The sequence below is a fragment of the Cynocephalus volans genome, chromosome X, assembly GCF_027409185.1.
Source record: "Cynocephalus volans isolate mCynVol1 chromosome X, mCynVol1.pri, whole genome shotgun sequence".
NCBI classification, from domain to species: Eukaryota; Metazoa; Chordata; class Mammalia; order Dermoptera; family Cynocephalidae; genus Cynocephalus; species Cynocephalus volans.
Window position 1 is genome coordinate 32151284 of NC_084478.1, and position 72089 is coordinate 32223372.

A 72089-nucleotide genomic window follows, 5' to 3' on the forward strand; every position below is an offset into this window, starting at 1 on the left:
AAATTGAAGATCTTACTGAAGACATCAAGACCTACGATGGAGAATATAGAGCATTAGTATCTTGAAGAACAGACATTGTATTCATGATATAATAAGTCAGTGAGTTGGTTTCAGCTTAGTAAGACTCAGTGGAATACCAATTGAACATATGGAAAATGACTCATCTTACAGCTCTTTAATACTCGGAATTCTATGAGCATCTGGAAAGGTTTTCAAATAACTGAAGTATAATTATTTTGTATCAAACTTCTAAAATATTTGTCTTTTAAAACCAAAAACCAGAGGAGAATATTTAGAAGAAATTAATTAGGGTCATATCACACTGTTATAGGACTCAGGTTTGTTGATCTGCCATCATTAAAGCTACTATAACTAGGGTGACCATATGTATGGCTTTTCTAGGACTGTCCTTGTTTATACCTGTTGTAGATCAGTCAAGGCCTGCTACTCATACTTAGTTCTCTCTTTCATTCTCAAGTGTCCCAGCTTTGACAACAAAGTAAGAATCATATTTAAATAATGTGAACATTGCTACAAATGCCATTTAATTGCATACAATTTGCTGCAGAATTTTGTTTGGTCAATACATACTCATAGTGTTGCCCACCAGCTAGATTTGGAGTCTTATTTTAAGCCAATATGTTACACTATAGACACCAGCTTATATTTGAAATGTCTCTTTAGCATTTCAAAGAGATTTTACATACAACATCTAATTCTACCTGTGTTAACTTCATGAAAATCATATGAGATTGTGGTGTAGGAATACTGTATTAGTCCATTTTGTGTTGCTATAACAGAATACCTGAGATTGGGTAATTTATAAAGAACAGAGGTTTATTTGGCTTACTAATCTAGGACAGCTGCATCTGGCACAGGCCTCAGGCTGCTTCTACTCATGGTGGAAAGTGGCAGGCATCTGGTGGGTGCAAGCAGATCACATGCAGAGAAGAAGCAAGAGAGAGAGAGGGGGAAGGTGCCAGGGTCTTTTAAACAACCAGCTCTCATGGGAACTAATAGAGTGAGAACTCACCTCTTCACCCCCCCACTACACCCCCCCCCCTCGGAGATCATTAATCCATGAGGGATCTAGCCCCATGACTCAGACAGCTTCCAACACTGCCTCATTGGGGATCAGATTTCCACTTGAGTTCTGGGAGGACAATACATCCAAACTCCATCAAAATGCATAGGTTTTCATAGGATTTGCTTTCACTTCATAGGGACAGATCTATGAAAGAAGGTCCCTATAATTCTGTTATTTACTTCCAGAAACTAGAAGTTAGACTTGTCTGTCTGTCAAACTTTAACCCATTCAGTCCTAGGGTAGATTACTCTGTTCTAGTTGGTGCCTCCTTCCCCCTCCCTGTGACATTTGGAAAGCTGCTGCCAGGTGGAGAATAGTTCCTGTTAAGAGCAATTAAGACATTTCATGTGTGGCTATTTAAAAGGCAGATGCTTTGAAACATGTCTGTCAATTATTTTTAATAACTTGTCTTAAGGACTATTACAGAGAGAAGGGAAGCCCAGCAGCTTTGTTTCTGAGCCTCCTGCTAAGGCTCCATCTGAGACTGCAATTTTATCTGTTTATAGTTTTGGTTTCTTTGCAAGCTTTAATTGAGAGAAATGTTTGAAAACTAGAAATCTCATCAAAACTGCTCATTTCACAGATAAGGAAACTTCGGTTCAGAAAGCTTGCATGCCTTTCAAAGAATATTTAAATATTCCTTTTCAGTTTTCTGCCTACAGCAAATTCCAATAGAAAAACAATTCCCCCCTCATGCTAAATGTTAAATGTTGTCCTTAGTTAAGCAACTTAATTTTTATTACAAACTTAATCTGAAATTTTTTCTGAGCAGTACTTTCTCAGACTTTGTTTATAAAATAATAATCTTCCACCTGTATTGGGATGATTGTATTATAAAAGAGAGCTGCCACTTTCACCTTTCTGGCTCAGCTAATTATGCAAAACGGCATTTCTTCTGAAATCTGTTTATCTTTGTGAGCAGAACAGAGCTCAAGCAAATGTCATATCTTCCTTTTATTTATCTTTTTCTTATTTCATTTACCTGGAAAAAGTCTCTAAGGAACCATGGCCTTCTGTAGCTTCTGTGCCTATCTTGACTTCCAGTAGGGAAAAAGTGTTATCAGTTACTATGACAACCTTATTTTCCCAGAGCTCCCTGGTGGACCTCATTTACACTAAACAGGAACAACCGTTATTATTCAATGAGGGCTATGATAAAGCTCTTTTCTTCTTAAGGGTTTTCAATACTCCTTGAAGCCCTCCTTTCTATGAAGTGAAATAGCTCTCTAAGGGAGAATAGATGGAGTTTTCCTAAGAGAATGTCACCTTTACCACCTGTCTACCAAAGTACAGTGCATGAGTACAGCCCATGATATCTCTACCTTCTAGGCATTTGTCAGAGATTTTGACTATGAGTAGATTTCGATTTAACCAAAAGCTCAGGTGATATTTCTGATATTTGATAACTTACCACTTCTTCAAATTCCCTCATTTCTCTATATGTATAGAAAGATGATTAGTATGTCAGGAATTTTTTAAAATTTATTTTTATTTTTATTTATCAATATACAGTGTAGTTGATTTTTTGGTCCCTTTACTGATTCCTCTTTCCCCTTGCCTCTTCCCCCTCCCACCCATCAACATCATATCTGTTCACTTGTCTTAACAAGTTCAAGGAATTGTTGTGATTGCTGTGTCTTTTTCCCCCACCCTCCCAGTTGACCAAGAGATGTACACTGCTTGTTTTATTTCAGATTCTTGAAACTGAGGCTTCACATAAATTTATTCAGGAATTTTTTATTCAAAAATAACATAAAACTTTCAAAAGTGGCTTCACAAAGAGAGCATTTAAACTTCGTGATATCAGTGAGATCAGAGATGGAGTAAGTTTCAGATGGGGCTTGATCTAGAAAATATTCAATTTACTGTTCTCTGCCTTCCCCTATCTACTTCTTCCGAAGGTTAGTTTTTCTTATTGACATGCAATGTTAGCCTGTGACTTCTAGGAACTCCATGCTTTCTTGTTTGTATCTGAAATAAGATCACATGCAGCTTCCAGAAAAATCTCTCCTCATTTTTTGTCCTGAATTGGGTCCTGTTCCCAAATCCTTAATCAAGCACTGTGGCCAAAGGGACCGAATATGCTGAATGATCTGAGCCAATCAGCTTCCACCCCTTGGAGTACCGGCCACGGGAGTGGGGTGGGGTGTGTTAGGAGGGTGGTGGGTAGAGGTGAGATGATAGGAGGGTTTTCCATAACGCCCATGGAGGGCATGGGAGAGGCGTAGATATCTGAATAAAATTAGGAGACTTTTACCAACATGATGGGGTTGGCAGTCAGTGTCTCAGAATAGCAAATATCCACTACAACCACACAGTGAATATCCTAGAGTATATTGTTCTTGAGCCCCACTCCATAACAAACACATGCGTGTACGTGTGTGTGCATGCACATTCACACACACACTCATGCCTTCGCTAAATCATAAATTAAACTGTCACCTTGGCTTTTTATATGTATGGTATTAATAAAATAAATCTTCTCAGAGAAGTTTGAGTAACATCTTCAGCCATCATTTCACAGAATGTGCATTATTTTATTCAGTGTCCATCTTAAAAAGTTCTATATCAGGAGCTGGCAAATTATTACTGTCAAAAGTCAAATACCAAATATTTTAGGCTTTGGGGGCCACAGGGTCTCTGTCCCAACTATTCGACTCTGCCATTGTAGTGAATAAGTGGCCACAGACAATAGGCAATCAAATGGTCATGGCTGCGTGCCAATAAAACTTTATTTACACAAACAGGTGAGGTACTAGATGCCCCATGGTCTGTAATTTGCTGACCCCATTTCTATATAATAAACTCTTCCTAAAATGAACTGAAAAAAATTTTGATGTCTTTTTTTGAACTTGTACATTTCTTTTTATCTGGCAGTAAAAACTTTATAACTCATCCTGTTTTTCTCTTTTCTCTGCTACCAGGAAGCTCAGAGCTAAATTTAGTGCCTCTATTAATAGGTGACACTTCTCTTTCTTTACTATATAAATCTATTTCCTTCTATATGGTAGCATATCTTCTCTCTTATATGAGGGTACTTTTAAAAGTTCATTAGAATTTATATTATCTCTTAATTCTATTTTTCCACAAACTTTTTGAAGTATCCTCATACTGTGTAACTCTCTTATTCTTTGTATATTTTAATATTGTGAAGTCTTCAAATCATTTCTGGGAATAGATGAAGGTTAAATTATATTTAAATCTTTCATCTTTTTCTTTCACCCACAAACACCAAAGTCACAGTCTCCTTCAAACCCATTATATAAATGAGTAAAGTGAGACCCAGCTATCACCATAATCAGAAAGCAAAGAAGTGCTAGTCCTTTAACTGTCACTTTGATCTCCTGTGTCTGAGCTCAGTTTATTCTAGAAATAAAATAAATAGAAATACAAATTAATAAATGTATTCTTAAAATTCTCACATTACCATAGTGATAATTGTTCTTAACACATCACTAGACCTTTCTCTCTCTCTCTCTCTCCTTCTCCTTCTCTCCCTCACTCTCTCTCACCCCTGCTGCCTAATTTCCTCTTCCTTCTGTTACAGAGGCACTACTTTCTTTCTTGTCTCACACACAGCATTCTTACAAACTCACTTTTAGTCTTGGTTTTTCACCTGTGTTGTTAAAATCTCTTTTTCTCCCTGCTTCTTTCCCTTCAATTCTAAATGGATTCTGTGGCTTTCCTTACTTTGCTGTTTGCCCTTATAGGGTTACTGCTTCTATGTCCTGTTCCAAGGGTCCTCCATAGCCTGAGCTCTGATTTTCATCCTGACTTGCTATAATCCTTTAAATGTTCTCAAATATAGTTTCTTTTCTGGTCTTTGGCTTTGATCTATGGCTGTCAACATAATCTTTTCTCCTGTTCTTTTCTCCAGTAGCTCCAGTCCAGGGGCCATATTTTTTAATAACCTCAGGCTAAAAGAACTACCACAAGCAGTCCTCAAAATTGGCACTTTGTTGCCTTGGAAGACAAAATGCAAGGGAGAGAGAGGACAGCTACATAGAGGAGTAAATCAAACGAATACAGCCATGCTGGTGTGCACTGAGTTTAGTTCATCAGCTTCTGCACACTACCATGTCAGCTGGAAACTGCATAAACCTCTCAAATCAAACAACTGCAAGCAAATAAAACACTAGGCATTAATGTGCAGCTAGAACAGATTTAATGAAGAAACTCATCATATTCTCCCCATACTAGGCTCTGTGAGACCACCCAAAAAAATAATTACAGAGGAAACAAAGCATTTTAATTTATCTTTAGGGATTATTATTGGAATGTTCTTCATCTCTATGATTTGGGCTTTTTCACTAGAAGTATTTTATTTTCGTTTTAAAAATAACTGCAGTCAACTTTTTTTCTAAATGCTAAAATTTTCCAAAAGACTAAGCCTTTTTGAGTATAAATTTCATTAGGGACCAAACAAGAAACTGAGCACATATTTCACTGAAATTTTCTCCTTCCCACTGAGACAAAGAGGATAAATTAGGTTAAAAACAAACACTTAGAAAAGCAAGTAGCTTGGAAGATACACTGTGAAGCTTTGCTCAAAATGTAGAGGCAGAGATTTGTCAATATCTGGTTAATTTTATTAAAATTGAGCAATCTTGATGTGGCTAACTACATACACACAATACTATGTGCTTAGAGCAACAGGAAAGGAAGGCCTTATGAAAAGATTTATTTTAAAAATTATACATAATATTTCAAAAAAGCATTCAGGTAATCATCATCATAAGAAAAATCAGAGTTTTCTATCATTTAATATTGCTTTTATTTTGAATTATATATGGGAACAGGACAATAAAGTTTTAATGATAGGGTCTTTAGTAGTCCTATTTTGTCCCAGCCCACAGTCATACACACACACACACCCTACACCTGAACTGGGTCAAATAAAACTGATATCTTTAAATTTTCATAAGAATTTAATATTAAAAGTTGTCCAATTAAAATAATCATATTTCAAAATTTTCTAGTTCAATTACAATATAACTCAATTAAAAAAATAAACAGCTCTTTGGAAACACTTCTGTTACATAAAGAAACAGACATTGATATTATGGTTTGTTTTATTAATAACTTTAATCCTATTGTATTTGAAATCACAGTCTCAAATTGCTTATGAGTTTTTGGTCAAAAAATAAATCCAAAATATGAGCCAGGTTTATTACTGGTTATTTAAAGAATACAGATGGAAATTTTGAAGAGGTGAACTGTCTAACTAAAATTCACATGTTGGACCATGACCAAACCAGGATTACAATGCATTTCTCAGGTCTCCATCCATGGAGCCTAAAACCAATTCAAAGATACATTTAAAAATATTACCCATGCATCAAAGTAATGAATCTCTGATATTAGAGGTGGAAAATAAAAAGCGAACCTCCCAAAGACTATGCTGGAAGTTGGTGAAATGAAAATCCAAGTAGCTTTATGTTGTGTCATGGCATTAACAACTTTCTGTAGTTTCTATATTTATGTTAAACTTTCTGTCTTCAGAGTTTTTTTTTACAAATTAATAGAGAATCCAGTGGTCCCAGACAAGTTGCCTGAGTTAATTTTTACTCCTGGATAACTCATAGTAAGAAATCTGTCAAATTACTAAAAGCAATTCTGTTTCCCACATTATTATTAGCATGTGATAGTGATTTGTGTTTTATAGCAGAGAAAGAATTTCTAAAATAGCCATTTGAATTGTTTTTACTCTCAACCCTTCTGACGCCAAGTGTGTGGGGCTCCCCCCCCCCCCCCGCCCCACATTGTTCTCGGACATTCCAGACAGGGTATCCTACAATTTGATTCAATTCTGATACTACCTGGAGTTATCACAGACCCCACAGGTCAAGGGGTCAGTTTCACAAGACTGCCCCTACCCCCCGCCCCTCGGCTACAGATGCCCGTCACAAGTACCAGGCTGCCCCCCGTGCTTCTGACCAACCAGTTATAAATTGGGGGTCCCCATGGCTCTCTCCTCAGGTTCGGTAATTTGCTAGAATGGCTCACAGAACTCAGAAAGGCAGTTTACTTACTGTTACTGGTTTATTACAAAGGATAAACTCAGGAAAAGCCAAATGGAAAAGATACACAGGGCAAGGTTTGGGGTAGGGGTGGGGTTTCACAGAGTTTCTATGCCATTTCCAGGCATACCACCTTCCCAGCACTTCCATGTGTTCACCAACTAAGATGCTTTCCTAACCCCATCTTTTAGGGATTTCCATGGAGGCTTCATTACATAGGCATGATTAATTAAATCACTGGCCATTGGCAGAAGTTGGGGGTGGGGGCGCTGAAAGCTTCAACCCTCTAATCATGCCTTGGTCTTTCTGGCAACCAGCCCCGACTCTGAAGCTATCTAGGGGCCCACCAAGAGCGGTCTCACTAGAACAAAAGTTGCTCATATCATCCAGGAAATTCCAAGAAATTTAGGAGCTCTATGTCAGAAACTGGGGGCAAAGACCCAATATTACAGCAAAAGATGCTCCTATCACCCTTATCACTCAAGAAATTACAAGGTTTTAGGAACTTAATGTCAGGAACCAGGGACAAATATATATATATGTGTGTGTGTGTGTGTATGTATGTATGTATGTATGTATGTATGTATGTATGTATGTATGTATGTATGTATTATATCACACCATCTGACTAGGTTTGGAAACATATTTAGGAGTTTTATCTTCTTTTTTAGTTTGATACATGATAATAATATAGTCAAAAGCAACATTCACTTTTAATGAGTATTTTAATAAAATAATGGAATCACAGAAGATATTCTGACACATTACTGGATCACAGTATTCAGGCTCTCATAGCTATATGAAAGTTATAGTAATTGGAGATGCACTTACATTTCTTTTACATCTACTAAATCCATAAATAGTGGGGAAGATTCTGAGAGAAGCATATGAAAAACGCATGGTACATTCCATCCAATTTTCTCTCTGCTAGCACCGTTAAGGCATGTTTATTCTTTTAAACGAACATCTCAGATATTTATTCATATACTCATAAATATCCCCATTTATTTATATGTCCTGTAATAGAATATACATTCTCCAGATAACAGTTATATATTCCAAAGCCTGCTCTCCATTATTTTTTAAATCTCTTGAAACATTGTTTCCTTTCACAGTATTTACAACGAAAATAACCTGGGCAGGGAAATGTTACCTTGTATGTCACTCTCTATTTCCTGAGGGATGTGCCTTTTTCTCCATGTGAAAAAATAGTCTCCTTTTTTTTTTTTTCTCTCTCCCTAAAATTGCTCTCCCCATTCCATCTCCCTGTTAATAGGATGCTCCTGTAATTGAAAAGTGGAATGACTAAGCCTAGTGACACAGGAGCTGCCAGCTGGTTCTCAAAGGGTAGGACTGACAAGAGAAAGAAAAGAGCAGCATCCTTCCCTTTCACATTCTCCTCTACAATTTAAGTGCTTCCTCTTTTTAATTTCTCTGCCCAGATGAAATACTAGATAGGACTTCTTTTTACTCCATATTCTGCTTCTGTTGCTTGGTGTTTTACTTAAGCTGAGGTCAAAAAGACGAATGCCCGGGCTATTAATCTAGTACAAGGAGCAGCAAGTCCCCTCTGTAATGATGATGTATAATAACTATGAGTTATTAACTATACTTCATTTTTTATACTTACCAAACTTAGTCCAACTTAGAAATTTATCAATATTTTTTCCTTCGTATTATATCCTTTTTCTTTTAAGTAATGGGGAAACTGCTTAAAATAATAAGCTGTTGGAAATTGGCTTAGAACACGTCTAGTCACTCTAAACATACTTCAGTTCAATTCTATCTTCATATGCATAATTCTTCTTAAGGTACAGTCCTGTGGACCTGACTGAAATTATCAGTATTGGGCATTATTATAGAAGTCCACCAATCTGTAAACTCTATGAGGAGAGAAACCATTCCTATCTGGTTCACTGTTATATTCCCGGGGCCTAGCACTGTTCAGGCACTTCATATATATATCTGTTAAGGGAATAAATAGATGTCCTTATTCATCAAGCCATCAAAAATAATTCCATACAGTATTTGTCATTATACTCCTACTTCATAGAACTTAACAAAGAACTCACTCAAATTCGAGTAATGTTTTATATTAAACCATGTAGGTCACTCACAGGGGATTACATGTGATTCAGTTATTATTACCATTATAAATGATGCTGTAATGAGAAGATATTATTCCCCCTCCAAAATCAAACCTACATTGGGAAATTATAGCACAGTAGTTTCTCAGTTGAGCTATTACTTATTCATTACTGGTGTTCAACATTTGGACTATATCCAACCTCTACTTCATTGTGGAGGTAGAGTACTGTTAGTACTCTGATTTAAATGAATGTTTATTGCCTGGGAACATATTCCTAAGAGGCCTACTAGTCAGTCACTGTAGAGGATAAATTATTTATAATTACTTCCATAAACATTTACAGACCACCATTTATGTGTGGGATAATGTTCTAGGTCCTATTGAATTCATCTGATGATTAGGAAAGAAACAGATTAGTCATCAAAGTAAGCAAAGAAAAAAAATGAATTTAGCCACCACACAAACCACTCTACCTTCTCTAATAATGGAGTACTGGAATATATTTATTCTAATGAATCCTGCAATAGTTCAAAAACTTGTTTAAAGAGGAAAAAGTGGAAAGCCTAAAAAATTTGATATTGTTCAGTTGGAGAAAGCAATTATATTTGTGTTAATGCAGTAGCTACTTTTAATGATAGGTAAGTTTAAACTTCTAATCATCCTCTTATTTTAGCTCTTTAGTTCCTTCCTAAGGGCTTTGATGTAACCACATCTTGGAATTACTTCCTGCCTTAGCAGGAAACATATAAACTGCTTCCTGAGACAGGAGTTACTAGTCCTCATTACTAGTTCATTTTTATTGTCCTGATTGCCCTCCCAAGGTTTTCCCCAGTCTCAGCTCCAGTTGTCTGTTGTCCAAATTTTGACTGGACTTCCTTCATACTTTATTACCTTACAAGGTCTGGCATGAGATTAGTTCAGTCTCGACTGTGTAGAAATGGTTTGCTTTTTACACTTCTGCTCTGGGGTGGGCCAGCTTCATGAAAGTGCAATCAATTTGTGCAGTCATACAGGACCCCACACTCAGACAAGCCTTATGCTGTTGCCATCTTGAAATTCTTCATAATTTTATCTTTGAACTTGTGTTTTGTAAGTAAATTCCCATGGGACAGTGGAGCATGCGCATGGGCAGAGAGGATATTTGAGAGAAAGAAAAAAAGCTTTATATTTAAGTCCATATATGACACTTTCTTTTTGCTTTCTGAACAAGAGGACCTGCATTTTCATTTTGAACTGGGTTCCATAAAAGATGTAGCCAGTCCTGCTCTGAGGAGCAATATCTAAAAATAGGATCCAAGCTACAGTTTCTCTTAAAGAAAACTCCAGAGAGCTTGATTTTCAAAACTACTCTTTGACTACCTCCAAAAGTTTTGCTATAGTGAATTGTTGTGATAAATACAGTGTCTATCTAGTAGAGCAATTTAATTATCATAGGCTGTATTAATTACCATAATAAACTCCACTCCAATAGGACTCCAGGTAGACAAGTCTTCCAGCCTCAGGCCTTTCCTCATTAAACTGCAATTAGCATGATAAATGGGAAGTGTGATTTTTGCTGCAGTCAGTATTAGCCCTGCTTACTCATGAGGTAACAGGGGAAGCCATCAGAGACAAGAATTGAAGACATTTAAATAACAGGGAAAATGGTAGGGTTGGCTGCTGTCTGGCCATTGGGCCGACACATCTGTGTTCAAGTATACCTTTCACATTTCAGCTGTAAATGATGAGGACCTCAGATAAACACCAGTGTTAATATTGGTTAATACAACATAGTGACTAAATATAGCCTGTCTTTGGTAGGTCATAAGTGTTGTGAGAATTCAAGATGACTATAATCTTAACAAAGCACTGATGGGAAATCTTACTAAATAAGATGTCTGCTATGGATGACCCCTACAACACTGTGCATTCTTAATCAGGTGATGAGATATTTCACATTTGCCAGTGGTATGGTTTCAACAGCATTGTAGTACCTAATGTATTAACATTTATATAATTTGAAATGCATCCCTTAAGAAAGCTTTGGTGTGCGTGGCTTTACTGAAACCTAAAACTAAAACATAGGTGCAGAATTTAATTTTAATCTGTGAAGACATGCTGTATTCTAGCAATCAGATGTCAGGAGAATCCCTGTATCTTCGCAATATACTCACTTTTAACCTGCATTTCTTTAAATGGGTTTCTGTTCCTTAATATCAAATATTTCCTAAGACAACATATGTTGAAAATTGCCATTTTAATAAATGAATTCTCAGGGAAAGGATACATTACACAAAATACCATATCACATTTTGCTAGCATTTTAAATTCTCTTAAAAGAAGTACCATCTACCATATTTGATTTTACTCGGTCAACTCTAGAAAGGATGACTATTTTTCCTTCTGTGTCCTCATGCAATATTCCATCACTAAATGGAGAGTGCTGTCTTGGGTTTGGTTTTATTGATTCATCATTAACACTTATTGTCCATATGATTTTTAAAAGTATAAATTAATATATTATTCATATTTTTGTGTTCTTTAAAATAAAACACTAAAACTTAGAGTGTCAGGGGCTGTCATCTCTTGCAAATGACCCCCCTACTCTGCACATCCAGTCCTGACATTTGTTTCTGAGATCTACACCTAGTTACAAGCCTTCTACCAGGGTCTCCATTTGCAAGAGGCACCCACGGATGTTCATCCTTTGTTCTCTCAGTTCCTTAAAGAATTGCAAGCTAGGATTCATCTAGATTGCCTCCTTTTCCAAAACTTATATCAATTTTTTTTTGTCATCAGATCCTGTTAATTCTGCCTTTACAACATCTATCAAATTCTCCTTTTTTTCCACTACCACAGTCATAGTGGCCACTTATCTCTATAGGTTTTGTTTTAGACATTAATATATTTTCTTCCCTCACAGAATTGTCAGTCCCAGTATTGTTATTAATCTTGATACTACTCCCTGCTACTATATCATTACTTTGCACTTAGGGGATGTTCAAATATTTTAAGTAAATACAACTTCAAGAATAATGTATAGATTATTTAACTGCATTATTACTTAAATTTTATAAATTAACATCATTAGGATATAAAATATTTTTCAAATTAGAATGACCTCTGTATACAATGATAATATGCCTTACTTTGAGTCTCAACTCTTAAAATGGAAACAGCAAAAAATAATGGTAGGATGAAGAATATGATAATATCTACTATCCATATGGAGGACTTGCTTTGTGCCAGGCATTGTGCTAAGGATTTTAAATTTATTATCTCATATAAGTCTTGTAAAAAACCCAGTGAAGTAGGTTATCAATCAAGTGTACATTTTAACTATACTTTTTCTTCTACATGTGAAGAGAAACACTGATGTGTACTAGCTGATTTGAAGCATCAGAACTTGTCCTGAAAATTTGCCACTTCTGGCACCAAACATCTCTAAACACATGCTTCCTCTAGTTATTCTAGCTAGGACCTGGTGGCCTTAGTGAAGAAAAGTTCCTGCCAGAGTCAAACTACCTTTCTTTGTGTGCTCTTATTCCAGAAGTTTTCACATACTGCCTTCCCTCTAGTACCCAGCAGCAAGGTAAAAAAAAAAAAAAGAGGGGATACATGGTGCCAGGCACACTGTGTAACCCATCTGCCGAGAGTTTTATTCTGCTGAGTGGAGAGCTTGGCACTGTAGAAAATTTGCTTCTGCCACTTGTTCCTATCCTTCTAGCTCTGTAAGAGAGATGAGTCTGCATAGATGGATCTCTAGGTGTAGCAGGCCCAGAGCAGAATTTCCTTTATTTTTTCCCAATTTGCTTCTCAAACATTTTCTACTGTTTTTTTTTTTTTCTTTTTGAGTATGTAGGAAAACAATCTAAACAGGAAAGCATTTAATATGCTTTACTGATGTTTCATTGTGGTCTCAAATGCATCATGGCTATCCATGTTGTATTAACATCTTCAAACTGTCATTATATTCCATTAGGGGATAACATTCAGTATTGACTCATAAGCACAATTGCACTGGAAAAGCAATTGGGGTGGAAAGGGAAAATAATACAGGTTATGGTTGGCTGTTTGCCCTCCTTAATGTTCTTCAAGCCAGTCTTGACTAGATTTTTTGGGCTCTAGCAAGAGGCTGTACACTGTACTTAAATAGCCATTTATTGTCCCACATTTCACCCTTTCACTGAACTGCTTATACTTTTTCTAACATGGCAAGCTACTTCACATCTTGGTGCCTCTGCACATAGTTTCCTTTACCTAGAACATTTTTCACTCTACTGTCCACCTGGAAAAGTTAAAGATAGTACAAATAACTTCTTTGTTAATCTACTCTCTCCTGGAAAGTTAATCACATTTTTAGTGATTAGCTTTTATATATATTTATATATAATTTGTAATGTAGATGTAATTTAAATGTTGTATATATATATATATATATATATATATATATATATATATATATATATATACACACATGTACATACATATAGCACTAATTTAGCTATTACTACACTTATCACCCTGGTTATAATGTCCTTTTTTGTACTTACATTTCTATTTCTCCTTAAGAATAGAGCCAAATCCTAGCATAATTTCCTGGCATTTAGTAGTTTCAAAATTCACAAAAATTTTGTTGTTGAATATTAACTTAAAAAGTCTTAAATTGCATCGATTTTAGATTGTAGGTTTTTGTTTTCCTGTGCTGGACAGTATAACCTTTTTCAATGCAGAGACACTGTTTCCTCTCTACTCACTCCATCCACTAGAAGTAAAGTACAGTGCAATGTCCAAGAGGACTGGTGATGGGTAATTACTCTTGTCAGGTGCTTTTGACTAGCATCAAAATCAGGCCCTTTATAGCACATATTCATATAAATGACAGCTCAAGTCAAACCCATCTATCTCCCTAAATAGATGAAACCATTTCCCACCTTTCAAACATTCTTTTCTCTTCTCTAAGGTTACGTCAAAAATCATCATGATTAATAGTCAACACGTCCACTCCACTCAATGGAACTTCAGAAGAATTTATTATCATTCGTTTAGAATTCCATAAGAAATAAAATACTTCCAAAAGCAACTGCATAGCTCCAAAGAAAACCTGGAAGAAAAGATACCTGTCATTAGTGGATATCTGCTAAAATTGTCATCAGAATTATCATCACTATTATTGCATAATAAAGCCCTTTGTTATCAAATCACTTTATTTGAATTAATATGAAATCACTCATTGCAGTTTTCAGTTATTCTGTTACCCATATCTGAGGTCAAAATGAGCAGGAAGATTATGAAAAAAGAAAATAAGTGAAAAACACGTTGATTAGGGAGATAGGTGAAAGATGGATATCATGTTAAATTTTAATTTTGGTGAAAAGGAAATCTTTTGACTATGAAGTACATTTTTGGAATTCTGTAAGGTCTCTGAAAGATGTGGCATAATTAAGCAAGTTTCTCAAGGACCATGTAGGATACCTAGTTAAGTAAAGGGGGCAAAAGATTGATCTTTATTAAATGGGAAGACTGACATTATGTTTATTTATCAAACAGTACTTCCTGTTGTAAGAACAGATATTGTTCTGAGAGAAATAAATAAAACTCACATTCATTTTTATATCATGAACAAACTAATATTTATAGGGAGGAGGAAAGATGGTCCTTCATGTTCTCCTAATCACTTCCACACAGGAATGGTTAGGAGTGAATATCTGTTGGTGTGATTTCTCAAATCAGCAACCACGCACAGAAGAAAGTGGTAAATGAGATCCCTTCTTCTCAAAGACTCTTGCATTCATATTTCCTAAATCCTCAGACATCTCAGGCTCATAATTTGCTATTTCAGATTGGGACCTAAGCACTGGTTCTCAACCTTGGTTGCACTTTAGAATTGCCCTACACTCATCAAATCAGAATCTCTGTGGGTGGGAACCAGATATCAGTAGTTATTAAAGCGCCCCAGGTGATTCCAGGGTGCAGCCAGGACTGAGAACCACTGGTCTACAGTAATACATCCATTAGCCAAATGTTAAAAGTGAACAAATGATACAATTTTAAAGATCATATAAATTCTTTTCCATTCATATTCCCATGGCTTTGAAATCTAATAGTTGCCTCAAATCTTTTATTTTTCACTGAAAACATAATACAGGAAATACCCAGTCATTAGATATCAAACAGTGTGAAATCACACTGTACTATCTTTTCTAATAGACCATAAACTCCTTGACAGCAGTGATAACAACTAGTTCAACTTTGCATTCCTGGAATCTAGTACCCTGACATGGATATAATTGACATCTAAAAAAGATGTGTGCATTCTTAAGCTGATCAATATCAATTCGCAGTAATGGGAGAACAGGTTATTCAGACCACCCTCCCACTTAAAGCAAACAGGAATACTGGATAAAATACTTAAAGAAAATTATTCAAAGCATCACAATACTAGAAATATACAAATAAATCTAAGCGCCAGGCAGAAGGCTTTTTTATATGTTTGGTTTTTTGTTTGTCCTTTTTCTGTGACAAATGCCATTGGAACTTTGATTGGGACTATGTTGAATTTGTAGCTTTCTTTGGATAGGATGGGCAATATTAAGTCTTCCAATCAATAAACACTTATTTGTACCTTCAATTTCTTTCATCAATATTTTATAGTTTTCAGTGTACAGATCTTTCACCTCCATGATTAAATTTATTGCTAAGTATTTTATTCTTTTTGATGCTATTGTAAATGGGATTATTTCCTTAATTTCCTTTTGGATAGTTTGTTCTGAATGTAAAGAAACGCTACTAATTATTGTGTGTTGGTTTTTTATCCTGCAACTTTACCGAATTTGTTTATTAGCTCTAACCATTCTTAATAGAGTTTTTGGGTTTTCTAAATATAGGATTATATTATATAAAAACAGACAATTTTACTTCTACCTTTCCAATTTGATTGCCTTATATTTCTTTTTCTTTTCTAATGCTTCTGGCTAGGACTTCTAGTACAATGTTGAATAGAAGTGGTGAGAGGGCATTCTTGCCTTGTACTGGACCTTAGAGAAAAAGCTTTCAGTTTTTCCCCATGGATTATGATGGTAGCTGTGGGATTTTCATAAATGGTCTTTATCAAGTTCCTTCTATACTTATTTTGTTTAGAGGTTTTATCATGAAAGGATGTTGAACTTTGTCAAAAGCTTTTTCTGCATCTATTGAGATAATCATATTTTTTTTATCTTTCATTCTGTTAAAGTGGTATATTATGTTGATTGATTTGCATAAATTGAACCATCATTTCATCCCAGGTATAAATCCCTCTTGGTCATGGTGTATATTTCTTTTAATGTGCTGTTGAATTTGGTTTACTAGTATTTTATTGAAAATTTTTACATCTATGTTTACTAGGATTATTGGCTTAGAGTTTTCTTTCCTCCTGGTATCTTCGGCTTTGGTATCAGGGTGATATTGGCCCCATAAAATGAGTTTAGAACTGTTCTCTCTTCTTCCATTTTCTGGAAGAGCTTAAGAAGGATTGATATTAATGTAGCTGAATGTTTGGTAGAATTTATCCATGAAGGTATCCTGTCTTGGACCTTTCCTGAATGCCCCCTCTCAAAATCCCTTTCACTTTCCAACTTCCATTCAAAACCCTCCCAACAATCCTAACCATTACTTCATTTTAGCAATCTTTCCTAATCTCACCAGGAGTAAGTGATCTTTTCTTCCCCAGTAACTGCATTAGGAATATTTAATTCTATTAAATTGGCAGTTAATCTTAGCATGACTACTCTTTGTCATCTTTTTTTATTGTTGCCTTGAGTTTTAAAAATATTTGTAAACTGCGTTTTATATCTTAACCAAGTGTTATGACCCTAAAGGGCATGGGTTTTGTTGTACACCTCTTTTAGTCCTCTAGAATCTTGAACCTGGACAATTAGCCGATGTTTGTTCTTGAGTAAATCCATATATAAGTCGTCCCTAAACCAGTAGTTCTCAAACTTGAGTATGCATCACAATTACATGGACAGTGATTAACAGATTAAACAGGAATTGCTGGGCCCCACCCAGAAGTTTCTAATTCAGCAGATCTGAGAAACAGCCTGACAATTTGCATATCTGACAAATTCCCAGGTGATGCTGATGCTGCTGGGCCCAGGACCATACTTTGAGAACCATTGCTTTAAATCTTTGTGTCTTGAGAACAGTTATTTTTATAGGTTCCTACCATCTGTTCCTAAGTTTCTACATCAATATCCTTTTCTTTGTGGAGGTCTGTAGAGGATATTAGTCATTCAGAACTAACATATATGGTACTGGTCATTTCGTAGCTGTGGTCAATAGCTGTTTCAAATCCACTTTGGTCTGTTTCTTCTAACCTTTTGTTTCCTAAAGAGTAGTAGTATAAATCACAAATACCCTGCAATCAAAGCAACATACTACAACCCCTTTTATCTTGGAATGCTGTTATCTACTCTTATGATTAAGATTTTATAACTTAATTGCAATTCTTTACCTTTCTATTTCCCCAAAATGTGGTTGTTCACACTATCTATTGATACTGTGCTTTAAAAGGCCATCTGTACTATCTCTGTTTTGTGGAAGAAAGTCATATTTACAGGTCCACTCTTCATTTTCTCTTGTTATGCAGTTGAGATAAAAACTGATAAAAATCCAGGGTGATGGGGGTGAGAGTATGAATTTGAAGTGGTTAAACTTGGAGGGGATTGAATAAAATGTTTTCATACAGAAATTTAACCTCTATGAGCTTTCATGAGAATTGACTCCTCTGAAAAAAACCTTACTCCCATGATTCTGGGGTAGACTATGGGTTCAGTAAGTCTTTTAAGAATCTATATGCCTTGCTGGTTTCTGGACTTACTATATTTTTAGTTCTTTCATTATCGTTTTGGCTATGTTGTGCTATCAAGTTTTAATAATATTTTAAATGAAGGCTATATACTGATATATTGGTACTCTAAACTGATAGAGTTGGCATTGGGGAAAAAAGACAAAGCACAATGTGGTTTTAAACATGAATTGAGCATGAGAAGAGGGTATGATAGTAAAGAGAAACCCCTTACTTATTATCAAACTATATTTGAAGTATATCTCATAACGCAGTGGGTGAAGCTACCAAGAATGAATTAATTGAGATTATTTGTATGGCATATTTTGGCAAAGTTATGGGGTGTGTTGTGTGGTAGGGTGTTCATCCTGGGGGGTGCTGAAGGAATTGATATGAAGAAGGCCATTTGGTATTTTGTCTAAAATATTAAATTCCAAGCCAAGGCACATAGCAACATGCCAGTCTTATGGCAGTGGGATGGAGATGTAGGAATGATTTAACTTGTTTTTTATGAGGGATTCTGAGTGACATTGGTACCATAAGAAACACTGCTTTCATACCCAGCTGACAAAATGTGAAACAGAATGGGTAATAATCATCGTACCCATCTCATTTCCTAGAGGACTCTCAGGAATATGAAACTTTCTTGGCACCTTTAGCGTTCCTCATCGTAAATCCTGGGTGACAACTCTTGGCCCAGCTATCAGGATTCTTGTGGAAGGCACTCAAAACAGTGGCAGTAATGAGGTACCACCTCCAAGTGACTTCACAGACAACCCCTAAAATTAGAAAAAAAAGGGTAGCCCTGGAAAGGTGGGGGGGAGCCAAAGATTCCCAAAGCTAGAGTTCCTCAGTTGCTGTAGAAGTCCTGATGACTTCGAGAAAATATCCCATCAAGAAAATGAGGCAATGAGGTGAAGTGGAAAGGTGCAATATCACTGATAGAAGAAGCCATAGACAATTGATTACTGGTCACCTACAGACACAGACTAGTGAGACTTAGGGAATCTCTGGTCTGATTATGTAAGATTATGTTAGATGAACTTGGAAACCAGCTGAGGATAAGAAAATAGTTTTTGTTTGTTTATTTTTCAGTAAAGTTTCATGACCTAAAATAACAAAAATAAATACCAATTTTCCAAAAGAATTTGATCATGTTGACAAATAAAGAAAAAAAATCAAAAGGATTACCATGTGAGAATAACAGATCATTATGTATTATCCAAAATGAGACAAATTTAAACATATAGAACATATTGTGAAGTTCAGAGGTGTCAAATGCTTCTCAGAAAAGGATTTGAGACAGTAAGTCGGAAAAAAATGGCTATGAATGGCTGATTAAATATCTCCTCATAAACTTGTTTGTGATCATTGGGTAATATTTTACTGCTTGAAATTTATACATTGTTTTAATAGCAAGAATGATGACATTTAGGCAAGAAAAGCAAAAACATATGGCATTGAACTTCTATTTTGGTCAACAATTTATGTTTTCCATGAGTAAACTCAGAATAAATCATCTGGACACAGCATAATTCTGGATGTGCAATTTAGGTATTTGGGCCCATTCTCATCAATTCTTAATCCGTTAATTTTTTCTATTTCTGAGAAATTTATAATTGTTTTAGATAAATGTCCGATGCAGTGGACTTCTGAACTACTTGGAAAATACTGTGATTAAAACATATTTCTTAGGGGCTGGCCCCGTGGCTCACTCAGGAGAGTGCGGTGCTGATAGCGCAGAGGCCATCGGCTCAGGTCCCATATAGGGATGGCCAATGCTCACATGGCTGAGCATGGTGCGGACGACACTGAGCCAAGGGTTGCGATCCCCTTACCAGTCAAACAAAAAAACCAACCAACCAACCAAACAAAAAACATATTTCTTTTAGGATTTTGTTTTTCCTGAGATTGAAAGCAGAACAATGTAAAACTTCTCCATTTGCATCTAAGCATTTTTCAACCGTGCATTACATTTAAATAGAAAATACACATGAAGCCAAGATAGGAAGTCATTATTCAAAACTAACTTTAACACTGACTCATTTAAAAGTTAAGTCAATTAATTGGCAAAACTACTGATTCTTACTGAATTGCAACGTCCATGTCAATTAAGGACAAATGATCCAAATAAATATCTTGTAGCTATGGCAACACAACTTTTCACAAGAATATAAACAGAAAAGAATTTTCAAAAGACAAGAAATTTTATTCAAAGTATCAGACGTGCAGGAATAGATGTGCTATACTATTAGATAGCATTAACACACCTCTTTGATACACACATACACAAATAAAGAACATTGAGTGCAATATTAAGTAAAGCTTAGTTGTGTAGCACTTTTCTTTGTAATTTTATTTTTAAAATCACAGGCTAAATTTATAACCCAAAGGTCGCTGATTCGGATCCCATACCTGCCATCCTCCCCCCCCCAAATCTATTCAAGAGTAAAATTTTTTAAAATAATAAAAGAAATTAAAAAATATAAAACTTCTGATGGGTTTTAGAAAATCCTTGGAAACAGTTCTTATCTCAGATAAAATCATGAGGTCCTCTGCCCCTCTTCCTTCCTTTTCTGGGCCCTTTTCTGTCAGGTTCTGACAGAAAGTGATTTCATCAATTTTCACAAAAGGTAATACGTGTTTATTACAGAATTTATTATAGAACTTTTTGATAACATAACAATGCACAAAGAAGGGGAGAAGCTCCTCTAATCACACTACACAGAGGTCTCCACTTGTAACTATCAAACAAAATTAACATTTTGTTTTAATTGCAATTTTGTATCCTACGTGGTGAACATTTGCCCATATGATGTTTTATATGATGGGAGGATTCCAACATACAAATTTGTTGCAATGTATTTAACCAATCTCTTATTGTTGCACATTTGGAGTATGCCTTTGGCTGCTGTTGTTGTTGTTTTGTTTTGTTTTGCTTTGCTTTTGTTTTGGCTTGTTTCTTTTGCACTTTTGGCTGTTATAAGTGCTGCAATTAACATCTTCGTTACACAAAAAAATAAATAAATAAAAAATAAAATAAATAAAATAAAATAAAATCACAGGCTAAAGTTATTATACCCAATGCTCAATGTAAATATACTTCAGGTACCTTCGTAAACACTATTTAAGAAAACTGAGTACTTGTATTTTGCTTTACAGCATTGTAGGTAACAATTTATTAACATTTATTTGTACATATTTGTGAGGTTCAGTGTGTTGTTTCAATACACATATATACTGTACATTGATTCACTTAGGGTAGATAGCATAGATTCTTGCCACCATTATTCTACTCTCTACTTTTATTAGAATCACTTTTTTTTAGATCCCACATATGAGTGAGATCATGTGGTATTTGTCTTTCTGTGCCTGGTTCCTGGCTTACTTCACTACTTCACCTAACATGATGGTCTCCAGTTATACCCATGTTGTCACAAATGAAAGTATTTCATTTTCTCTGTAGCTGAATAATATTCTACTGTGTATACATACCACACTTTTCTATCCTTTCATCTGTTGATGAGCATTTCGGTTGATTCCATCTCTTGGCTATTGTGAATAGTGTTACGATGAACATGAGAGTACAGGAGTATCATCGATATACTGATTTCATTTCCTTTGAGTATATACCCAGTAGTGGGATTGCTGGATCATAAGGTAGTCCAATGTTTAGTTCTCTGAGGAACCTCCATACTGCTTTCCACAATGGCTATACCAATTTACATGCCCACCAACAATGTAGGAGGATTCCCTTTGCTCTTCATGCTCTCCAGAATTTGTTATTTTCTGCCTTTTGTTTTGTTTGTTTGGGTTGATGACTGGTATGGGGATCCGAACCCTTGACCTTGATGTTATCAGTACTGTGTTCTAACCAAGTGAATTAACCAGACAGCCATATTTCCTGTCTTTATGGTAATAGCCATTCCAACTGGAATAAGATTATATCTCATTGAAGTTTAATTTGCATTTCCCTGATGATTAGTGATGTTGAGCATTTTTCCATTTTCCTGTTGGCCATTTGTCTGTCTTCTTTTGAGAAATGTCTGTGTGGGTACTTTGCCCATCTTTTAACTGGGTTATTTGTTTTTCTGCTATTATTGTTTGTGTTCCTTATATATTCTGGATATTAGCTTTTTGTATGATGTGTAGTATGCAAACAATTTCTCTCATTCTGTAGGTTGTCTCTTTACTTTCTTGATTGTGTCCTTTGCTGTGCAGAAGCCTTTTAATTCATTGAAGTCCCATTTGTCTATTTGTGCCTTAGTTGCCTGTGTCTTTGTAGTCTTCTTCAAAAAAATTGCTGCTCACTACCATTTTATGTAGCATTTTCCCTATATTTTCTTCTATTACTTTCATAAATCATTGGTGAAAGAAATTGAAGAAGACACAAATAAGCAGAAAGATATCCAATGTTCGTGGGTTGGAAGAATTAACATCATTAAAATGTCCATATTATCCAAAGCAATTTACAGATTCAATGCAATCCCTATCAAAGTACCAATGTCATTCTTCACAGAAATATAAAAAATAATCTTAAAATTTGTATGAAACCACAAAAGACCCCATCAATCTCAAAAGCCTAATCAATCTTAAACAAAGAGAACAAAGTTGGAGGCATCATACCACCTGACTTCAAAATATACTATAAAGCTATAGTCACAAAAACAGCATGGCACTGGCATAAAAACAAATTGACCAATGGAACAGAATAGAGAGTCCATAAATAAAGTCACATATCTACAGCCAACTTATTTTAGACAAGGGTGACAAATATATACACTAAGGAAAAGACAGCCTCTTCAATAAATGGTGCTAGGAAAACCAGATATCCACATGCAGAAAATTGATACTAGACGCCTCTCTCTCACCATACACAAAAATCAACTCAAGATAGATCAAAGACCTAAACTGCTAACAATTTTTAAATGCTCTCCTTTCTTGCCAAATCTAAGATTCCATAGGAGAAGAGACTATATCCCTCATTTTGTTCATGGCACTGTCCCTAGTGACTGGGACATTGTAAGTCCTCAAAAGGAAATTTGTTAAATGAATGAATGAGTTACTGTACATTCTATTCAACACAATTTGACAATGACCATAATTTATTATTTTTTTATTTATTCAACTATTCACACACAAATGTACTAATTCATACATAGTATTTACAAGAATTTGGGCTTCTGATATATATTAAAAATCTACCAAGCATAGAAAAGATTAATCTGTGGCAAAGCAGAATAAGTGTTTATATAGGGGGGTGGAAACCTTGGACCTGAAATATTTCCCTTCCTGATGCCTCATATTCCATCATTTAAAATTTCCTTCTATCTTTCTGCATTTCTTTTTCCCAAAGGTCTCATTTTAGAATGCAAATTCTCTGGGGAGGGGAGGTTTAGAGTCCATAATATATTAATATAAGTTAGTTTTGCCATTTCACTTTTCTAATTAGATTTGTCTAGTAAAAACTCTAGACTGAAATGATCTTGGTGGAATTTTTCAGTCTCTTGATTAGTACAATAAAAATGTGCACTGGATACAGAAGACAGAAGGCTCAAATATACTGGAGGGGAGGGTCATAAAAGGTTTCAGGCACTTTCTATTTGGTTGACAACTCTCTACCTTAATGATTTATTCAGTAACATTTTCAAATACTTAATCTTCTCTTCTGTATCCTGTAAGTGATTGATTGGAGTTGTTAGTAGCTGAATCTTTCTAATACATTTTTTAGTAAAAATTTTATTCACATACAGCACAAGTACACAAAAGTGTTCACCTCACAAAGGTAGTTCAGTGATTTTTTGCAGTTAACATCCATATAACCAGCATCCAAAACACTAACAGCCCCACAAAATCTCCCCTTGTGCTTCCCTCAAGTCACTGACTTTTTACACCATGTATAAATTTTCTGACATATTTTTAGCTAGTCGCTCTCTACAGAATGTGTAGACACTTATCACCTACTTTTCTTTTAGCTTTTTAGCTCTAGATAAAATTCTGAGAAAATAAACACAATCCCATTTGACATCCTCTGACATATCTATAAGATTAGAAGACCAAACTTCTTAAAATAATACTGAAATCCACCCAAAGAAGAAATAACTCTAATTTTTACATTTAATGTTTGATATCTTTCCTCAAAATCGTGTCAGGGAATTGATTCCATCTGTTCTTATTACCACTTGGTTTGAAAACTGGGGAAATTATCACTGAACTTTTTCCCTAGAAGTAGTTATTTTCAGAGACAGATTCTAGTCAATTCTTCACTTCCACTGAGTTAAAGAGGAAAGACATCCAAGTTCTCAATGAACTTTAGATTTAGAGAATTTAACCTGTAAGACACCCTATTGATCATCCCATCCAGCCAATTCAATTTACAAATGAAAAAATGAAGGCCCAGAAAATTGAAGTGTTTCATCACAGCATTTGATTAGGAGATCTGCCCTAGGATCCAAGTCCCCCAAAATCTAGTGCATGGCTCTTTCCAAACTATAGGCAACACTGCTTCTGCGGAGTGAGATGGTCTGAATTCAAGCTCTGGCTCCACCACTCACTAGCTAGGTGAGTTTAGGAAAATTGCTCATGTCTCTAAGCCTTAGTTCATAACGAGTTATTGTGATAATTCAGAAAATGAGAGTTACCGCAGCTGCTATTGTTGTTGTTGATACCGAGAAAGAAAACCAGATGTGACTTCACTACGTATATCCTCATAAATATGAGGCATTTTAAGGTAATCTTAGGGACGTCATAATGGGGTGTGGCACTCATTCTCTGGCAGCCTTCTGACACACTCTGTAGTTTTCTCTAAAACACATGAATAAGACTTTTGGTAGAGGGAAAGTAAAACAAGACTAACAAATATGTTCTTTAGTCACTGGTCCTTAGTCTTCCTTGTAGTGTTGAATATCATAGAATAACATGCTCCCTCTGAAGGCTTACACTAACCCTCTTAAGTACCTTCCTCTCTTGGAGATATAGGAAGTAAGGAACATCCACTGACCAACAGTTAGATAATGATCTATGGCTGACAAGACACCTCGGAATGGCACCTTTGGGAGACACAGCAAAAATAGGTTATAAATAGATTGATTAGAATACAGCTGTTCACCAGAAAAAGAGACTACCTCTCACCTGTTACCTTAAGCATGAAGAGTTGTGTAATTCTTTTCACCCTTAATTTGGATACCAGCACAATTTAGCCTGAGAAGAACTGACTTTATTAGCAGACACATTCCATCATTGGATCATTTCGTTCTTGTCATTTTTTTCCCAGATGTCTTATTGTTTAATCACATCTCCCACATCTCATATTTTTCTTTTGTATTTATCTCACTAAAATTCACCTTGATGAAATATTATTTCACACTGTCAAGACTGTTTTAGACAGTAGTTTGACATCCAGTGTTAACTATTTGTCCCAGGTTTTTAATATCTCAGAATTGAATATCCTATCTCTTATGCCTGCCTGTGAGTATTTTTATACTTAAGAGACTAGAAAAGAGGGTAGGAATACTATGTGATGTGCAAGTCTGCTCCCATTGCTCAAATATTGACCTGGTCCATTATCCAATGCACTTTGGATATAGCCATTCAGACACCTGCAAATCAACTTAAGTGTACAATTATCCACATCTTTTATTATCCTCTTGTCCATCAAAACAAACTGATAAAGATTCTTGGCTTTCCACTACAGAAATAACAGGAATAATCCCATGATTTCTCCAAATATATGCATAGTTGCTAAAATATCAAATATTGATATTGGCCAATCACGTTACAGCCAGGTCAGATTCATTTTTCTAAAACTCCCTTATTTAGTCTCCATCTCTGTTTTGTTATCTTAGAAAGATAGAAAAATTTTTGGACTGTACTAAATCCTTTCAGGCTTAATTTTTTACTGACATCCAAATATGCATTCCCTGGAATAAGCACATTATTGAAAGTATAACTAGTCAGCTTCACATACTGGAAATAATTGTATACTCCGTCCAGTCCGGCTGCCCCTAAAAACACTGGATTAATCCATGAAGTAGACATCATGTAAACAGCATAAGATCCTATTACGCAGTTCTCAAAGGAAGTATTTAAGTGCCTCAACATCATTGTGATTAATTCTGAGTAAATAAATGAGAGTCCTAGCAATCTAAGAACTTTTCTGCTAACATGGAGGCTTGCTTGTTCAACAGTCTCTCCAGGAGTTTCAAGACACCCCTCTGCAGCTGTTCTCCTTTTTACTGGGCTTTATGAAACACATACCTCACAAAGAAAAAACAATCTTCTCATTCAGGTGCACAGTAATATGAGAGCATACTTCAGAAAGGGGAAGAGAAAGTGGCCACTGGAAATGGATGTAGTTTTCTGGGGTTCAGTGTAAGAATTATGTAACAACTCATTTTCTGTCACTATTAAGAACCACAATTCATGTAAGTAATACAACTTAATCATGATATACTAATGGTTATGGATGTACTTTGAAAATGTTATATAAAACCCAAAGGATTTTTTGTGGTTACTATGTTTTTAATTGTACTTATGTGTACCAGTTATTTATCTCTTTTGACTTTAAGTATACCTGTGTGTATTATACAATTCTAGGGCTGGAACTCTGAAAACTATAATTTCCAGATTCCTTTGCTTCCCATTAGTTTCAACCAATAGAAGACACTAGGAAGAGACTGGAAAGCAATAGAAAAGAGAGGGGACTGTGTTTTTATTTCATGCCCCAGCATCAACAGTTCTTTCCAGTTTCTGAAATTCCCAAAACCAGCATTGTTGTGCCTACTCAAAGAGACCAAAAATATCCGGGTGTTTCTCTCTCATCAGAGGTCTGAGATCCAGCAATGAAGGGTCCCTCCTCTGAAATCCTAAGTTACCAGAAGCAGCTGGGTGGTGACCTCAGTCTGAATACCAGTTTATCCAGTCGCATCTTTCAAGCTTCTATGTTCTGGTTACCTCAACTGATTCCGTTTTATATTCTCATAAAAAATAGATGCTTTCTGCGGTAATCTATGGATTACCTTGTGTTTCCTGTTTGGTCTCTTAGACCTCCAACACTTATATATCCAATTACCTATATTATATTATACTACCTACATTATATTCTTTCTATTGAATACCTACCATGGTTTCTTTTTTTTCTTTTTAAAAAATTTTTATTATTTATTATTAGCATATTCATTATTACAAATAGTAATTTTTCCTTGTGCCCTTTCCCCTACATTTCACTCCCCATACCCTCTCCCTCTCTTCTCCCCATCTCTAGAATCCTTAGATTTGTTCTCTCCCTTTGAAAGCTCAATATATTGTTGTGGTCTTTTCTTTCCTTCCTTCCTTCCTTCCTTCCTTCCTTCCTTCCTTCCTTCCTTCCTTCCTTCCTTCCTTCCTTCCTTCCTTCCTAGCACCCCATTATGAGTGAGAACATGTGGTAATTCTTGTTCCTTGTCTGGCTTATTTCACTTATAATTTTCTCTAGACTCATCCATGTTGTTGCAAATGGCAGAATTTCACTCTTTTTTATGGCTGAGTAGTATTCCATTGTGTATATATACCACATTTTCCTTATCCAGTCATCCGTCAATGGACATTTAGGTTGGCTCCATGTCTTGGCTATTGTAAACAGAGCTGCAATGAACATGGGAGTGCAGGTATCCCTTCAACATGATGATTTCCATTCCTTCAGATATTTACCCAGTAGTGGGATTGCTGAATCATATGGTAGTTCCATCTGTAGTCTGAGGAACCTCCATGGTTTTCCATAATGGCTGTGCTAATTTACAGTCCTATCAACAGTACATATCTTTCCCCACATCCTCACCAGAACTTGTTATTCTCAGTCTTTTTAATAATGGTCAGTCTAACTGGGGTGAGATGATATCTCAATGTGGTTTTGATTTGCATTTCTCTGATGACCAGTGATGATGAGCATTTTTTCATATACCTGTTGCCATTTGGATGTCTTCCTTTGAAAAATGTCTATTCATCTCCTTTGCCTATTTTTAAATTGGATAATTTGTTTATTTACTTTATAGTAGTTTGAGTTCTTTGTATATTCTGGATATTAATACCTTGTCAGGCGCATAGTTTGCAAATATTTTCTCCCATCCCATAGGTTGTCTTTCCACTCTGTTGATTGTTCCCTTTGCTGTGCAGAAGCTTTCTAATTTGATATAATCCCATTTGTTTATTTTTTCTTTTGTTGCTTGTGCTTTTGGGGTTTTATTCATAAAGTCTTTGCCAGTTCTACTTTCTGGAGTGTTTCCCCTACATTTTCCTTTAGTAATTTCATGGTTTCAGGTCTTATATTTAAGTCTTTAATCCATTTTGAGTTAATTTAGGAATATGAAGAGAGGTACAGATCCACTTTTATTCTTCCACATACAGACGTCCACTTTTCCCAGCACCATTTACTGAAGATGCAGTCTTTTCCCCAATGTATATTCTTGTGGCAACTTCTCAAAGATCAGTTGGCAGTAGTATGTGGGCTGATTCCTGGGTTTTCTATTCTGTTCCATCAATCCAAGTGTCTGTTTTTATACCAGTACCATGCTGTTTTGGTTACAATATCTTTGTAAGATAATTTGAAGTCAGATAGTGTTATGCCTTCAGCTTTATTATTTTTTTTCCTCAGGATTGCTTTGGCTACTTGGGGTCTTTTGTTGTTCCATATGAATGTTTGCATTGCTTTTTTGATTTCTATGAGGAATGTCATTAGTATTTTGATGGGGATTGCACTGAATCTGTAGTTGGCTTTGGGTAGAATGGACATTTTCACAATGTTAACTCTTCCCACCCAAGAGCATGGTATGTCTTTCCATCTTTTTGTGTCCTCTTTAATTTCTTTCAGTAGTGATTTTTAATTCTCTTTGTAGAGATCTTTCACCTCCTTCGTTAAATTGATTCCTAGGTATTTTGTTTTGGGGGTGACTATTGTAAATGGGCTTGCTTTCTTGATTTCACTTTCTGCTAGTTTGTTACTGGAGTATAAAAATGCTACTGATTTGGGGGTGTTGATTTTGTATCCTGCAACATTACTGAAATTGTTAATCATCTCTAAGAGTTTTTTGGTAGAGTCTATAGATTTTTCTCTATATAAGATCATGTCATCTTCAAACAAAGACAGGTTGACTTCATTTTTTACAATCTAGATGGCATTTATTTCTTTCTCTTGCCTGATGGCTCTGGCTAGTACTTCCAATACTATGTTAAATAGGAGGGGTAAGTGTGGGCATCCTTGTCTTGTTCCTGTTCTTAAGGGAAAGGCTTTCAGCTTTTCCTCATTCAGGATGATATTGGCTATTGGTTTGTTGTAAATGGCTTTTATTGTACTGAGATAATTTACTTCCATATCTAATTTGCTGAGATCCTTTATCATGAAGAATGTTGGATTTTGTTGAATGCTTTTTCTGCATCTATTGAGATAATCATATGTTTTTGTCCTTGCCTTTGTTGGTGTGGTGTATCACATTTATTAACTTGTGTATGGTGAGCCAACCTTGCATCCCTGGGATGAATCCCACTTGATCATGGTATATAATTTTTTTGATGTGCTGTTGTATTCTGGTTGCTAATATTTTCTTGAGGATTTGTGCATCTATATTCATCAAGGATATTGGCATGTAATTTTCTTTTTGTTGTTGTTGTATCTTTATCTGGTTTTAGTATCACAGTGATGTTGCCCTCATAGAATGAGTTTGGGAGAATGGCTTCTGTTTCAAATTTATTGAAAAGTTTTGAGAAAAGTGGTATTAATTCTTCTTTAAAGATTTGATAGAAATCAGCTGTAAAGCCATCCAGCCCTGGGCTTTTCTTTGTTGGAAGATTGTTGATGAGTGCCTCAATCTCATTGCTTGTTATTGGTCTGTTCAGATTCTCCCTTTCTTCTTGGCTCAATCTTCATAGTTTGTGTGTGTCCAGAAATGTATTAATTTCCTCCAGGTTTTCATATTTGTTGGTGTACAGTTATTTATAATAATGTCTAATTATTCTTCATATTTCTGTGGTATTGGTTGTAATGTCTCCCTTTTCATTTCTGATTTTTGTTATTCTCTCTTCTTTTTTTGTTAACCTAGCTAAGGGTTTGTAAACTTTATTTATCTTCTCAAAAAACCAGCTTTTTGTTTCATTGATCTTTTGTATCTTTTTTGGTGTCTCTACTTCTTTTCTTCATGCCCTGATCTTAATTATCTCTTTCCATCTACTACATTTAGGATTGGATATTTGCCATTTTTCTGGTTCCTTGAGGCATGGTGTCAGTTCATTTAGTTGAAGTCTTTCCATTCTTTTGATGTCAGTGTTTATTGCAATATGCTTCACTCTCAGTACAGCTTTTGCAGTATCCCACAGCCTTTGGTATGATGTATCTTTATTTTCACTAGTTTCAAGAAATTTTTTGATTTCCTGTTTAATGTCTTCTTGGAGCCATCAGACATTCAAGAGTCTGTTGTTTAGTTTCCATGCACTTGAGTAGTTTCCAGAATTTTGCTTGTTATTGATTTCCAGTTTTAATTCTTTGTAGACTGAAAGGATACTTGGCATGGTTTCAATTTTTGTAAATTTGTTGAGACTACATTTGTGACCTAATGTTTGGTCTGTCCCAGAAAATGTTCCATGTGCTGATGAGCAGAATGTATATTCTGTAGTTGTTGTATGAAATGTTCTATAGATGCCTGCCAAGTCCAATTGTCTAATTAAATCCTGTGTTTATTTGTTGACATGTTGCCTGGAGGATCTGTCCAATGCTGAGAGAGGGGTGTTTAGATCACCCACTATTATCACATTCAGGCCTATATCTTTTCTTTTAGGTCTAAGAGTGTTTAATTGACATATCTGGGTGCTCCAGTGTTGGGTGCATACATATTTATGGTTATTATGTCTTCTAACTGGATTGATCCCTTTATCATTATATGATGGCCTTGTCTCTTTTTATGGTTTTTGATTTAAAGTCTATTTTATCTGATATAAGAATAGCTTGTGTTTGGTTTCTGTTTGCATGGTACATCTTTTTCCATCCCTTCACTTTTAGTCTGTGTTTGTCATTAGAGGTGAGGTGCATCTCTTGAAGACAGCATATAGTTCAGTCTAGCTTTTTAATCCAATCAGTCAGTGTTTGTCTTTTGAATGGGGAGTTTAATCCATTTACATTTAGGGTTGTTATTGAAAAGTATTGTTTTGCTCCTGTTATATTGCTTTTTGTTTAGATGTTCTGAATATCATTTGTCCCTTTCTTCCCCCTTTATTTTTCATCTTCAATGTTAGTTGGATTTTTGAGGTGACAAGATTTAGCTTCTTTCTATTTCTCATTAGCATTTTGTCGTTTTTTTTTTTTTTTTTTTTTTTCGTGACCGGCACTCAGCCAGTGAGTGCACTGGCCATTCTTATATAGGATCCGAACCCGCGGCGGGAGCGTCGCTGCGCTCCCAGCGCAGCACTCTACCGAGTGCGCCACGGGCCCGGCCCAGCATTTTGGTTTTAATGGTGTGTTTTGCTCTTTCTTATAAATCTGTAATAGGAATTTTCTGTTTTTCAGATTCTGGATGCAAGACTCCTTTGAGAATTTCTTACAGGTCTTGTCATGTGGTAGTGAACTCCCATAATTTTTGTCTGTCTGGGAAATATACTATTTTTCCCTCATTTCTGAAATATAACTTTGCCAGGTATAGAATTCTTGGCTGGCAATATTTTTCTTTTATTATTTTGAATATATCTTTCCATTTTCTTCTGGCATGTAAGTTTTCAGTTGAGAAGTCTGCTGTTAGTCTGATGGAAGCTCCCTTATAGTTGACTTGATGCTTTCCTCTTACTCCTTTTTGGAATTCTATCTTTGTCTTTGAGTTTTGCCAGTTTGACTGTAATTTATCTTGGAGAAGATCTTTTTGGATTGAATCTGTTTGTGAATCTTTGGGCTTCCTGGATCTGAAGGTCTGTTTCTTTCCCCACACCTTGGAAGTTTTCTGTTATTATTTCCTTCGATAAGTTTTCCTTGCCTTTTCCTTTCTCCTCCTCTTCTGGAATATCCATGGTTCAGATGTTTGTGTGCCTGAGGTTGTTTGCTAGCTGTCCTAGATTTTCTTCATATTTTTAAATCCTTTTTTTTGCTTTTTTTTTTGTCTGCCTGGGTTATTTCAAAAAGACCATTCTTTCTTCTGCTTCCACTAGCCTGCTGCTCAAGCTTTCTGTTCTGTTATTTATTTGAGTGGATCCTTCAGTTTTACAAGTTCTTTTACATTCTTTTTTAAGGTATTAATCTTTTTGTAAATTTCCTCCTTCATATCCTGGATATTTTTCTTGTTTCATTTTGTTCCCTAATTGATTCTTCATTCATGTCTTTGAGTTTTCTTTACATCAGTGATCAGAATTCCTTATCAGACATCTCAAGGTTTCTCTGCTCTATGGAGTCTTGTACTTGAGAATTACCATATTCCTTCAGTGGTGTCATATTTTCTTGTTTATTTATAGTTCTAATATTTTTTCATTGATGTTTGGTCATCTGGTTGGACACTTGTTTCTTCTATTACTCTGGAGTGGACTGTGATGGGAAAAACTTTGTACTCTATTTGTAGGCTCTGCTGGTTACTCTTCTTGTATCAGTGCTGTTGAGTGTGTGGAGGGTTGCCCCAGTTCCTGTTTGGCTGGGGGGCAGCCCTCTCTGGGGATCAGCATTGGCCAACAGGCTGTGTTGGCATCAGCACATGGGACAGCACTCACCTGGTCACACACTCGGTCATTGGGCAGGCCCTTCTGGGGCTCAGGCATGCATGGGCCTGTGAGTACATCAAAATCAGCATGCGGGACTGGTGCTCATCTGGGTGTCTGCTTGGTCAGTGGGTGGGTCCCTCCAGGGCTTGGTTGAGCATGGGCATGTGGATTCATCAGATATGGTGCATGAGACCAGCGCTCCTACGATTTCTTTTTAACTAACTCAATCCTAACTGATACATTATACAATGATATTTATATTTTCACAATTCCCTCTAAAAACATTTTTGAAATATTGCTTCTTGATAACAAAGTAATATTTCAAAAATGTTTTATGTAAAGTATCTATTGTGTACACTTGTCTCTTGAAAAAAGGGAATAGTTAGCATCTGTGAGTTGCCAAGTTACTGAGATGGTTATTTGAGCCCTAAAAAATTAAAAAGTACAAACTTGTTAAATAAACTTTTGATATGGGGAAATACATTTTGTTAAAGTGGACTCTGTAATAAAGTTTGTTCTTTCTGATTATGCAAATATTTTGCCAATGAATAGTATCTGTTGGCCACCCGTCATGAGTAATGAGCCTCATTTTGACAGTCTGGCCTACATAAGCAATTAGAAGATGAGACTGATGGATACTGATGTCTGTTAACTGCCTATATGGCAGTTGAGTATGATAGTAATTCAAAAAGTTCATGGAAAAATGGAATTAAAAGATAACACAAATTTTTCCATGAACCTTTTGAAGACTTCTTGTATTTTCAGCATGTTTCCTTAATTTATATTTATAGAATTCTATGTGGTAAATAGGATTGCCAAGTTATAGAAGAGGAATATTGGGGTGGAGAAGATAAATTGCTGCCCAAGGTCACATAGCTAGTGTGGGACAGAGGCAGAAGTTTAATCCAAAGATTTTCCTTATCACTTAGATTATATATTCCCAAATCTATTTGTACTAGGTAAAACAAAGGATGTAAGAGAAATGTAAAAAGAAATAATTTAATCCATTTTTCTGCAATGAGACAAGTCTTCATCTAATGCCCATGGTAAAATTATGTAAACAAAAAAGAAATAATTTGTATGGTAGAAGGAAGAAAGATGTAACACTGAATAATTTAATTGAATTTTGTTGAAGTAAGAAATGATAGACTAAAAAATAAATAGAAAAACAATACTGTTACCTGAATAGAATAGAAATAGTAGCTGATCAGGGACATAGACACTGTGATTTCAAATCTCATTTTGCTACTGACTCACTTGGTAACATTTGACAAATTACAAATTGACTGTTTTTTACTTTTCTCAAAAGAAGACAGAGGGAACATGATATGATAGTAATGCTCTGTGTCATAGGACCATGGTGAGAAATAACTATTCGAAGACATTATTATAAAGTACTTCAAAAATATCAAATATTACATAGTAATACAGTTTAATAGACAAAAATGATTCACATTTTCAGATTACTACAATGGCTAAATTTTAATGTGATCTTTGAAAACAGGATATTATATATATAATTATATAAAAAATTCACTTCTATTTTAATTCCAGCCATTCCAGTTTTAAATGTCTGGCTTATATAGGTGTGAATAAACAGCAATTGTGTAAACATTCAGACCCTGTTCTCCAGAAGCCATTGAGCCAAGCTTGACAGAACCCAATCCCCTAAATGTTAACTTTTGTCTAACTCAGCCACATTTCTGCAAACAAATCCAAGGGTTATATGGAAGTACTAAGAAGATAGTGCCTGTAAAAGTTTTACAGAAGGACTCTAGGATACTTGAGCAGTCACATAGCATGTTGGGAAGGATGAAGTACTGAACTGGAGGGAGTAAAATAGTCGGCATGCATGGATGTTCTTGACAAGAATAGTAGCCCAGAAAGTAATGGATAATTATAATCTAAACCAAACTATAGACAAGCCTTAACTGAAATGTAAGCCTAAAATAAAATGTAAGACTCAACTTCAATACTAATCACCGGATTCAGAATCTAGTGTCACTTTAGACAGATGTTAAAACCAAATAGGTGGCATAATCTGGGAGAATGGACTAACAGCATAAACTTGAATATGATAGGAGCATATCTTCAAAAGTAAGGGTGCATCTACAGAAATTTATCTCAGATAGGGCAGTGATATGTGGAGCCAAGGACCCAGCTCTGGGAAACAAAGCTGGTTTCATAAAGGCAGAAAATCAGTCCCTGATCAATAGGCAGGATAGAGGGTTTCACCCCTGCATACTCTAGAAACCTGAGAGACCCAAGCAGATAGGTAGATAAGCCCCCAGCCTCTCAGAGGGAAATCCAAGGTATTAGATTCCAAAAGTGTCACGTAGGTGTTAAGAATGCCTACAGTCACGTAGTGGATTGAATTATGTCCCCCCACCAACTCATTGAAGCTTGAATTGTGTCCCCCAAGGTTTATGTATTAGAAGCTCAGCCCCCACTGTGACTGTTAAGAGGGTAGGAAATCCTATTATGGTAATTGAAAGGTGGAGCCTTGAAGTGGTGATTGGATTGTAAGACCATGGAGTAGTTAATGGATTAAAAATGGTGGGCAGGGGTGCTGTTCTGAGGACTTTAAAAGAAGAGGAGAGTCTGTCTTCCTCTCTCTCTTGCTGTGCTCTGCTCTCCCTTCTTCCACCATCTTGGAATGCGAGACCCCGGGTCACTGTTGCCACCACCAGATGGACTTTGGACTTCCTAGCCTCAGAAACTGTAAGAAATAAATTTCGTTTTTCTTTATAAATCACCCAGTTCAGTGTACCTTGTTATACACAACAAAAATGGACTAATACAAGTCAGTTGCTTTCTCATCACTTCATCCTTTACCCCCACTCCCTGTGGACCACTATGAGCTTTCTCTATTGTCCTCCCCCACCAGGTATTTTGGAGAATTGCCTCATGTTTTCTCAGTCTGGACTGAACTTATTAAAAGGTCAAGGAGAGGAAACCTGTAGATTACTGGAAAATTTGTTCAACTGAGCTAAAACCTTCAATGAAAAGGAGATTGACACAAAGAATTCTTTCATAAGCAAAGTATACATTTATAAAATTATTAAAATATTACATTGAGCATCAAATTAGGCAATACTAGAAATAAATAAATGGTACCTTAAATTTAGCAGATATTTTGTAGAAAATTGACCTATTGACAGGACGAGAGGAAAAAATATGTACAGGTGGGGAACTAATGTGCAGAATTCATTAATCAGAGAAGGATTTCTAGCTGATAAAATTTTAGCAAGCTCAAGCAAACTTTGAATAAAGTAGACTATAGAGGGTTCATTGTTAGCTGTGAGAGTCTGCGGCACAGAAACATGGAAGGCAAGTGTCTCTTAACAAAGCAGGGTTTTAATTTAACACTTCACACTTACTGCATGCCAAACACTATATTTTTGACACTCATTTGATAAATCCCCCAAACCACCCTATAAGATGGATACTATTTTTATCCCCATTTTACAGGTGAAAAAACTGAATCAAAAAGAGGTTAATTAACTGGCCCAAGGCCATACAGTTAATAAAGTGTGGTACTGAAGTACCAACCAAGGCAATCTGATTTCAAAATCTCTTTTCTTAATCAATACATTATTCAGCCGATTCAAGAGCTTACTATAAACTGACAGTTCTAGTTCTAAGGCGATTTTCTTCAATACCCCACTGAATACTGATGATTCTTGTTTTAGGGCAAGTTAAAACATATCTATTCAGACAATTTTGGTATAAACCATGCTTTTGTAAATTATTAAGTTTAATTACTTGACGCTTCTTCTTTGTAAACACAGTGGAGCTTCTGAATAATTCTGATATTTGGTACTAAAACATATTCAAATAATAGGCAAAAACCCTATTAAAATATGACTTTGGGGGTTTCATTGGTAAAAGCTGTGAAGCACGCTTTGATCTGTCTTATATCAAAATCATAGAGGAGTGGTATTCAAATCTAGTGCCTTAGAAGGACAGATAGAAACAATGTTTTACCCAAGTATCTGTGGCCACATGAAATAGACAGAAAATTAATCAGTGCAAGTGCTCAAAGGACTGTAGGTTGCTGGGATTCACATTTCAGCTCAACCAATGACCATATTGTTAGCCACACGCAGGATTACATGCCTTGTGTTTAGAGATAATTGGTGTCCTCATTTTTCAGATTTAAAAAAAAAAAAAACAGCCTCAGAATGAGAAATAGATGGTCCTGATGTTACAAACTAGTTAGGAGCTGAGCTTTAACTCTTAAGCTTACTTCCTCACACACGTCAGTTTAACGCTGGTAAAAAAAAATGATGTCAAAAGAGAAAATAAAGATAAAAAATCAGAGGAAACTCTTCTTAGAACAGGCTTTAACACTGAAAGCTAGATGGCAAAAGTACTTTTTAGCTCATGATTTAGAGAGAGTCTGTATTTAATACCATCATCTTTGGCCATATTGACAATTTATAACTAGGTTTTGCAGTTATTTAGAGTGAATAATTCACTGGTGTAAGATTTACCCTCTAAACTTCAAAGACAACAAGAAAGAAAAACTGCTGCCATGAAGAATTTACAATTTATGCTTGTATAAGTCAGGATTTTTAGCAGAAAACACAAATCATTCCAGTTATTTTAAGAAAAAAAATAAATTTAAATCAGGGAGTCAGATGTTGAAAAATCAGTGGGAGCCTTGGAGGAGCAAGAATCAGGGGCCATCACTGAAACTATTGGGTTTGAAAACATGCTGCCGTGGATGTGATCCAAAGATTTGGAAGCTGCATCTGGATATCTGCAAAGTTGGTTACTCCATTCTGAAACCCTGATTTTGACTGCCACAGCTCTTTTTAGACATTCTCTTGGCTTTACTACCTTTGCAGGCCAGCAGAAACAGCCTCTGGAAATTGGTCTTTGTCTAAATCTCTTATGAGTGAATCTAATTGAAGAGAGCAAATTCATATTTAGAATTGTATTGCAAGGGAGTCTGAGAAATGTAATTGTTAGTTTCTAGCTTTTGCAGAATAGGATAGTACACAGAAAAAGGTGAGAATGAATGGAGAATTCCAATCAATCTTATCCAGCATGGTGTTAGTGTTTTATAATTTAATTATAGGGAGAAACACATCCTATACAAGGTTTTACAAAAACAAAGTGTTATAGTAAGATTCCTTTTGTTCACTATTTAATGTAGGTGTAGAAAGAAGAAGGGGTAAACAAAGAATAAAGAAAGAAGACACAGTCTGAGTATTATGCCGGGCATTTCATTCCTGATGTCCAGCTATGTAGCATGAAAGAAAACCTGGAGAATAGCCTAAAACTAAAGAATGGTCTTTCTTTTTTTTTTTTTTCTAGGTATTTCTTTATTTTTTCTTTTTTTCCTTTTTAAAATTTTACTTCTCAATATACATTCTAGTTGATTTTCATGCCCCTTTACCCATTCCTCTTCACTCCCCCATCCCAACATCATATCTGTTCACTTGACTTAAATAGTCCAGAGAATTTTTGTGGTTATTCTGGCTTCTTCCCCACCCCACCCCACCTTGATTTGTTTGTATGTTTAATTATTTATTTATTTATTTTTAGCTCCCACAAATAAGTGAGAACATGTGGTATTTCTCTTTCTCTGCCAGACTTGGTTCACTTAATATAATTTTCTCTATGTCTATCCATGTGGTTGTGAATGGTAGTAATTCATTCTTTTTTATACCAGAGTAGTATTCCATTGTGTAGATATACCACAGTTTCCTTATCCACTCATCAGATGATGGACATTTGGATTGGTTCCAAATCTTGGCTATTGTAAATAGTGCTGTAATAAACATTGGAGTACACGTATCCCTTCAGCATGATAATTTCCATTCCTCTGGGTATATTCCCAAGAGTGGAATAGCTGAGTCCTATGGTAGATCTATCTGTAATTGTTTGAGCAACCTCCATACCATTTTCCACAAAGGCTGTACCATTTTGCAGCCCCACCAACAGTGGATGAGAGTTCCTTTTTCTGTCAATCTCTCCAGCACTTATCACTCTCAGTCTGTTGGATATTAGCCATCCCAACTGGAGTGAGATGGTATCTCAAAGTGGTCTTGATTTGCATTTCCCGGATGCTGAGTGAGGCTGAGCATTTTTTCATGTGTCTGTTGGCCATTTGTATATCTTCCTTGAGAAATGCCTGTTCAGCTCCTTTGCCCACTTTTTAATTGTGTTATTTGATTTTTTTGCTGTAAAGTTGTTTGAGTTCCTTGTATATTCTGGATATTAATCCCTTGTCAGATGTATATTTTGCAAATATTTTCTCCCACTCTGTTGGTTGTCTTTTAACTCTGTTGAGTGTTTCTTTTGCTCTGCAGAAGGTTTATAGTTTGATATAATCCCATTTGTTTATTTTTCCTTTAGTAGCCTGTGCTTTCTGGGTCCTGTTCATGAAGTCTGTAACCACTCCTACTTCCTGGATTGTTTCTCCTATGATTTCTTTAAGGAGTTTTATTGTTTCAGGATGTACATTTAATTCTTTAATCTGCTTTGATTTGATTTTGGTATTAGTTAAAGGTACAGGTCTAGTTTCATTATCCTACATATGAGTATCAAGTTTTCCCAGCACCACTTGTTGAAAAGGCAGTCTCTTCCCCAGTATGCAGGTTTGCTGCCTTTGTCAAAGATTATATGGCTGTAGGCTTATGGATTGATTTCTGGGTTCTCTATTCTATTCCATTCATATGTGTGTCTCTTTTTATGCCAGTACAATGCTGTTTTGCTTATTATAGCTTTGTAATATAGATTAAAGTAAGGTAGCATTATGCCTCCAGCTTTACTTTTTTTTATTGCTTTATTTTTTTTTTTTGCTCAGGATTGCATGGTCTTTTGTTGTTCCATATAAATGCCTGGATGGCTTTTTCCAACTCAGAGAAAAATGTCATTGGAATTTTGATGGGGATTGCATTCAAACTGTAGATCACTTTGGGTAATATGGACATTTTCATGATGTTAATTCCTCCAATCCACAAGCATGGGATATCTTTCCATCTTCTTGTGTCCTTTTAATTTCTCTCAACAGTGGTTTGTAGTTCTCTTTGTAGAGATTTTCCACATCCTTGGTCAGCTTTATTCTTAGGTATCTTATTTTTTTGGTGGCTATTGTAATTGGGCTACAGGCAGAAAAAAAATCAAGAATGGTCTTTTTAATTGCTCAATTTTTAAATGTTAACATCCCTGGGTGGGGCCATTTTTTAAGCACTTATAAGTTAATACCTTTAAAGTTATGAGCAAGACAGGTGATGGAACAGTGGTGGGCTTCAGATACAAATTTCACCCATTTCATAATTTTGCTCTAAAAGAAACTTAATGCTAAGGGTAAATTTGTTTATTGTTTTTTGTTTTTTATTCATTATAAATATTCATGAGATAGAAATCTGATTGTCACCCCTCATGCCCAAGATGTGAGGGCCAGATTCATACTGGCAGCATAGCCATTACCATAAATTGCATGTGTACCCCATGTCTCCCACCCAATTATCCTCAACCTCCTTCTCTCTGCCCCGTTTCCCCCCCAACTCCAATTTGTAGCCCAAGGGATGTTCTCTCACTCTGCAAGTCAAACACACCATTGTGGTCTTTCTTTCCTTCCTTCTTTCTCTCTTATCTCCCACATATCAGTGAGTACATGTGGTATTTATCCCTCTGTGCTTTGCTTATTTCACTCAGCGTAAGGTTTTCCAGGCTCATCCATGTTGTTGCAAATGGGAGTATTTCATTTTTTTTTTATGGCAGAATAGTATTCTATAGTGTATATATACCACAGTTTCCTTATCCAATCATCCATCGATGGACATTTAGGTTGGTTCCATGTCTTGGCTATTGTAAACAGAGCTGCAATGAACAAGAGAGTGCAGGTATCCCTTCGACATGATGATTTCCATTCCTCTGGGTATATACCCAGAAGTGGGATTGCTGGATCATATGCAAGATCTATCTGTAGTTTTTGGGAAACCTCCATACTGTTTTCCATAGTGGTTGTGCTAATTTACAGTCCCACCAACAGTGTAGGAGTGTTCCCTTCTCTCCACACCCTTGCCAGCATAAGTTATTCACCATCTTTTTTATTATAGCCATCTAACAGGAATGAGTTGGTATCTCAATGTAGTTTTAATTTGCATTTCCTTGATGACAAGTAATGTTGAGCATTTTTTCAAGTACCTGTTGGCCATTTGTATGTCTTCCTTTGAAAAATGTCTATTCAGCAAACTTGCCTGTTTTCTAACTGGGTTGTTTTTTTACTGTATAATTGCTTGAGTTCCTTTTATATTATGGATGTTAATTCATTATCAGATACATACTTAGCAAAAATAGTCTCCCATTCTGTAGGTTTTTATATCACTGTGTTGATTGCTTCCTATGCTGTGCAGAAGCTTTTTAGTTTGATGTAGTCCCATTTGTTAATTTTTTCTTTTACTGCTTGTGCTTTCAGGCTCATGCTCATAAAGCCTGTGCCTAGACCTGGTTACTGAAGTGTTTCACCTATATATTCCCTTAGTAATTTTACAGTTTCAGGTCTTACACGTAAGTCTTTAATCCATTTTGAGCTGCTTTTAGTGTATGGTGAGAGGTACATACATAGTTTCATTCCTTTGCAAATGGATATCCAATTTTCTCAGCACCACTTGTTGAAGATACAGTCTTTTCCCCAATGTAGGTTTTTGTTGCCTTTGTCCAATATCAGTTGGCTGTAAGCCTGAATGGTGATTTCTGGGTTCTCAATTCTACTCCACTGGTCTGAATGTCTATTTTGGTTCCAGTGCCATGCTGTTTTGGTTACAATAGCTTTGTAGTATAATTTGAAGTCAGGTAGTGTTATGCTACTGGCTTTATTTTTTTTTTTTCCCCAGGATTGCTTTGGCTACTCAGGGTCTTTTGTTGTTCCACATGAAGGTAAGATTGTTTTTTCCATTTCTGTGAAGGATGTCATTAGGGTTAGGGTTAGGTGGGGATTGCATTGAATCTGTAGATTGCTTTAGGTAGTATAGAAATTTTCACAGTGTTAATTCTTCCAATGCAAGAGCATGGAATATCTTTCCATCTTTTTGTGTCTTCTTTAATTTCTTTCAGAAGTAGTTTGCTATTCTCATTGTAGTGGTTTTTTACCTCTGTGGTTAAATTGATCCCTAGGTATTTTTTGTGTGTGTGTGACAATTATAAATGGGCTTACTTTCTTCATTTCTATTTCTGTTAGGTCATTATTTGAGTATCTAAATGCAACTGATTTGGGGGCATTTATTTTGTATCCTGCAACGTTACTGAAGTTATTAACCAGCTCTAGGAGTTTTTTGATAGAGTCTTTAGGTTTTTCTACACATAGTATCATTTCATCTGCAAATAGGGAAAATTTGGATTTGCCTATTCCAATCTGAATTCCCTTTATTTCTTTTTCTTGCCTGATTGCTCCGGCTAGTACCTCCAGTACTATGTTAAATAGAAGTGGTGAGAGTGGGCATCCTTGTCTTGTTCCTGTTCTTAAGGGAAAGGCCCTCAGTTTTTCCCCATTCAGAATGATACTGGTGGAGGGCTTGTAATAAATGGCTTTTACTGTGTTGAGATATTTTCCTCCTATACCTAATTTCTTTAGAGTCTTTATCATGATGGGATTTTGAATTTTGTCAAGTGCTTTTTCAGCATCTATTAAGATAATCATAGGGTCTTTGAGTTTGTTGATGTGATGTATCACATTTATTGACTTTCATATGTTGAACCATCCTTGCATCCCTGGGATGAAACCCACTTGATCGTAATGTATAATTTTTTTAATATGTTGTCATATCTTGATTACTAATATTTTGTTGAGGATTTTTGCATCTATGTTCATCAAGGATATTGGCCTGTAATTTTCTTTTTTTGTTGTGTCTTTATCCAGTTTTGGTATCAGAGTTATGTTGGCCTCATAGAATGAGTTTGGGAGAGTTGCTTCTATTTCAACTGTTTGCAATAGTTTGAGGAGAATTGGTATTAAATACTCTTTAAAGGTTTGAAAGAATTCAGCTATAAAGCCATCCAGACCTGGAATTTTCTTTATTGGATGATTGCTAATTACTGCTGCAATCTCCTTGCTTGTTATTGGTCTGTTCAGGTTTTTTATCTCTTCTTGGTTCAGTCTTGGTAGTTTGTATGCATCTAGAAACTTATCTATAACTTCCAGATTTTCATATCTGTTGTCATACAGTTGTTTATAATAGTCTCTAATGATTCTTTGTATTTCTTTGGTATTGGTTGTAATGTCACCCTTTTCATTTCTGATTTTTGTTATTTGGGTCTTCTCTCTTCTTTTTTTTTTTTTTTTGTTAACCTAGCTAATGGTTTTTCTATTTTATTTATCTTCTTGACAAATCAACTTTCTGTTTTCTTGATCTTTTCTATTGTTTTTTGGAGTATCTATTTCTTTTAGTTCTGCTCTGATGTTAATTATTTCTTTCTGTCTACTACCTTTAGGTTTGGATTGTTATTGTTTTTCAAGTTCATTGAGGCATAGTGTTTGGTCGTTTATTTGAAGTATTTCCATTCTTTTGATGTAAGCATTTGTTGCATTAAACCTGCCTCTATGTACTGCTTTTGTAGTATCCCACAGATTTTGGTATAACATATTTTTATTTTCATCTCTTTCTAGAAATTTTTTGATTTCTTGTTTAATTTCTTCTTGGGCCCATAAGTCATTCAGGAACCTATTATTTAGTTTCCACGTATTTGTACATTTTCCAGAGTTATGCTTATTATTAATTTTCAAGTATAGTCCATTATGGTCTGAAAAGTTACATGGAATGATTTTAAGTTTTTAAAATTTGCTGTGGCTAGATTTGTGACCTAATATGTGGTCTATCCCAGAGAATGTTCCATGAGCTGATGAGAAGAAAGTATATCCTTTAGTTGTTGGGAAAATATATCTGCCAGGCCCAGCTTATCTAATGTGTAGTTTAAATCCTGTGTCTCTTTGTTGATTTGTTGCCTGGAGGATCTGTTCCATACTGAGAGAGGGGTGTACAGGTCATTGCTATTAATGTATTAGGGCCTATTTCTTTCTTTAGGTCTAAGAGTGTTTGCTATATATATCTGGGTGCTCCAGTATTGGGTGCATACATATTTATGCTTGTTATGTCTTCTATCTTGATAGATACCTTTATCATTATATAGTGGCCTTCTTTGTCTCTTCTTATGTTTTTTTGTTTAAAGCCTATTTTATCTGATATAAGAATAGCTACTCCTGCTTGTTTTTGGTTTCCATTTGCATGGTATATCTTTTTCCATCCTTTTGCTTTTAGTCTGTGTCTGTCTCTATAGGTGAGATGGGTCTCTTGAAGACAGCATATACTTGGGTCTAGCTTTTTAATCCAGTCAGTCAATCTGTGCCTTTTTAATGGGGAGTCTAATCCATTCACATTTAAGGTAGTTATTGACAGGTATTTTTTAATTCTTGTCATTTAATTCATTTTTGTTTAGATGTTTTAAATATCTTTTAATCTTTACTTCCCCTTTTCTTTCTCTTCTTCAATGTTATGTGTATATCTGAGGTGGTATGATTTTGCTTCTTGCTCTTTCTCACTGGCAATTTTGTTTTAACAGCAAGTTTTGCTCTTTCTTGTATATCTGTGGTGGTGACATTCATTATTCAGATTCCTGATGAATGACTTCTTTGAGAATTTCTTGCAGGGCTGGTCATGTGGTGGTGAACTCCACAATTTTTGTTTGTCTGGGAAACACACTATTTCTCCCTCATTTCTGAAGGAGAGCCTTGCTGAGTAAAGAATTCTTGGCTAGCAATTTTTTTTTTTTCTTTTAGTATTTCATTGATGTTTGGTCATCTGGTAGAAGACTTATTACCTGGGGTTGGCTATGAGGATAAAGACTTCCTCCTCTATTTGCAGGCTCTACTGGTGACTTTTCTTATATCAACATAGTCAAGTTAGTGGCAGGTTGCCTGTAGAGAAGCCCTGGCTGCTACTGCGGTGGTGAATTATCCTTGTGTTGACAGAATGTGTGGCAATATCTGTATTTTACCACCTTGGCTCCTGTTCTAGCTTTTCATGGTTGTAGACTGAGCTCTTGGAGCTGTGCAGGTCTCAGCTCACCTTGGTACCTGCTGGGCTGTGTGTGCTTCCCTTCCCTCCCAGGGCCTTAGACTGGACCCCAGTGCCAGGTGGGTCTTGGCTCACCTTCACAGCTGCTGGGCTATGTGCACTTCACTCTCGGCCTTAGACTGAGCTCCGTGCCACAAAGGTCTGGTCTTGACTCACCTTGGCAGCTTCTGAGCTGTGTGTGCCTCCCTCGAGGCTTTGGACAGAGTCCCGGTGCCCATGCTGCAAGGGTCTGACCTAGGCTGCTGCTGGGCTGTGTGTGCTTCCCTCCATGCCTTAGACTGAGCCCTCGTGCTGGTGCCACAAATGTCTGGTCTTGGCTCACCTTGGTGGCTGCTGAGCTGTGTGCATTTCCCTTCCCCTCAGGCTCCCTTTCCCCTGGGGCCTTAGACTGGACCCGGTGCCACAAGGGCCTGGTCTTGGCTCAACTTAGCAGCTGCTCAAAGAGTAACTATGACCCAGGGTTTGATGCCATCTTCTGTGATCTTTAGTGAGTTGCTTGGACTTCCAATGCCCCAATGATTTTGTATGATAAGAATGAAAATAGCATACATATAGGGTTATCTGATGATTAAATTAACTAATTTGAACAAATACAAATTCAAAGTTTCAAGAAATTATAAAGAGCTGAAATAAACTGTGGTCATCTGAGTACTAATTTGATATCCTTTCTATTACATTCCCTCTCTAAAATATATCTCTATCAATATAGAGGGTGCACATGTTCTCATAAATACTGATACTCATATATATGTAGAGATCCTTTCAAGTGTAGAATAAATCTGCGTGTAGCCCTTTAAAAAGTTCTAATGGAAATTTGTAATTAATAGAAACAGTAAGCCTTTACAAGTCATTCAAGTCATCTGTATCATTAGTTTATACAAACAAACATTTTTTTCTTCTTTAAAAAAATAATAAGCTTAACTTCAGAAATAAATCATTTAATCACTTACAGATTTTATTCTGGCGAGAAAACGTTGACTTCTTATTCATACGAATTTTGAAATTTTAGTCCTTTGTTGACCATTTATTTTAATCTTGAATGAATAAATTTAATGTTATCCAGTTAATTTACATTTAAGGGTAAAGCAGAATGAATATGATATATTGTAGACACTGACATAAAGTAATATTGGACATAAGAAAATTTTGCAAGTTAATGATTGCACATAAGCTCATAAAAGTGATAAGATAAAGAAACAAGATTTATTTTCTTACTCAAGTAATCAGAATAAAAGGATATTCATCCATCCATTCATTTGACAAATATTTACTGATCATCTACTATGCATCAGGGCCTATGCTAATTGTTTAGGAAATAAAAATGATCATCATCCTAAAGATGTTGACAGTAAGTAACATGAGCTATGCAGCGGGGGAAAATGAACATTAAATTTCATAGACCATAATGGTAGTGTTTTAGGATAGTTTCTATGGAATTCAGACTCTGAGAAACTTAATTATGCAGGAATTGTATTAGGGAGTGCTCTAGGGATCAACAATATTGAGGAAGGGAAGGGAGAGTGGTTTGGCACAGCAAAAGAGCTGTTTTGCCATGTAGTATCAACAATGTCCTCAGCCAACCCCATGGGGAACTCTGAAGCTAGGATGGTCCTTCAGAATTGGCCTTAACTGAAACAAGAGGTCAAGTCTTCATAATCCCCATATCAACAAGTCATTGGATGCAGTCTGCTCCTGAGAAAGGGGCATGAATTTTGGTGAGGCAGCTCTTTGCCGATGAGTGAAATTCCCAAAGAGGGCTGATGACTGAGGGCTATCAGTGACAGCATTCTCAGCAGCTGAGGGAATAAGTCCTTCAGTCCTAAAGTGGATTCTGAGCAAAAAACACAGCATCCATGAGTGGTATGGACAGAGTGATGGGGGTTAGCTGAAGGGAGTGAACTAACACTGTGTGATGTGGATAGAAAGTACAGATTGGGCAAAATACTACTGAAGAGGCATTTGAACTGAAACTTGGATTATGTGGTAAGGATTATTCCAAGTAACAAAGCTGGGGAATTGCTTTTCAGGCAGAGAGAACAGCATATATAACCTACAGATCTAAAATATTCAAGAAAAAAATTCCACAAAGTTCCAAAAAAAGCAAAAGTTGAATTTGCTGCATGCTAAACACTACATTGAATCCACACAAATAAAGTGATGTATAGGAATTATGTTAGGTAGTATAAGTAATCTAGATATGATTTTAAGTATACAGGAGGATATGCACAGTTTATATGCAAATACTTTGCCATTTTTGTAAGGGACTATAGCATTTGAGAATTTTGGCATCTGCAACGGTGTCCTAAAACCAATCACCCACAGATACTGACGGATGACTGTACATCCATGTAAATACACCATAACCATCACAACAAAGAACATTTTTTTATCAACCCCCCCCCCCGCCCACAAAAAAGTAATGGAGGTGAAAGAGCAAAGCATAATTGGACAAAGGTGAAAATTTAATTCAAGGGGAAATTAGAATAAATGTTAGGGAGGGGAGAAGATGAGGCTGAAGAAACAGGTTTAGAAGGAATTTTAAAAGAGCCTCTATGACAAGAAATATGGGCTTTCTTCTAATAATGAATTCTAGATCTAACAAGGGCTTTAAAGGGAGAATGTAATAGAATTTTATTTATTTATTTATTTATTTATTTATTTATTTTGGGGGGGAATAGTATCAAAATCTTTTTTTATTTATTAAGAATATTCATGAGATACAAAGCTAATTGTCCCTGCTCCTGCCCATGATGTGTAGAAGACAGTTCCACAAACACTGAGGATGCGTGATTACAATAGAGAGTGTAAGGAAAGTGGAGTTGGTTTGGTCAGGCCCCCTTGCCTCATGTCTGGCTGGCTATGATTCAGCATATCATTTGTAAACAAGCTACGTGGGAGTATAGAGTTAGTGCGCATATGTGCCCACGTACCCTTGGGCTCGTTGCTGGGTTTTGTATGGAAGGCAGCAGCTCTGAACCGCTGGTTGGCAGAGCTCACTTCTAAAAATAAAGCACGTCCACTTTGCCTGTGGCTACTCTGTCTTTCTTTCGACTACCTGGCTCAGGACCTGCACAGGACGGGGTAGAAGGGTCTGTGATCCAGCCCGACAGAGAAAAACCAAGGGCAGGGCAATGCATTTACAATAACTTGAACTCTAAATTGTGATAATTGGTCAAAACTGTTTTCTTTTTTGGGATAGAAAAGAGTCTGACATCAAGTAAATGATAAAACACAAATTCCATCAAATTATCAAGAGATAACTTTCTTACTCACATATCACATATGACACTACTAGGCAGCAAGAGGTCCTTTCTAGTTTTGGTACCAACATGATATAAAGCATGTTAGCATTGAGAAATTGAGGTAAGAACTTCAAATGTACAAATGCCTGCTAGTTTAGACCAGAAAAATGGATTTGAATGGCAACCAGGTGATCATGGAGGGCAACCAACAATAATTAATCAACCCAATTGGATGGCAACTAAATTCCTGGATCAATTGTTTCTCACTCAATGACAGGTAAACTAACTAACAAAACTCCACAGCACAGGATAAAAGAGTATTCTACATTCAAGCATAACACTTGATAAATATAAAAATATTTGCTACATAAAGTATACTATACAATTAATTATTTTGTGACTTTAATAAAATCCAAGAAAAAATAGTCTTTGAAATAAGAAATAAACTATAAGCTGGTACAACAATCTGACAAGAAAAATTTAATGGCAAAATGATATTTATTTATTTATCCAATAAATATTTATTGAGCAGTCAGGTTGTCAGACCTATGAGGCAGACTCTGAAGTGAGGATTCCTGTGCAAGTGACTTTTTTTAAAGAAGCATTCCCAGAAAAGACAGAGAGTGTGCAGGAAGCAAGCTCCCAGCTTCAATCTGAAGTATAAATTGCACCTCCAGTATTCTCATGCCAGTCAGTCTTTGGGTAAAGCCAACCCAAAGTGGCTATGTAAACTCCAAGGTGGTTCCAGTTCTCTGTGTGCGTGAGCAAAGCAGTTCCAGTAGCCAAAGGGTAATTCTTTAAAGAGAGGCTGATAGAGTTTGGATGTGTTGTCCCCCTGAAACTCATGTGGAAATTTGATCTCCAATGTGGCAGTGTTGGAAGTTGATTGGGTCATTAGGGTGGATCTCTCGTGAATGGATTAATGCTCTCCCTACATGGGGAGATTAATGAGTGAGTTCTTGCTCTATTAGTTGCCGTGAGAGCTGGTTGTTTTAAAGACCCTGGCACCTCTCTCTTGCTTCCTCTCTCTCTCACTTCCTCTCACCATGTGTTCTGCTTATATCTGCCAGCTGCCTGCCACTTTCTGCCATGAGTAGAAGCAATCTGAGGCCCATGTCAGATGCAGCTGTCCCCAAATCGTAAGCCAAATAAACCTCTGTTCTTTATACATTACCCAGTTTCAGGTATCTCTGTTATAGCAACACAAAACGGACTAATACAGAGGCACAGACACTCTCTCTGCTGGACCTGGGATATGCTCTTTCTTCCTGTCCATGGACATCAGACCTCCAGGTTCTTCAGGTTTTGGGTTCTTGGACTTAAACCAGCAGCACCTCTGGGGTCTCAGGGCTTTAGCCTCAGACTGAAAATTATGCCATCAGTTTCCCTGGTTCTGAGGCTTTTGGACTTGGACTGAGTCATACTACAAGCATCTGAGGGTCTCCAGCTTGCAGATAGTCTATCATGGGACTTCTCAGCCTCCATAATCACATGTGCCAATTCCCCTAATAAATCCTCTCTTATATATCTATATGCATATCCTATTGGTTCTGTCTCTCTGGAGAATCCTGAGTGTTAGAAGCAATGCAGAGCAGCTGGGGAATAGGCACACCATAATGGTAGAAGGTATCCTAGGTGATCTAAGTACCTATAGTGAAATGGCCACTGGGGTGGGTACTATGACTACAAAGGTGAACAAGGCAGACAAGGTCCCAGCTCTAAAAGGAGTCACATTCTAGGCTGGAAAATGCAGACAATAAACAAAGAAAAATTTAAACAGGATTACATACGTACTACAAAGGGAATTAACATGCAAAAGTAAGAGAGAATGTGGAGGCATCTTACTATATATTACAGAGCCAGGAAAGGCCTTTCAGATGAAAGGATGTTAATTCAGATACATGAAGTTTGTATCTTAATGAAATTACAACAGAGCTAGATTATATAAGAAAATATACTAAAGTAAAAATCCAGTAGTAGAATAAAATCTATATAACAAGCATAAAAGAAAAATATCAATATCACAAAACATATACTCTAAGTCCAACATAGCGAGTTCTCTAGGATATTGACTTAATGCCTGGGTTTTAATTGCCACATTTGTGAGGACAGTAAATAAAGCCTAAGATCCAAGAAGGATGGAAATTCGGATCAAGAATCCTACATTCACATTAATTTTTAATTCTGTTTTTCCACAAACTTTTTGAAGTACCCTCATATAGGTATAGCTCCTGAAGGGGCACTCCTTTGGTAGTAAACTAGTAAAAAGAGGTAGGGATGCACATCTGTCTTAGTCATGACTTTGCATAGAATGGGGGCAGGAACAAACAAAACCCTCAAATACCTAACCACTTGTCTATACTCAAGTGGGTTTAAGGTCTAAATTCACACTATCTGTATGGCCCAAAAAACTCAAGATGAAAAAATAGATTATATGATACTGGGATGATAGTGTCCCTGGATTCCTGGCAGAAACAAATACAAATTCTCACTGAAATAATGCACTTCAAATACAGACACCAAATTTCCAAGAAACATGAGCTCACAATAAAAAAGAAATCACAAAATACATGAGCAAAAAAACAAAACAAAAAACAACAGGAGGACGAAGTAAGAGAAACAACAAAGTACAAAATCAGGCCCATGAAGATGGGAGATTTTGGTATTATCAGATATAGAATATAAATTTTCTTAATATATTATTTTTGGGACAGAAAGTATAACAAAAGAAAAAGAGATTATAAGAATCACCAGGTAGATATGAATCAGAACCTGTTAAAACTTTCAGAAATGAAAACAGTGGAGAGGCAATACTTTAGCAGATAATGTATAAAAATATTCCAATAATTAATGACACTAATCCTTAGAGTTTATCACCTACAGAACTATCCACTGCAATATTACCGCTAGGTGATAAATTACAAGCAGAATTAAAATGATCCCAGAAGGATGGCCTGAAGGGTAAGAAAGAACTTAAGAATAAATTTAAAAGGTGAAAGTGAGTATACTATATAAACTTTTAGTGTATAAAACAATAATAATAATAGTAACATTGACTAGGTGGAGTTTAAAATAACCATGATAAAACTGAAATACTAAATAACAATAGCATTTAAGGAACAAGACAGGTAATAGGAGTTAATGTTTTCTAAAGTCCCTGTATTTTTCATGAAATAAGCAGAAATAAATGTGCTTTAAACTTTAATAATTATTACAAAAATTAAGAAAGAAAAAAGAAGTCTGATGTTAGCACAAAGTCAATCTGGCTATAACAACAAGGCCATGGTGTTCTCTTGTTGAACTTGAACAACCTCGCAGAACACCAACATCAAACAAGGGCACTTTGTAATCTTGATGGATCAAGACAAAAGCAGGACTACTCCATCATCATGTCTAAACACTGGAAACACATGAATCTTGTCCAAACCACAAATATGACCAAACTTCCCCCATCCTGGCTAATATGTATGGCTGCTTTTTTGTTTTTTTTTGTTTTTTTTTTTTACCAATGACAGTTGGAGCCAGCTCCTTGCCTCCTGCCTTCTGGATAAAACATTAGTGTTTCCCAATCATAGAACTAGCCTTGCTTTCTGAGAGCATCCCAATCCAGAGCAGAGCCCTGCTTCCTTTAACCCACCCCAAAATCACCTAAGACAAGCCCAGATTCTATAACAAGCTCCACCTAACACCCTCTTAATGAGGCACCTCACAGTTCCTCGGGGTGTTCTGTCTCCTTCATTACCACAAGAAACTTAACTTTGTTTGACTACAAGTATGTTTCTGGTTGTCTTTGGCTGGAAGGCACTGAAAGCACTTTAAGATGATCAGGATCACTATTAAAAACTAAAAATAAAACTTATTTCCAATCTAGTACAGAGAAAAACATGGAATAATGAGAAGGAAAAGAAACTAAAACAATCCGAAAGGAAGTAAGAAATAGAGAAAAAGGACAAATAGAAGGTATAAAATAATATAGTAGAAAAATACATCCAAATATAGCAATAACCTTAATCAAGATAAACTTATTAAATTCTGCAGATACAAGACAAAGATTATCATTTTGGATAGAGAAATATTTAAAGGATATAGAAAGTCTTAAAATAAAAGATTGGATAAAGATAGGAAGAAAAAACAATTGAAAGGAATTGGCAAATCTAAACTAATATTGGATAAAATTGAATACAAGGGGGAAAGCGGTTTAACTTAGAAGTAAAGTAGAATTTATTAGTGCAGGTGAAATGTTCACATGGAACAGACTGTTATCTTTACATGTGTATTCTTTACTTCTTCTATAATAAAAAGCAATGGAATTTCAGCTGGGCACATGGCAGCCCTGAATAAAGATATAATCTTATTTCCCAGCCTCCCTTACAGCTAGATGTGGATATAATCAAAAGTAATGTGTGTAAATATCCAGGATGGTAACAAAACCCAAAACCATGATATTATAGGCAACAAATGAAGAAACTGAAAGAAACTAAAAAATATTTAGTAAGGACAAAGGAAAAGTCAGGGACAACACCATAACTATCTTCAAATATGTGAAAGATTGGCATATGGAAGAGAGATTAGATCTGTTCTTCGTGGCTTCAAAGAGTATATTTGCAAAAACAGACCAAAATTTCAAAGAGGCAGAGCTCAGCTTAATGCAATAAAGATGTTATGTGATAATAAACCTTCACAGTTTGAAAAGTAGGTTTGCAAAATCAAAGTTAGAATGGATTACCTCAAGGGTTTCAAACTAGGTTCGTAGAATTTCTCATTAGGAATATTGTAGAAGAAAGTCAAGTATCAGATGATTGGTTCCACTAGATAACCTCTTGGCTCACTTCCAAGCTTAAGAGTCTATGACTCTTGCCATTTAATTTAAAGTCCATTCTTCAGAATGGCATCATCATGAAATAACCAAATTCTGATTGTCACTATATAAATAGAGAGCATTAAAGCAATTTCCCAGAAAACTCATTTTCCACTATTTTTTCCCGTAAAAGAGCACTTCAAAGATGATCCAGTTCAATATCTACGCTATTGTGATCCCTTAGGCAATGTCATTCCATTCCAAAATTACATTGTGGGATATATTTAGGGGCATTCATTGAAAGGACATCAGGTAACATGTAATCAAACATTTCTCCGAAATGTTAGAACTTTCTATTAAAGGATCATGATAAAGTTAATAAACTGTATTAATGGTTAATGATTTGAAGAGTAGACATCACCAACTCTCAATTCATTTTGACGATACGGCTAAATTATGAATGGCATCAATGCTGACTTTCTTCTCAGAATTTTTTTTTTTTAATTTTATTTTCTCGATATACATTGTGGCTGATTATTGCTCCCCATCACCAAAGCCACCCTCCCTCCTCCCTCCCCTCCTCCCCCCAACAATGTCCTATCTGTTTGCTTGTCATATCAACTTCAAGTAATTGTGGTTGTTATATCTTCTTCCCCCCCCCCGGTTTTTTTTTTGTGTGTGTGTGTGTGTGTGTGTGTGTGTGTGTGTGTGTGAATTATATATTAATTTTTAGCTCCCACCAATAAGTGAGAACATGTGGTATTTCTCTTTACAATAGCCAAGAGTTGGAACCAGCCCAAATGTCCATCAGATGAGTGGATACGTAAAATGTGGTACATCTTCTCAGATTTTGATATCATTTAGTACACAGCATAGAACTGATAGCATCTCTTCCACACGTCAACCCCCCCACACATGCACAATGAGACTGAGAAGATTAAAAAAAAGATGAACCACTAAAAATGAGAAAAGATAAAGTTGACAATGGATTAGAAGCAGTGTGCTTGTCTTCATTATCATTTTCTTTGGAATACCAAATTTCATCATCTCCCTCCCCTTCAAAATAAGTAAAACCTCTGTCCAAGTGCAAAAGCAATTTACATAAACATAGCCTATTAAAGTTCTAATATTCAATACCTTCCATGTTTTGACATCAACCCAATTTGGTTTTCCAATAGGTCTCAATAAAAGTTTGTTCAATGATTTAATATGTCCACACTATTCTGCAATATGTGAAGAACTGTGCTGCAATTCGGACAGTTATGGGAGAATAAGCTTTGGAAACAGTGGTTTAAAAAAGATTTTAAAAAATGGTACTTTAATGTGGGCTATTTAAAGAGTTTCATGAACTACTTTAGATCAAAAATAACCAAGAGGGAGACAGAGAATACAGCATTTTTTAAAATTATTTTTTGTCACAGAACCCTCTTTTTGTTAGAATATCTACTTATTATCTTCCAGGCCACATTTCTGATGCTGACCAGTCTGATAAACATGGGCTTATTTAATTACTTCCCAAATATATTTTGAATGGACAAAAACATTATGGATACACTTATGAATCTGATATTGTGTGCTGATTCTAGGAACCATTCCTACCCTTCTATAACTTTTTCCTGTACTACTAGGACATAAAGTCTGGAAACTACATTTCCAAGGCTCCATTGCTAGCAGGATTTCAGCTAGATTGTGCCAATGAGAGACACCTGCAGTAGATTTGCATGGCACTAGACAAGGACAGCCTTATTTTTCTCTGGCAACTGCATCTAGGTACATGAACATCAGCAGATGGTAAATTTCCTGAAATCCACCCCTCTGACTTTTATTCCCCCAGACTTCAGTGGTTCTGTGAGCCTCTAACTCCCAATATTAAACATCTTCCTGTTGGAAATAACTAGAGAAGCTGCTATTTTCCTGACCAAGGCTTAGCCCAATGATCTAAGAAGCATAGTCAAGGATAAAAAGTGATATTGAATAACAGCATCCACAGGCACTTTTAAAGAAAGTCCTGACAGCAGTGATTTATAGTCAGAGCTAAATTTTGACAATTGGATTAAATATTGAGGTTCAGAAACATGGAATCGGTAATGGAACAGCTGTGCAAACCTACTGAACATCTTCCTTGCTGCCAAGACAAAACAGACACAAATAGACAGATTCTACAATACAATTAATAGAATTTTTCAACTGGTAAAAAAAATGGATCACCATAAATATTCTAAAAACTGCACAAGATGTCAGACCCACATCCAATTAATGTAGTCACAAACAGGGTAATAAATTAGGCAAATGTTGAGCTTAACAGCCTAAATCACTGCCAAAAGTTAGGCTTATTCCTATAACAGAACACTCCAGTGGCTATGTTAACTGATGACTCCCTTGTTATTATTTCACTTCAAGGATTTAATTATTTGCATCCCCTCAGATTCCAGGAAATGCTGACTATTTTTAGATGCTGCAAATGTTGCTGAACATGGGCCCTGAGAGCTTAAAATATACACTGAAATTTTCCTTAATATACTCACTCACAGAAACAAGCAAACCCATCATATTCAGGCTTCTGGCTTACAGAGTTTTTCTGCACAAAGAAAGTAAAACATTTTGGGCCGACCCCGTGGCTCACTCAGGAGGGTGCGGTGCTGGGAGTGCAGCAGCGCTCCCGCCGCGGGTTCGGATCCTATATAGAGATGGCCAGTGCACTCACTGGCTGAGCGCGGTGTGGACGACACCAAGCCAAGGGTTGCAATCCCCTTACCGGTCACGAAAAAGGACAAAAAAAAAAAAAGTAAAACATTTTAAGTTTTTAGAGTTCTCAATTACAAGGGACATATAAATAACTTGGTAATAGAATAATTTTACAATCTAGGTAGGCTCTAAGCCATCTTTCTAATTTAGAATTTCCATCCCACACCATACCAACAGTATTAGAATGCACTTATATCCAACAGTTAATATAAATGTTTTGCTATATAACATTTAAAGAATTTTCATAATTTTGGTTTTGAAATTGTTGTTGCATAATTTATTTAATTTATTATTGAGCACAACATCCTAGCAATAGTGGTACATACTCAAGAACTCTAGCAAAATGAGAGAACCCAAACTTAAATAATTTTCAAATGTAATGAAGTTTTCAAAGACTACCACAATTAACAGTTAATAAACTTAACCTTTTAGTATATTTTGGAGACATTCAATAAAATGTAACTTTTGACTTTGCAGTTTTTCTTTTTCATATTTTGGAGCCAATAATCTTTTTTTTTTTTTCTTTCATATCTTAGACATTTCAAAAGCCTCTGAGAGACTACTTGGTATAAGACAAGAGGCCATCAATAAGCAATTTGCAGCTGAGAGTATGAATTCATATGTTCATCTAACTAACAATTGACAAGACAAGTTTTCTTCTTCCCGCTCCAAACTACTCAAAGATAGAACAGGATGAGGGGAAAAAATTGATTTGTCTTTCCATCTCTCTTTACAATCCATTTAGAATTTCATCTAACCTCTGATATTGTCCTGTAGTTAATCTCTCTACTCCCACAGGGCAGAGGTGCTCTCCCTGCTACTTGGCTACTACCTGAGTTCTTGGTATCTTCTGGCCACTTTCTACCAGCCTTTAGAGCTTTCACTGAGTCCAATTTGGCTAATGAGTTGGAGGGAATCATTGAGGGTCTGGAGTTCAGAACATTGTCACTACTCAGACGGAAGTGACTAGTTAAGCTGACAGTTCTCCTGGCTGACACCACAGGCCTTTTCTGCTGTTTCACTAAATTCCCGAGAGAGCAAGTGTTTTGATCATTGTCTTCCAGAGTAGGACAAATTGCTTTCATCCACTAATACTCATTGCTTTTATAAGAGAAATGGCTGGACGGATATCAGTTTTGATAAAAACTGCTATTCTTCTCCATCTATTTACTCATCTTTTCAGCACAATAGCACCTAACAGAATGCCTGTCCTCTTAAGAGAGGGAATTTTTATTCAAAAAGCTACTTTGCACCAGGCACTGTGCTAGGTGCTTTATATACATTTTAATCTAACTATTATAGAAATTCTATTAATTAGATACTTTTATTGACATTATTTATAAAAGAAACAATAAAGTTATCAGCTTGCAAGTAGCCATTTTCTAATCTTTTGTTATGAATCTAAACCCTCTGACATTAGAGCCCACCTATGTTGCACTACATCACTGACTACCTCTGTTTCCAAAGCACTTCACATATATTATCTCTTTTTACAACAAGCCCAAGCCCATCATTGCCACAAACCCAGAGGCAATTAAAGTATTAATTTTTAATTAATCTTTTTTAATGTTCTGATATAAAAGATACTGCATAGACTCCACAAGAATGTCCATTAAAACCTTTAGGCTGATAGAGTACATACTAGAGTGATTTCCTTCCTGAACTTGGTTTAGTCAGATACAGAGGAAATCCCAACAGTATGAACCAAGGAAAAATGCTTTGCTATTCAGCAAGTCAAGGTGTTATAATGGTCTCATGAACCATTCCAAAGATAGCATTGCCATACTGTTGATGCTATATGAAAAACAAAGAAACTGGCTTGATGAAGTCTACTTTAAAATTATTATTAGCTGATGAAACCAATTTGTGCTATTCTGAAAGGCAATTGTCAAGAAACCTGCTTCCCTAGAAAAGTGGTGAAATGGCAGAAAAGGCCAATGGTGTCAGCCAGGAGTGCCATCCACTTAACAATTATATATTTATTATTAATAATGCTATTATTTTATTATATGCATTTGTATTATTATAATGAGATTTTTCAAAATATCTTATAAATATTTTCAATGGTTACATATAATGAAAAAAAAAAAAAAAAAAAGGCAGGCTGGCCTCCAACATATTTGCAATACCAAATAGTAAAAGACAAAGAAGCAATTTCTAGTACGTTTTATGAAAAATATTCTAATTTCAAATTTTATAGCTAATTAAGTGTTAACTTATGAGTAAGGGCATCAGAAAAATGTTTGTAGGTATTGAAAGGAAGACAACATGTAATATTTATGTGCCATTTCTGAAGGAAACATTTAGGTATTTTCCTAACTGACTGAAATCAAATAAAAAATAAATATTCAAAAATGGGGAGAACATGGAATAAAGTAATAAAAAGTGAGCACCAAAGCCAGTTAATATAGAAATGTACAAATAATTGTTTACAATAGTATTATAAATTGGAACTCAAAAGTCAAATATAAATTGTGAAAGAAAATACTTGTACTATAAAGATATATTATAACAACAATCTAACACTGAAAATACTTTTAACAGCACCAAGAAGAAAAGAGGTAAATAAGAAAGGAATGTGAAGCATGTTAAAAGTCTTGTCTCAAAGATAGAGAAGGAAAATGCAAAATATTTGATTTTACCATGACTGATAAATAAAACAAATAGGTTAAGAAACTATTTTGAAATAATTAAAGTTAACTGCCAGAAAAATTAGAATTAAAAATAAATTGCCACCTTATTTTTACCCAAAATAGTATTCAAAACACAACACATAAAATAAGAAAAAGACATTTTATAATAAAAAAGTTTTACAATTCATAGTAATATTATAAATGTCATGGAGATAGCAGGCAAGATGGCTGACTAGAGGCTATCAGCTCTTGCCTCTAATTAAAATATAAAAAAGACCAAAGCAACAAGTACATAGTCACCTGTAGAGTGTCTAGGAGAAAATGGCAGAATCTAGCAATACAATGAGGGAAACTCTCCAAGAAAACTCAAGACAGCAACATAGAAAGATAGGGGTAGTAACTGACCAGGACCAACACAGAGACTGGAATGACCCTGCAGTGCTGGGACCAGGTAAGTGCAGGGGGAGTTGGCAGACACACAGCCCTCGTGGACAGTAAGCCCAGAATGGGGAGCAGCTAAGATCCTACATGACTGTATTTTTCCAGAGGGGAAGTAAAAGCTGAGTCCCCACTTTGGTCTTCTTCTGCCACTGGATATCATCATTTGGGGACAGGAGCTGGGGAGCTTGGAATCCAGCTGACCCAGAGGCCTCACCCACCTCAGTAGAGAGCATGAGGGGATAGCACCAGCTGTCTGGATCCACACCCTCCTTCCACCCTGAGAGCTCAGAGCCCTGCCCAACTCAGCAGCCCTCCCCTGCCCCAGCAGACAGTGAGTAGGAATTTCACTGGTCTCCTGCACTGGTCACCTGAATTCATGCCCTTGTTCCCCAGGAGCTAAGAGTCCCCCCTAAAATAGTGGACCCACCTGCACCAGTGAAGAGAGTGCGGGGAGCAAGCTGGCACTTAATATTATTCTGACCCAGAACCAAATCTATGATGCCCAACCCAGCTACCAACGGAACACTTCTGAAGGTAAGAGTATCTCCCATAAAAAACTATTCCAAAAATTAAAAGAAGCAACTACACCACCAGATACCCAGAGGTCAGTGTAGAGATACAAGAAGCATGAAAAATCAAGGAAACATGATTCCACAAAAAGAAGATACTAATTCTCTAATACCATACCCCAAACAATAGGAAACTGGTGAAATGCTTGAAGAGGAATCTCAAATTTCAATCTTAAGTAAACTCACCATGATATAAGAAGAAATAGTTAGAAATCACAGTGAAGAAAAAAAACACACTCCAGGACATGTATGAAAAATTAAACAAAGAGCTAGAAACTATAAAAAAAAAATCAAGTAGAAATCCTAGAACTGAAGAATTCATTCAGTGAAATAAAAAATAAAATCAAGAGCTTAAGCAACAGGTTAGAACAAGCATAAAAAAGAATTTTTAAACTAGAAGATGGACTTTTTGAATTAATCCAATTGGACAAAAAAAAAAAAAGAAAGAAAGAAAGAAAAAAGAATTATAAAAAATGAAGAAAGCCTATGAGATCTATAATACAACATTCAGAGTACAAACAACCATATTATGGGCATACCCAATGGAGAAGAGAATGGAAAAGGCATTAAAAGCCTATTCAATGAAATAATAGCTGAAAACTTTACAAGTATTTGGAGAGAGATGGTCTCCCAGATCCAAGAAGCTGAAAGATTCCAAAACACATTCAACCCAAGAAGGACCTTGCCAAGACATATTATAGTTAAATTGTCAAAAGCCATAGACAAAAAGAATTCAAATGACAGCAAGAGAAAAGCCTCATATCACCTATAAGAGAACCCCTAACAGACTAACAGCATATTTCTCAACAGACACCTTATAGGCTAGGAAAGAGTGGGATGATATATTAAAAGTGCTGAAAGAAAAAAACTGCCAACCAAGAATTCTACATCCAGCAAAGCTACCCTTCAGAAATGAAGGAGAAATAGTATGTTTCCAGGACAAACAAAAACTGTAGGAATTCACCAGCACAAGACTGGCCTTATAAGAAATTCTCAAGGGAATCCTACATCTGGAATCAAAAGAGTGATAACCATCATCAGGAACACAAGAGAAAGAATAAAAACCAATAGGAGAACAGGTATGAAAATGAGAAAGAGAAAGAAAATATACCTTATCACTACAAAAAAAAATAAAGACAAACAATAATAAAAAACAGCAAAACACTAAAAAAAGCAGCACTAAACACTAAAACAGCAAACAGTAACAGCAAAATACTAAAGCACAAAGCACTAATACTAAGCACTTACACTAAAGTACTAAGCACTAAAAGCAAAACATTTAAAAAAAAAGTAAAGACAAACAATAAAAGGGAAAGAAAGGAACAAAAGAAATGTAGAACCACCATAAATAAATTAATAAAATGGCAGGAATAAGACAATACCTTTCAATAACAACCCTGAATGTAAATGGATTATATTACCCACATAAAAGATATAGACTGGCTGAATGGATTATAAAACTAGACTCAACTATATGCTGCTTGCAAGAAACTCACTTAATCAATAAAGACACATATAGACTAATAGTGAAGTGATGGAAAAAGATATTCCATGCAAATGGAAACCAAAAACAAGCAGGAGTTGCCATACTTAGATAAAATAGACTTAAAAACAAGAACTATAAAAAGAGACAAAAAGAACATTATATAATGATAAAAGGATTAATGCAGCAAGAAGCTGTAACAATCATAAATATATATGCACCCAACATTAGAGCACACAGACATACAAAGCAATTGGTATTGGATCAAAGGGAGAGATAGACCCCAACACAATAATAGTTGGGGAATTTAGCATGCTGCTGTCAGAATTGGACAGATCATCTAGACAAAAAGTTAGCAGAGAAATATTGTATGTAAATAGCACTTTGGATCAAATGGACTTGACAGACATTTCCAGAACATTTCATCCAAGAACAGCACTATATACATTCTCATCACCACATGGATCATTCTTCAGGACAGACCACATGTTAGGCCACAAATTAAGTCTCAACAAATTTTAAAAAGATTGAAATCACAGCAAGTATATTTATAGACTACAATGGAATAAAAGTAGAAATTAACAACAAACAAAACTTCGGAAACTACAAATATATGGAAATTAAACAACATGCTCCTGCACAACCAATGGGTCAAAAAGGTATAAAGCAGGAAATCAAAAAATTCCTTGAAACAGAAGAAAATGAAAACACAACATACCAAAACCTATGGGATACTGCAGAAGCAGTGCTAAGAGAAGATTATTACAGTAAGTGCTTGGCATCAGAAAAGTTGAAAAATCTCCAATAAACAACCTAACATTACATCTCAAGGAACTAGAAAAACAAGAATAATCCAACCCCAAAGGTTGTAGACAGAAAGAAATAATAAAGACCAGAGAAGAACTAAATGAATTAGATAACAAAAAAGATACAAAGGACTGATGAAAAAAGTTGTTTTTATTAGAAGATAAACAATCAACAAACCATTAGCTAGACTAGCCAAGAAAATAAGAGAAAAGACCCAAATATCAAAAATTAGAAGTAAAAAAGAAGAAATTACAACTGATTCCACAGAAATGCAAAGAATAATTAGAAACTATTATGAAAAACTATATGCCCTAAAATTTGAAAATCTAGAGCAAATGAATAAAATCCTAGACCCATATACCCTACCAAGACTGAACCAAGAAAAAATAGAAAACCTGAACTGACCAATTCCCAAATTGGAAAAGAGGAGGTCACACTGTCCTTGCTTGCAAGTGACATGGTCTTATGTATGGAAAAACCTAAAAACTCCACCAAAAAACTTAGAGCCAATAAACAAATTCAATATAGTTGCAGGATATAAAATCAATATGCAAAAGTCAGTAGTGTTTCTATACACCAACAATGAACTAGCAGAAAAAGAAATCAAGAAAGCAATCCCATTTACTATAGCTACCAAAAACACCAAAATACCTAAGAAGAAATTTAACCAAGGAGGTGAAAGATCTCTAGAGTGTAAACTATGAAGCACTGATAAAAGAAATTAAAGATAACACAAAAAAGCAGAAATATATTTCATGCTTTTTTGATTAGTATAATTAATGTTGTGCAATGTCCTTACTACCCAAAGTGTTCTACTATCAAATTACCAATGACATTCTTCACAGAAATAGAAAAAGTAATCTTAAACATTTGTAGGGAACAACCAAAGACCCTGAATACCCAAAGCAATCCTGAGCAAAAAGAGTAAAGCTGGAGGCATTATACTACCTGACTTCAAATTTTATACAAAGCTACAATAACCAAAACAGCATAGTACTGGCATAAAAACAGACACTTGGACCAATGAAACAGAATAAAAAGCCAAAAATATAAACCCACTTACGGCCTATAGTTCTTCGATAAAAGCACTACAAACATTGGGGAAAGGACAGCGTCTTCAATAAATGGTGCTGGGAAAACTGGATATCCATGTATAGAAGAATGAAATTAGACCCCTGTCTTTCACCATATACAAAAACCAACTCAAAATCAATTAAAGACCTAAATGTAAGACCTAAGACTACAAAACATCCAGAAGAAAACACAGGGGAAATGTTCTAAGAGACAGGATGAGGCAAAGATTTACGAATAAGACCTTAAAAGCACAAGCAACAAAAGTAAAAATAAACAAAAGGGATTACATGAAATTACAAAGCTTCCAACCAGAAGAGGAAACAATCAACAGAGAAAAACAGAACCTACAGAATGGGAGAAAATAATTGTAAAGTATGTATTTGACAAGAGACTGATTTCCAGAGTATACAAGGAACTCATAAAACTCACTAGTAAAAAAAGAAATAACTCAATTAAAAAATGTGCAAGGGAACTCAGTAGGCATTTCTCAAAAGAAGATACACAAAGGGCCAACAGGCACACAAAAAAATGATGAACATCACTAATCTTCAGGGAAATACAAATCTAAACTCACCCCAGTTAGACTGATTTATCAAAAAGACAGAAAATAACAAATGCTGGTGAAGACACAGAGAAAGGGGGTCCTTTATACATTGTTGGTGGGATTGTAAATTAGTACAGCCATTATGGAAAACAGTAAAGAGTATTCTCAAACAAGTACCGATAGAACTACCATATGATCCAGCAATCCCACTACTGGGTACATACCCAAAGGAATGGAAATCATCATGTCGAAGAGATACCTGCACTCCCATGCTCATCACAGCTCTGTTCACAATAGCCAAGATATGGGACCAACTTAAATGTCCATGGATGGGTGACTGGATCAGAAAACCGTGGTATATATACACTATGGAATACTGCTCTGCCATAAAAATGAATAAAATTCTCCCATTTGCAACAATATGGATGAGCTTGGAGAAACTTATGTTGAGGGAAATAGCAAAGCAAAGAGGGATAAATACTGTATGCACTCTCTCATAAGTGAGAACTAAGAGATACAGAAGAAAGGAAAGAAAGACCACAGTGGTGTGCTGGACTTGTGGAAGGAGAGAATGTACCTAGGGAAACAAAGTGGAGTGGGGAAAGGGGGATGAGGAGGGAGGTTGGGGATAATTGATGGTATAATTGGGTGGGGAACACAGGGTATAATCACAATTTGTGGTAATTGACATGCTGCCAGTATGGATCTGGCCATCACATCTTAGGCACAAGTGGTGACAATTTGCTTTGTTCCCTGTGAATATTCATAACCAATAAAAACAAAACAAAACAAAATAAACAAAAAATAAGTTATCTTCATGTTTAAGTTATCTTTGCTGAAACAGTAAGAATGTCTTCAAAATCTTAGATTTCCATAGGAGAGTTTGAAAGAGACTTGTTTAAAGACTCCCAGATCTTTTTTTTTTTTTTTTTTTGTAGTCTCCTAATTCCTGCAATAAGTCATTGTCAGAGCTCTGCTGTTCCTCTAAGTCTTCAAGAGGATATTGTCTTGCATTTGTTTTGGCAGTTTGTTTTCCATAAGTCCCAGCTGTTTTATTTATTTTTCTTTTTATTAAGGTATCTAGATCTAGATGATCTATAGTTTTTATTTGGCCATACAATCTATCCAGTTGGGTGCTAGTCAAATTTCTAGCCTAAATATATAGCTGAAATGGCAGGTTGGTGACATCCATAATCCTTCATCCAGCAGTCTTCTTTTGGTTCTTCTGTTCTGACCAAAACAAAATCTCTATTTTCCCTATTGTTCTCACTATCTTGTATCTTTAAGGAAAATGAATAAATAATAATAGTGGTAAATTGATTATTATAATAAACTATAATTTTTAACATAGCTCTCACCATGGAGCTCCTATTTCAAGCCTAGATTTGCCCATGTAGTCTACACAAGGGTTTTCAGAAATTTCATGGAAAGACTCATACTATCTTTTTTTTAAATTTTAGTTTACTAATATGCAATGTAGTTGATTTTTCATGTCACTTTACCAGTTCCTCCTTTCCTCCCTCCTTCTTCCCACTCCCCCTCCATCATTAGATGAGTGGATAAGGAAACTGTGGTATATCTACACAATGGAATACTACTCTGCTATAAAAAAAGACATACTACCATTCACAGCAACATGGATGAGCTTAGAGAAAATTATATTAAGTGAAATAAGCCAGGCACAGAAAGAGAAACACCATATGTTCTCACTTATTTGAGTGAGTGAATACAGATAAATATATAGATATACAAACAAATAAATGAGGGGGAATAAGAACAATCACAATTCTTTGAACTTGTTAAGATAATTGAACAGATACGTTGATGGGGGGAGAGGAAAGGGGAAAGAGGAGGAATTGGTAAAGGGACATGAAAATCAACTACTTGAATTCCATTTTTTTCATGAACTCTTTGAAGTACCCTCATATTGCCAAGGATGTGTTTGTCACTGCCACCTTTCCACTTGCTACTCGATTGTTTTATTGGAGTCTTAGAGATACAGAAGGAAAAGTACCATTAAGAATGGGGAGCAGAGAAAGGCATCATACCAGCCTACAAAAGTGCAGCCATTCTGTAGAAGGGCACCCTCATTTATGATCAATACTATTCTTGAGCATCTGGGCTGCAGTTGTGTGGGTGAAGAGGTTCAGATTGTACCCAGAGTCAAGGAGTTTTCTACCTACCTGCTCTTAATGACCAGAATCCTGCCTACCTTTCAGGAACACCTCCTAACACCACTCCTTCTCAAATTCCCCATAGGCCAGTTAGCTTGAACTACATGCCCTTCCTTTAATATACTGTTTCCTGCTAGATGAGTTCAGGGAGAGCTTCTATCTTGTTTATCACTATATCCCTAACACTCAGAATTTGCCTGGTATATAGTAGTAGCTCCACAAATATTTGTTGAAGCAATAAATGATACCTCTATGGCTTTTCTCTTGTATATTTTTCCTTTAATTCCCTTTCTCTCACTTTTTCATGAGATAAGAATTTTCTCATTCTTTTTTTCTCATTCTTAAAATTAGCTTGTGTCATCTCCTGTGAAGATCATACTGAACATATCCAAACAATGTTAGGTGTTTTCTCATCTGTTATAACACATATTATAATATTATAATTGTTTGCAAGTCAAATTTACTCACTCCCCCATTAGCCCGAGGGCAGTAACCATATTATTTTTATCTCTTTGACCCCAAGCATGATGATACTTGATAAGTGCTTAAAAACTGATTGCTGGTTGAAAAGTCTTCTAACCCCAAATTTAGTAATATTTTTATAATAATAACAATAAAATAATAAATGTTTATTGTAGCATAGTGATTAAGAGCCAAAACAGCCATCTATAAAATGAAAGTTGTAACAGCACCTTCCTGATAGGATTAGAATAGTGTCAGACATCTAGAAAATGTTCAATACCTGTTAACTCCACTATTATATCCTTACAATGTAATAGACCCTATGTAAGGCACTTATTCAACACAATATTGCCAAAAATTATTACTTTAAAGATCATAAAGCTGAGGGAAACAGATTAATCGATTTGCTCAGGATCACTGAATTATTAATTGTTAAAATCTACTTAAAACTCCTAATTGAACACCACACAAATTTCTATAAGAACTTGTATGTGAAATAGTCTGATTTTTAAATGCTGGCAACTAATTATCCCACTGCAGGGTATCTACCCAAAGGAATGGAAATCATCATGTCAAAGGGATACCCGAACTCCCATGTGTATTGTACCTCTGTTTACAGTAGCCAAGAGTTAGAACCAACTGATTTGATCGCCAAATATGGTATACATGTATTGATATTCAATTCTGTATCACACAGATATATATAATCAATAAAAAAACATTATTTTTTTAAAAATCCTAAAGGCCAAACAAAACTGGAACTGCCAATTTGTAAGCTCTGCCTTTGATAATAAAGAGCACATTACTTGAATGCATTACTTTGTTTATATATTTCACACTGCCTATCTCCCATCCCTCACCTTCAGGACCTGGGCAAATAAACACTATAGCAATTATTAGGTGGTACCACAATTGCTTGTCAGTGGGTTTGGCTCTCAATAAGATCATGTGTTCTTAGAGATCATTGTTGACATATTTTTCTCTTTGTTCTCCTACTGCACAGGAAGTCTGGCAGATAGCATCTGGCACACTGAGCTGCACATGGCATCAAGTATCACACATACTGGCAGGGAAACATAGAGGTAATGAATGTGGCCTCGAGGACCAAATTCCTTGAATTAGAATTCCAGCTGCTATATTTATTATTTGCATGTCTTTGGACAAGTTATTTTACCTCTCTCTAGCTCAGTTTCCTCATCTGTAAAATAGAAATTATTATAATAGTTACTTTCTAGGATTGATGTATAGATTAAACAAGCTAATGCAAATAAAGGGCTTAGCACCAAGCTTGGTATACATAAAGCATTCAGTAAACACCAATAAATATTAATCTGTTTGCATGTTTGTTTCTAAAAGGAAAATATTCTTGATCACCAAACATGAAAAGGCTATTTAACTCTGTTTTTAAATAAAAATATTATTCATAATGTTATTATTACTAACATAGTAGCTTCTCAGTATGTATTTGATGATCCATGCATTTTAATGTCTACAAGATATTAGTTATTCATACTTATTTTCCTTTTCATATGTAATTACGCACTGCCCCTAAAGTGTCTTACCTGAATTGGTAGAGATGACATTATTTGGACTGAACTGTGGCTCCCTATGAACTTGACCTGAATAAAAGGCCTAGAACTATACAAACATTCTCATGGGGCATGGCTTCAGCTCTTGTCAATCTGATTAATCTGAGATATGATCAAAATTTTCCTCCAAAGACTTTGAGCCAAAAAATGGAACAATCCTTTGTTCTGCGAGGGAAGGTTGGGGATCACAGAAGAAAAATTTATCTCATGTTTTATAATATACCTTTCTCCCCCACAAGACTGAGTTTTATGACAGGTGCTAATTCATATTCCCATTCTTAGCCTCATGTTTCTCATATGGTATTTCTTATTAAGATTTTTATGTAAAATAAAGAGAAACCCCAAATAGTTTCCATTTCCCACTGAAAAGAGTCTTTTGGGAGGAGAAAATGAACTAATATTTATTGATCACTTATTGTGGGTCAGATCATTTGCTAGATATGTTGCAAAAAAGCCATTCTAATCCTTATAAAAACTCTGATTTATTGTCCCCATTTTGCAGAAGAGAAATTGAAGCTTAGAGAGGTCACATGAATTACTCAAGTTTTTACTATTAATAATTAAGGAGCTAGTATGCATCCAAATCCAGTCTATTGACTGTACTTTTATATTAACTCACTACTGAACATTTTAACTGGTCAACAACTGTATTGAAAGAGAATACATTATTGAGGGTATCATCAAGTTAGTTACAAAAATAATTAGTGGCACTAAATATTTAAAATTTGCATTGATCCTACTTAAAACAATTAGGATTCATCTCTGTTGAAAACCAAGAGATGTGTGAGAGAACTGGTTAGGAGCATCTGCTAGCTAAAACAAAGTAAAAGCACCATTATACGTTTAAGTCAGATACAGATGACCTTAGATTATGTCAGAAAATGTGCTGGATTTCAATGGCAAGAACATAAAACATAAAAAGGACTGTTGAAGTGTTCTGGGTCTTTGTGAAATACAAATCTGTCATGTCATTCCCTTGTCTCCTCCCTCCAGGGCTTCCATACTCCTTAATAGAGGTGCTAACATTCTGCAAAGGTCTGACTTTTAGCCTATCTCTGTATCTCATCTTACCTCATCTCTCCTTCAAAATATTACTCGAGGCCTAACTTAAGTTTTTTCAATAAGTCACGATCTCTCCTGCTTCAAAACCCTTTCACATGTTGTCTTTCTGCTCCCTCACTTCAACAAATTGACCTATCCTCATTCTTGAAGTCATCTCAGACAAAATATCACTATCAAGCAAGACTTCCAGAAGCCCAAGAGACAGGATTGTGTGTTCAGACACGTGCCTCCATAACTGGTTACCCACTCCCTCCATAGCCTACATCTCACTTTACAGCTATTGTCAAACTTTCAGTCTTCATTCCTTCCTTGTTAATTCCTTGTTGCTCACCAGTAACTCGCCAGCATTTCCTAAAATACCTGCCACACAGTGTGTACATACTGTGTATCTGTTGAAATAATTACATGGGTAGCTGAATGAAATAAGTAATATGCTGGCTTCACAATTAAGAAAACTAGCAGGTATCTGTGCAATATTAATATCTGATTATGGATGCTAATGGTAGGTTTATTCTACCAGTGAAATACAAGCATATTAAAATCTTAATTATAGATCCACGGGGCTGGAAATGGGCTTAGAAATCATCAAGTTTAACTTTATTATTTTCCAAGAAGAAAGGTGGGGCTGAAGAAGTGAAAAAACTAAACCTGATTACATGGCCCCCTTAGACCATCCCCAAGTACGTATTCACTTGACACTTAATAGATGTCTGCTAATCACTACCCTTGGCACTGGCAGATGAGCAGAGAGGACACAAGACAAGAACAAAATCCTTGCCCTCAGGGAGAATACAGTCTGGTTGGCAAAACAAGACTTTCATATATCAAACAATTAGAGGACAATGAGAAACTATATTATTGAGTGCTAAATTAGGCAGAACAGACTATAAATACTATAGCTGTTCCAAGTGAGGGGAAAGATAAATCACCAAATGAGCTCAGATTGAACACTTACTGCCTCGTGACTCCTCTTGGAATTCTTCCTGTGTTTATGATTGACTATTTCCTATGTCATAGCCAGCTCTTTTGGGAAAGGGACATTTTTGTTGCTTTCATACTTCCCTTACCATGGATAATATTCAGTTGAAGCAAACAGACTGACACTGTCACCTAGATTTGCAGAAGAAACCCTTCAGAAATCACACTATTCTTTTCATTGAATAATTAACTATTCAATGATGTTAAGATTTTATCAAAATAAATGAATAAAATATAATATTAATATTATATTCGAGTTTTCTTCATCCTCTTCAAGCACCACCAAATATGATTTTTTTTCTGATTCCCTACACACTGCTATATACATACATATGCTTGTGTGCTCACACACACACACACCCCATATAGGCCTAGCCAACTTTTAGAAGAACAGAGTGACTGGCTGGCTTTGTCTACTTGACTAAAACTGTGACTTCTTTAGAACTGTGACTTCAAGTCCTCCAGCAGATTTCTTCCACCTGATCCTCCAATTAGAAGGCCTCACTATCTTCAGTAAACTTCAGACAGTATCCTTGATCATCTCTCTAATTCCGCAAGAGTCCTATAGGTGTGTTTCTATCGCTTCCAGAAGCTGTAACAGGTGAGGAAGGACCACGGAGGTAACAGACAGTATTTTCTCTGTGTGTATGTGATTCCTTCATACTCCGCAATGTCTCAAAGCCAAACAAGAAAATGGCTTAATACTCTTAATACTCTTAATACTCAATACTGTCTCTTAAGCTCAATTTTTTGTACCTTTCAACTATTCCTAAACTTCCCAGGCAAAATTAGTTACTTCATGTTCTGTACACCTGCAGCTCTCTATGGAAACATCTTGGCATTTCACATAGAACTGAACTGTAATAATTTTGTCACAATTTTTCTTTGGCTAATTTATAATTTCCTGAACTCAGATCTCTAATGTTTACTTTTTACTCCAGCTAACTGCCTGACACATAATAGGCCCTGAGCGTGTTTTGCATAAATGAAGTTAGCTTTGATTAGAGCTTAATCTTTATTAAATGTGTTTGTCTGATTTTTAAGCAACTTACTTAATAGTAGTCTAAGCTAATTAGTTTTTTGACACAGTCAGTCTGAGTTTGAATGGATCATATTCCTTTTCAGGAAAGTAGTTTCAAAAGAGAATGTAACATAGGTATTTAAACAAAGATAAAATGAGAGTTATAAAATTATGAGCCCCAGGCCATCTGAAAATATAGCCCAAGTTTATAGAGTAAACCAAGTATTATGAGAGACTTCCCTTGGAAAATATTGGCTTCCTTCTCTCCTGGTGGCTCTGCTCAGTGGCATGGTACCTTGAACATTGACATGGCCTGTTTTGAGTTGTTAGTCTGACCCTGAAGTATAACCAATAAAATATTCATAACCTCCTCTAAGGTACATAGATTTTTATTAGTTTTATGTGGCATATACGCAGCACACAGGAAAAATATACAACAGCATGATTCAGATGAATTGGTGCCTCACGGTGACTGGGCCAATAAATTAAGAATAGAGTTTAATGTAGACAGATGTAAAATAATAAGTCTAGAGACAATGAACCAAAACAGAGAGTCCATATTAAGTGGCAGCAATGCAATGCAATGATCAGGAAAATGATTTAGGAATCCTTGAGTGATAATGCTAGAAGCTCCAAACTGTTTGCTAGCTGAGCAAAAGGCTTATGTGATGTACAGAATACAAATCAAAATATATGGTGGTAATATGGTGAAAATGACAGTGGTACCATACCTAAACCTCCACATATAGCTCTGTCATCATTTCACCAGAGAGAAATAAGCACAACCAGTTTCAGGTTGGCTGGTTACAGAGAGCTGTGGCAGACAAAAACATTTAAATCAGATATTAGAAAGAGCTTCCTGCCCCTATGGGCTGTGAAACATTAAAATTCCTTAAAAGAACAACAGAAAAATCTTATTTTTAAGTGACATTTTCTCATTTATACTGTTTTCACACTAATGACCTCATTTCTTCCTCACCATAAAGCTGTGAGGGCATAAAAGAAATAGTATTTCCATTTTACAAAGTTAAACTAAGATCCAGTAGCCAAAGATAGTGGAAAGGACAAGATAAAACCCCAGAGCTTATAAATATCATCCTAGATCTTTTTTACCATGACATCTCTTATCTAGGCATTACCAAGGGAAATTTGGAGCCCAGCTTTCAACAGATTTTTAAGAATCATGTAGAAAGTTATATTTCTTCTATAAAAGCACAAGAAAGACTGATTGCGTTTTCAAAGACAGCCTCCCACAAGAAATCTGGAATTCAGTGTGCTGAGTTACACACTTTTGAGCCCAGAATTGAAATTTCTTAACTATGGAGAGAAAGAGTATAGTGGTTTGTATTTTCCAAAGACGGCCAACACAATACCACCCATCACATGGGCTTTTTTACTGTGTGATCCTGATACTATTCCCATGAAGAGATGGGGTATCTCCTGTTCCCTTGAATCTCGGTAGGCTTGTAACTTGATTGTAAAAAACAGAATGAAGTGGAAGTGACATTGAGTGTAGGTCACAGAAGGCAAAGCAGCTTCTATCTTGTCAACTGAAATATTTTCTTTTCTTTTTCTTTATTTTAACATTTATTTGTACACATTTGTGGGATGCAGTGTGTGATTCACTCAGGGTAGATAGCACGGTCTTCTAACCATTAGTCTACCATTTCTCCTTTCCTCCC